The sequence below is a fragment of the Toxorhynchites rutilus genome, chromosome 3, assembly GCF_029784135.1.
Source record: "Toxorhynchites rutilus septentrionalis strain SRP chromosome 3, ASM2978413v1, whole genome shotgun sequence".
In the NCBI taxonomy this organism is placed as follows: domain Eukaryota; kingdom Metazoa; phylum Arthropoda; class Insecta; order Diptera; family Culicidae; genus Toxorhynchites; species Toxorhynchites rutilus.
In genome coordinates this window covers 318,010,711-318,082,799 of record NC_073746.1, presented here as the reverse complement: position 1 = coordinate 318,082,799, position 72,089 = coordinate 318,010,711, and the positions used below count along the sequence as shown (strand labels likewise).

The 72,089-nt window shown below is 39.1% G+C and overlaps 1 protein-coding gene across 1 annotated transcript; it reads right to left on the bottom strand.

The window, feature by feature from the left end:
- Positions 1-21,722: 21,722 nt before the first annotated feature.
- On the bottom strand, positions 21,723-56,997 carry LOC129778034 (uncharacterized). Its single transcript, XM_055784669.1, has 3 exons — positions 56,153-56,997; positions 22,447-22,860; positions 21,723-22,373 (listed from the first exon to the last, which is right to left on the bottom strand). The coding sequence occupies exons 1-3, from the start codon at positions 56,357-56,359 to the stop codon at positions 21,855-21,857; spliced, it is 1,140 nt and encodes a 379-aa protein (XP_055640644.1). The 5' UTR covers positions 56,360-56,997; the 3' UTR covers positions 21,723-21,854.
- Between the last annotated feature and the right edge of the window lie 15,092 nt (positions 56,998-72,089).

The following is a 72,089-nucleotide window of genomic DNA, read 5'->3' as shown; positions in this document are numbered from 1 at the left end:
CAATCTATGTGATTGTGGCGATGGCTACCACGACATCGAGCATGTTGTCTGGTCTTGTATCCGGTTCCATGCTGCCCGCTCACAGCTCTCCAGAGCATTGAGGCAGACAATCGGATATCTCCGTCCGGGATATCTTAGGTAGCCGTGATCCTGATCTTCTGCTTCATCTATACCTGTTCCTCAGAAACGCCGATGTCAACGTTTAATGATGTTTCCTTCGTTGTGTCCCCGTTTCATATCCCTCCTATCCGATCGAAAAACTTTTACTTAGTCGCGGCAATACATACCCAACCTCTTTACAGATACACGGGCCAAAGGTTGTGCAGTCCACTGATCATTCAACAAGAGCCAAAGGTTGTACCGCTCATGACAACTCTACACGAGCTGATGTTTGCGCTGGCTAGTGACCATTCTATCCTGGATTCCTCGAGTCGAGAAAGACGCACCACGCTAGATATGGGGTACAGACTAGGGGGACGTTGCTGATTAACGGTCAGCTGCATCCCAATAGGAAGTATCCCGTATCGGGCACACATACAGAGCATTGAAGACTGCAACATCCCAATTATGAGAACACTTGTAATACCAACCTCGAGCCAACCGCGAGTGATCGGTTAGATATTACTAACATAGTTGTAAGCAAACATTGTCGAAATATTGAACTCCCGGCCCCGTTAGGCTGACGCCATATGAGCCTTAATAAAAATATATATTTTGAATTTTAAAAAAAAAACCTAGTCTTTTCAACATAGTGTTCATTTTCGTTGATCTCTTCGGGATAATAGGATTTATCCATGTCTGAAAAATAGCTATTGGTTTCTGTAATCATTTCCTCGTTTCAATAAAATCTTATTCCTCTTAGCCATTTCTTTAAATTTGGGAACAAATGGTTGTCCGATGGAGCCAAGTCTGGAGTATAAGGAGATGTTAAAACCCTTTTTCCATTAATTTTGCAACCACAACTGATGGGGCGTGAGCTGGTGTGTTGTCGTAATGAGAAAAAAGTAGATGGGTCTGAGCCAAAGAGTACGGACGTGAGTTTGACGTAGAACTGTGATTATTCGAAACAAAATCAGTGTGACACATTAACAGGATGGAATTGGATCTGTAAAGCTAAAAAATATGTCGGCATTGATTACATTGAATATGAAGATTATGGGGAAGAAACAAAGAAATGTTGAAAATACTTACGATTTCGTGATATTTTGAAGCAAAGTACACATGAAATCATAAAGTTGATTTATTATTAATAGATAGCTATGGTATTGTGCGTTCTTTCCATTATCTTATTCTTATTATTAGGCTTATTCTAAGTCATCGTGAATAGTAGCTTTTTCGATGAAATAATTTTCGTTCGCATATTATATTTCACGTCACACACACTGACACTGTGGGCCACGACAATATCACCTTGGTATCGATGAAGTAATGATTTCAACAGTAATGATTTTCTATGAAATTGCAACCACCTTCCTAATCCACACCACCATCTACATCAATCTTATTCCTACACATTGACTGGATGTCTAATTTGTTTGATAGAACGATTCATTACACACAATTTTGCGTTGCATACAACATTCACGGGAACCACACTGAAAAAAATGTATAATACTTGATTTACCTTTGTTTTTGTTCGCAAAACATACTTCTTTTGCCCCGTTAAATTGTCCACTTGTTTTACTTTTTCCACTTTAGATATCTCAGGTGAAAAAATGCTGGATAAATTCGCCGTCTAATGGTATATATTATAACATATATCGTACGAACGATTCTGCGTAATATTCATTTGAAATCTCCTAATTTTTCGTTACATTTTTCGTAGAGTGACCCCCCTATATAGAAATCAAAGACGTAGAACTCGAATCAGCAGCGTCGCATGTTGGATGCGGGGAGTACGGACCGCGCTCGAGTACACGATTTGAGGGGGGCAGAATGAACCGAAAAAATACAATCAAAACTGTCTGAAACACATCTACATTAACAAATACTTCGTCATTTGGTGGTGGATGAAGCTCAAATCTAAGAGGGTTGACCATGGACAGAATGGCCGTGAACTCTTCTTAGATGAAAAACGTCAGAAAATTGGTAGATTAAACTTTAAGACAAACGGCATCTAAATACATCAAGCAATGCAATTTCGTACAGCTTCTCGTACGGTGCAGTACAGGAAACGATTAATAAAGTTTCTGAGCTTTGAAGCCCCGCTTAAGCTTAACTTCATTGAAAGCTATTTAAAATCAGCCATGTCGCAATTTTGCCTTAATAGTTTGCCGATCTAATCAGTTGAGAACGTTATTAAAATTTTTGATTCAATCGATTCCCGAAAATTACATTTTTCTTATCTGTTTGTAGGAGATTTTTATGAAATGTTAATTTTGAAACGTACGTTACATTTGGAATCAGCTTTTTATGTTTTCAATAAAATTATTTTTTTTACAATTCTTTTAGGTTTTTTTTTCTACTTCCACATCATAAAAGAATCCCTGAGGAGGTGGGTTGCAATCAGACATTTCCGAATGCAAAGGATTCACTCATCTGAAAATTGCTGCTGCCAAATGTCTTCAAACTGCATGAAACGTCGAGGTCTACTGTCATCTTTTGTTGTAAAAAATCGACTGGTCGTTTTTCCGGAATACGAGGCAAAACGTTTGTAACGCAGTAAATCTCGACATTTCATGCAACATTTGGCATCAATTTTTTTACGAAAACCCCGATTTCATGTACTTTCTTCTTGGGTGATTTTTCGGTTTTCAAAAAGCAGTAAATGAAATCCGATTGAGCTGATCGGCCTGATTGTGCGTAGCGTGTGAGGTGAGATGACAATTGTCACGTATGTCACGCGATTTCACAAGGCGTATGCGTGAGAAATCTCACTTGAATGAACTCTCACCGTATTCCCGCTCTCAAATCTACGTGACGATTTCTAGGTGAGAATCGTCGATATGTCTTGAGGTGTCGACAGCGCATAAAATAAATGAAAAATGGAGGAGAAGTGGTGAGCGTCGTTGTTTTTCGTAAAGAATCGATAGTAATGGTATTGTATGTATGAATAAATTCAATTTATTTTCAATTTTCACAGTGCGAGTGACGAATTGCAAGCAGTTTTAATTTCTTGTTAAAGAGGTAGTGTTATCAACCAGTCGAAAAAGCACTAAGGGAATATTTCCCTTACATGAAACTAATTTAATATCTATTACAAGGATCATGTGTTTCATATATCTAGCAGCGAATCATCATCACCGAACTACATATCCATTCCAGAAGCCGTGGTAAACGCCGGAGCCGGAGCCAGAACAACAACTGAGTGCGCAGAGAGCAGCAGCAGCTACGACGACACTGACTGTAGCAAAACAAATATCTAACCTCTCTGAGCGAAACAAATAGTATTCTGGGATGCCAGATGTTTTTTCTCAAATTAATGCGATAAAAATCTGAAATATCTATAAATATGTGCTAATGTCTACAAAACTGGCCAGCTTCGTTGATCATTTGGAACTAAAATGTGTTGTCATTATTTTAAAGAGCCTGCAACAAGAATAAAAGGTTATGACAAAAATAAAATGTGTGCAAATTCGTGAACATATGTGCGAATATAGCATCTCTGATCAGATTTGGCAACCAGCAGAATGAACACCTTGTCACTTGCAGTTCATCCTCTCACATACATGAAATAAACCTCTCACGGCACCCGATACGACTGTTGGAAAGAGTGAGGAGAACTGCGTGATGGTGATGTGACAATTGTCATCTCACCTCACACGCCGGGTAGAATCAGGCCGGATATTTTGCATAGGACAGTTTCTCGTAGGAAACAACATGTTAAGAAAGTCCGTTCGAAAAATCGAAGGTCACGTTTTTCCCATACATCTATTGGAACTCTATTGGATATTTTATGAGCTCCACCCGAGACTTATCAACACCAGTTCATCGAGTGATACTTATATGAATGTCACAAGTTTGGTAAATATGCATTATTGAAAAAATCTTAAACTTGGTCCGACTGTAAATTTCGTAGTTGCGGCATTCCAATATGGAATCTTAAATTCTGCATCTCAGGAATCTTAAATTTTGCATACACAAACCGTAAATCTCAGTCTGATGTCTGAATCTAGGAAATAAATCTAAATTTTCGTTCAGTTTAAAAATAAAAATCTGATTCTGGAATTAAATCCGAGCCGCAATTGAAATCTGGATCTAGAACACGATATCACGAATCAGAATCACGTTCTAATCCGAATCTAAATATAATTCTGAAACCTATATTACCAATTTACCCTCTTATATGCTGTCCCTTGAGAGACCCTTACCATATAGAATCTCGATCAGGCTCAATAATTAATATTAAAGGGTGTGTCACATCAAATTGCATCACGGAAAAAACGCTGTAGAAATTTAATTTTTAGGAATTATATCTTCAGCTTTCGCTTATAATCAGATAAGAGTGTATAGATCACGTTGGCCATGCTTCACTGTCAATTTCTCGTAAATTTGGAAAAATGGCGTCGAACGAAAAAGAGCGTCGTGAATTTATCCTGCGCACTCATTTCGAGAATCCGGAGTTGTCACATCGGGACATCGGTAAGATGCTGGGAATCGTCCAATCCACGGTCAGCAGAGTACTAAAACGATACTTCGAGAATATAACCATCGACCGGAAGGTGAAGAACGGCAAAAATGGATACTCCGTCAGTGAAAAAGATCACAAGCGCGTAGTTAAGCAGTTTAGACGTGATCCGAGAAGTTCGGTCCGGGATGTCGCCAATAAGCTGAATTTGTCAAGTTCATTCGTCCAGCGGACCAAGCAGCGGGAGGGCCTGCGTACATACAAGGTTCCGAAGGCTCCTAACCGCGACGAAAGGCAAAACATGGTGGGGAAGACGCGAGCCCGGAAGCTGTACACCGAAATGCTGACGAAGCCGCATTGCCTGGTAATGGACGACGAAACCTACGTCAAAGCGGACTTTCGTCAGCTGCCGGGCCTGTTGTTCTTCTCCGCAGAGGACAAATTCAGCGTTCCGGAGTAGATTCGCAAGCAGAAATTATCCAAGTTTGCCAAAAAGTACATGGTGTGACAAGCGATCTGCTCTTGCGGAAAGCGGAGCGCCCCCTTCGTGATGACCGGCACGGTAAATGGGCAGGTTTATCTTAAGGAGTGCCTACAAAAGCGCTTACTACCACTATTGAAGCAGCACGAGGGCCCGACCATCTTTTGGCCGGATCTCGCTTCGTGCCTCTATTCAAAGGACGTGTTGGAGTGGTACGAAGCCAACGGGGTCATCTTCGTGCCAAAGGAAATGAACCCGCCCAACGCGCCGGAGCTTCGCCCAATAGAGAAATATTGGGCGATTATGAAGCAGGCCCTCCGGAAGAACCCAAAAGTTGTCAAATCGGAGGCGGACTTCAAGAGAAAATGGATTTCTGTTCAAAAAAAACTACAACATGACGTTGTACAGAACCTTATGGACGGGGTAAAGGGGAAGGTGCGAGCATACGGGCTTGGGCTCGAAGTATGAATAAAAAGAAAATGCCAAAAGTTGTTTAATAGTTTTTCTTTTACTGTCTAAAATTTTCAAAAGGATCGGTCTACTGGGCGAATTTCTACAGCGTTTTTTCCGTGATGCAATTTGATGTGACACACCCTTTAGATTCTTTTTTTTTTTTTATTATTAATCCGTTTATTTTTACAGGCTCAGTTACATAAGTTTAATGGAGCCAAACTCTTAACTATATTTCAACTAGTATATATCAACATGTTGTTTCCTTAATTCTATGGTTAATGAAATAGGAAACCGATTACTCGCGGTCGACTCGAGTTTAGAAGGGTGACACATTTTCATTAGGAAAAGGATGGGATGTAAGGAGATGTGTGTTTACACTCGCACTCACATTCACATTCACATTCTCATTCACACTGACACTTCACACTCAATTCTTTAAACTATCCTTACATCTAATATGTATTTACAATTTAACTTATTCTAATGTTAGTAGGAAGGGAACCGATAGCTCGCGAAGGACGAAAAGGAGGGGAAAAGGATGTATGAACAATCACACTCGAAGATCGATAGCTTTAAGGAAAACATATATTTGGGACATGTAATCAAGGTCTAACCGAGCCAACACATCTCTCACTGGCACATTGGACTGCTTTCCTCCAGCCCGAAGGGAGTTTTCTAAATTCGACAAGATACAACTCGCACGACCAAACAACGTGTTCGATGTCGTGATAACCATGGCCACAACCGCAGAGATTGCTGTCGGCAAGATTAAAACGAAAAAGCAGCGCGTCTAACGAACAGTGATTGGACATGAGTCGAGAGAAGGTGCGAATAAAGTCTCGACTCAAGTCCAGACTTTTGAACCACGGATTGAGGCTAACCTTAGGGATAATTGAGTGGAGCCACCGGCCCAATTCATCTTCGTTCCATTTGCGTTGCCAGTTAACGATGGTATTTTTACGAACTAAAGAATAAAATTCATTGAAGGCGATTTGACGCTGATAATTTTCGCCTTCAATTGCACCTACCTTTGCTAATGAGTCAGCCCTCTCATTACCCGGAATTGAGCAATGTGAAGGGACCCAGATAAAGGTAATGACATAACAGCGTCTGGATAAAGCACTCAAAATTACGGCGAGTGCTTTCCCGGCCTCACTGAACGGATAGCTTCGACAGAGCTCAGACTATCCGTTACAATGTAATAGTGTTCAACAGGTCGTGAGGCGACGCTGTCCAGCGCCCAATGAATTGCTGCCAATTCAGCAATATACACTGAGCAAGGATACTGAAGACTGTGTGAGGTGCTAAAAAAATTGTTGAACACTCCGAATCCTGTGGACTCATTCATAGAGGACCCATCAGTAAAGTACATATTATCACAATTGACACGCCCATACTTTGCTTCGAAAATCGTAGGAACGATCCCCGATCGATGATAATCTGGAATTCCATGGATATCCTGCTTCATGGACAGATCAAAATGTACAGAGGAATTGATGTAGTCAGGAAAACAAACACGGTTGGGAATATACGAAGAAGGATCAACCTGCATGGAGACGAATTCATGATATGAGCTCATGAATCCAGAATGAAAGTTTAGCTCGATCAGCTGCTCAAAATTTCCGATCACCAATGGGTTCATAACCTTACACCGGATGAGGAACCGAAGAGATAATAAATTGAAGCGATCTTTTAGTGGGAGTACGCCTGCCAAAACCTCGAGACTCATGGTATGCGTTGAGGGCATACATCCCAATGCAATACGGAGACAAAGATACTGAATTCGCTCGAGTTTAATGAGGTGTGTTTTGGCAGCTGATTGAAAACAGAAACTGCCATACTCCATCACTGAGAGAATAGTTGTTCGATACAACATTATAAGATCTTCGGGATGGGCTCCCCACCAGGTGCCGGTAATTGTACGGAGAAAGTTTATTCTTTGTTGACATTTTTTACCCAGCTACCTAATATGGGACCTAAGTACATTTGGAGTCGAACCAGACCCCAAGATACTTGAATGACATAGCATGAGTGATCGGTTTACCCAAAAGTTGAAGCTTTGGTTTTGCTGGTCTATGCTTCCTAGAAAAAACCACCATCTCTGTTTTCTCCGTGGAGAATTCGATCCCTAGCCCAATGGCCCAGGTTGAAAAATTGTTCAAAGTATCTTGTAAAGGTTCTCGCAGGTCGGATTCGTTTGATCCTACGACAGACACCACTCCATCATCTGCAAGTTGTCTTAGGCTAAAATTTTGTGTAAGGCAATTGTCGATGTCGCTTACATAGAAGTTGTACAAAAGGGGGCTTAAACATGAGCCCTGGGGGAGGCCCATGTAAGAGACCCGACTCACTGCCGAATCTCCGTGAGAAAAATTCAAATGTTTCTCACAAAGCAAGTTATATAACATATTATTCAATAGAGGCGGCAGACCCCGAGAGTGTAATTTGTCTGACAGGACCTCTATTGAAACTGAATCAAAGGCTCCCTTTATGTCCAAGAATACTGAAGCCATTTGTTTTTTTCCGGCGTAAGCCATTTGAATTTCTGAAGAAAGCAACGCAAGACAATCATTCGTTCCCTTGCCCCTGCGGAACCCATATTGCGTATCTGAGAGTAGGCCATTCGTTTCAACCCATCGATCAAGGCGAAACAAGATCATTTTCTCCAACAATTTCCGTATACAAGACAGCATTGCTATTGGGCGGTACGAATTAAAGTCGGACGCGGGCTTTCCAGGTTTTTGAATAGCTATAACTCGTACTTGTCTCCAATCATCTGGAACAATATTATGTTCCAGAAACCGATTGAATAAATTCAACAAGCGATGTTTCGCCACACCAGGGAGGTTTTTCAACAAGTTGAACTTAATTCTATCCGATCCTGGAGCCGAATTGTTACAAGAAAGGAGAGCAAGAGAGAATTCTACCATCGAAAACTCGGAATCAAGATCGCACCTATCTTGTGGTATGTCTCGAACAATTTTTTGCACAGGAGCGGAATCAGGACAAACCTTCCGTGCAAAATTAAAAATCCATCGATGTGAATATTCTTCGCTTTCATTCGTTGATGAGCGATTTCGCATGTTTCGAGCCACTTTCCATAATTTTTTCATTGACGTTTCTCGTGACAAACCTCCCACGAAATTTCGCCAATAAGCACGTTTTTTCCCTTTGATCAAATTTTTGAACTGATTCTCAAGGGCTAAATACATTTGAAAATTTTCAGGGGTTCCACGTTTCCGAAAAGCTTTAAATGCATTCGATTTTTCTACATAAAGCTTGGAACATTGGCTATCCCACCATGGATTGGGAGGCCTTCGGGAAATGGTGGAACCTGGAACGGGTTTCGTTTGAGCGCGAACTGCGCTGTCATAGATCAAAGGAGAAAGGAAGTTATACTCCTCCAATGGAGGTAAACCATCTCTGGAATTGATGGCTAAAGCAATCGCGTCCGCATACTTTTTCCAGTCAATGTGTCTTGTGAGGTCATATGCCATGTTTATAGATTCAGAAGAATTCGACCCAATGGTGATGGAAATTTTGATTGGCATTTTAGATTCTGTTTCCAAAATAAAAATAAACCTAGTGTATGAAACAGTATGACGAGTCTGCGGCTTTTGAATATTGGATCTGATGCTGCAAAATTTTGAATCAGAAATATGACCCTTGAATATTTAACATGTTGAGTCCAGCGTCGGTCCCTACGAGGCGACGTTAAGCTTTTTGGTAGGAAAGTGCTGACTGACCGGGACTGACAGTTACAAAATAATAAAATAAAAATATATACGGTTTGTTTTCGGATGTTTTACAAAAAGTGACTACTTTCTAGTCGAATCGCTGACTATTTTTCTATTTATACAATAAGTATCTTTGGGAACTGGGACCGACACTTATATTGTGCAAATACTCTTGATGCGCGCTGAATGGAATGCGTAGCGAGAAAATACCTGGCTTAACGTGTTAAAATAGGACTTTAAATCTGGAGTTGCCGAGAGTTTTTTGGAATCTGAATTTGCCATCCAACATGAACTATGGAATACGAATAGAAATCTAATCTAGTCTACGTAGAATCTACGCTCGGAATTCAAATTCAAAATCTGGATGTGGAATTCGGAAACAGGAATCTTTGAATTTTGAATTTTAAAGAGAGTAATGGAATCTGAAGTTCAAGATTCACACCTGTCTATGCATTCATTTTTTTTTTATAATTTAGAACTTTGTTATTGGGAGACGCAAATAGGTAACCGAGACCTTCCCAACCGATTGGATATCTGCGTCTGTCATTTGCATTTAACATTTCTTTAGTATAGAGTCTAGATTAAGAGATATGATCAGAGTTGAGACCGAAGCATTGGAGTAACGGATGATAAGTGATAAATTCCAAAGAAGAATAAAAAAACAGATAAATAAAGGCTTCCGGGGAACTCATTAAAGTTTAACTCAATCCATTTGAGTGATACCTCAACTGTAGCGTGAAAACATCATATCCCAGAACACTTGAGCAATGGGCGCGATTTTTCATGCAAACTGAGCTGTTAAAATTAAAATTTCACACATTTTTCTCGATCATTTTCGGGCAGGAGACAGTTATCGTGTTTCACATCCTTTTCCAGCAAGGCCTCCCTCAAGGGACTCCGAGTAACCGATGTGTGGGAAACTAGGAATCGAAAAAAACGAAAAACATCTGTAGATTATTCCCGTGGTTCAAGTGCCGCGCACCATCGGAGAAGCAGTATGTAAATTACGTCGGCACCCTTCGAAGAAATAAGCAACAAATGAGAATTCAAGAAAAAAAAACGACGTCAACCCATATGTGACTAAGCCGGGGAAAATTTTTCAAGCTGGGAGCAGAATCGAAGGACCTAATTTTCTTCGAAGTTAATCCGATACTTGAAAACGCATTTGTAACTACTTATGACTCTTGAGAAGGCGGCAGTGAATGCTTGACGGATTGGGTCTCGTTTGATTGGTATTTCTTGGGAACTGCTGGAGTCGATGGCATTCATTCCCATGCAGCCGGCAGCCGGAGATTTATGTGAATTCAAGCGATAGGAAACGAATATTGCCTCCGCCGATGTTCCAATATGAATCGAATGATAAATCTTTAAATTTATTGTATGTTTTCGGGGATAAACAGAAATATATCGCAGTATGAATCAATCATTTTCCCCTAGCGTGAAGGTTGGCCTTGAGCCATATATTCTTCATACCTCTCGTCTAAAATTTCTAGAAAAATATATAATGACCAGAGAGAGGAAACGTTGAGCCAGAAAGTGAGAATCATTATGCTTCAATGGAAAAACATTCGGTCGGTGCCTTTATCAATTCTCCCAGGGCGACTTATGTTTTTCTTTTCCTCCGTCCAAATAAGTATAAGCCATAAAGTCTTCTACTTGAAGCCGTCAAACACCCATAAAGACATCATCGTCGATGCCGGTCTTTTGTGTTACAATCTATTCCCCTCCTGGAAGCAATAATGTTCAACAACAAAAACAGAGGAAAAAACGGCGTAATGTATACAAAAAAGGAAAGAAAAATGTGAAAAATATGATGATGTGGAAAAACGAGACAATTTGGATGCTCGCGTATGTCGGGGGAAACATAACGACATTCCGCGCCATCGTAGCATCGTCCTTCCTGGGTTCCGATGGTTCGAAAATAATAATAATTGACTCTGTCAGCTTATTAGATCTTGCGAGATGTCAATTTTGTCCCGCTTTCCGTCCGGTTGTTGTCTTGGTTGACAGCAGGCCGTCAGCTGAAATTTGTTACACATAATTCTGCGTTTCCGTAACAGTTCCCCGGTTGTAGTCAGTCTCAGCGGGATCTTATCGTGCTGCTGATAAACTGTGGGCAGTGCGGAGAGCTTTTCGAGGGCTGCTGAATCTCCAAGAGGGGTGATAATGGATGGTAGATACGGGAATTCGCAGAAGGAATCAGTTTTCAGCAAACTACGTGGTTTCCGGTTGAGCTGCAGAATTGCAGATTGACTGGAAGAGGGTAACGTTCCCTCAGTCGGTTACAAAAAATAATTGACGGAGTATGGTGTCACTTCAGAAATCGTTTTTTACTTCAACTTTTAACCGTAACATTTTCTACGTATTATTGGCACACGCTACGTATTATTTGTGCCATTAAAATACAACTGCAATGACATTCCGAATTATGACAATAATTGATTCCGGCTCGTGTGATGAATGCGGATGTTGTATACAAGGTTATCGCTTAAATTGTAAGGACTGATACAGAGGTTTTCGAACTGTGCTCAGCGGAATATTGCTACTGCAATTCGGATGCATACATTCGAAGAACTGTTGAAGATGAAAAATATCGAAACCAAAAAACCAATATAATTCAAACGATCATTTAAAGTAAATCTGCTCCTAAGGCAAAAGTTCTAATTTCTTCAAAAAACACCCCTTCTAGTTTAAACGCCTTCCGCTCAGCCTAGATTTACAGGAGGCCAAAATTAGAAGCAGTTCAGACTGCGATCGATTATTGCAGGGAAAACACAAATGGTACCTTCGCGATGGAGCAACACCTATTCATGGCGAAGTATGCCTCCCCGTTTTGAGGCACCTCCCCCATATAGAAATACCAATATCAACGCAGTAACAACAATGTGCGGTTCAACTTAAAGGACTACAACAGGCTACACTTGTGTACATTAATATACTTCATCACATAGGAACTGAGATTACGAATGCGTTCAAACAACTTCCATTCATCATAAATCCAGCGCATTCCATATACAAAATGTGTGGTAAACAGCGCGACACGAAAGGTAAAACGGTTATAAAAGTCGTTGAAAAACTGAAGCTTATCATACATAATGATCATCAACATACTAGATTTGACAAACGCGTTGGATCCACATCCAGGGCTCTGCAAAGTCATGTTCAACTGAGGATAGTCAGAAGACTGTGGAGAAATCCGCCTTCGAATTCAATTGGAAATGAGTTTTTCCTTCTTCCATTGCATATTACCCTGACCAAAATCCCGAAACTTATCTTACGCAGAAGATTATCTTACCAATCAGCTCATTGGCTTTGAATCAACAAAAATTCGTTTGCTACGAGCATATAGAAATTATTCAGTGGAAGTAAAAGAAACATACCCCGAACAAGCGGGTACTCTAGCAGTTACATGGAGGAATAATAAAGTATACACCATTAGAGTTAATGTTTTGAAGAGTGTTATGAGCATCTTTTTTGCCCATTGTGCCCGCTCTTTTGCGAGGGTATAGATTTTGTTTCGATTTTTTAGGAATCGGTTTTTCGTCGATACTAGGTAACTCCGATCATAGGGGGCGTTTTATTGGCCCAGAGGTAAGCTGACTCAGTGCTTGCAGCCGAGCTTTGCAGGGATCCCAGCTGCCAGCAAGTTCTTCAGCTATCTTCACTGACCCTTGGTGAGGTTTTTCTTTCACGGAGAGAGGACCTCGGATCTGGATCTACCACTTTAGATTCAGTTTTTATGAGGATGGAAGAGGAGCAGGACTGAACATCCACAGGTGCGTCGCTAAGTACTTCGTCCTCTTCTACACTCATAGAGTCGATCTCTATGGAGATCAGAGAGAGAGAGAGGCTGCCCGAACCCGAATTTTTTTTATTGTTGTCATTTGGATTATTCATAGAAGTCCCACGAGTCTCGTGGTAACGAAGTTCCGCTGCATCAGTGACCGGCTTAATGGAGTAAGCCAATACTGTTGAGGGTGCCCTGGTGCTCCACAGAGTCCGTTACCATTCATTCCTCGGTGCGGGTCGCGTAACACCTTGGCTTAGGGGTTTATCCATAACTTTCTATCCATAATAACCATGGATAACAGCTATTACAACCATCCTCCTTTTTTGGGGCTTTGGACACACTGCTCTGGTTCTCTATAATTTCTGGTTCATATTCGGACATGCTATTATTGGGATCCGTCATTCGCTGGCGGAGTTCAAAATGAAATGAGATAGTCGAGACGTAGAGGGAGATATCAGCTAAACGCCCGAATGACTGTTAAGTCATGTTGACGGAGAAATTGCGTGAAGAAGCCAAGTCATTTCCAATTGAATACGAAGGGGAATTCCTCCATAGTCCGCTGACTATCATCAGTTGAATATGACTATAACGAGCCCTGATCTACACGGCAAACTAACCTTGTTGGAATTAGAAAGACCAACTTTACCAGTGGGGTTTAGAAGGCAATCTTTGTCATATCATCAGAAGTTCACTCCGGAATAGAAATACACTGCATTTCACAACTATAGAACCACTCATTTTCTCTGAGTTTCCAGCAATATGTAAGAAGTCGGTTGACTTGAAGTATATAGTGTAGGACATAATGACTATCTTCATTTATATGACTGGCCATTTGAACTTAATTGTTGTGTCCAGGAGCGAAACATTCAAAAAACTAAAATTCCAGTGTTTCATATCTATAGAACCAGATGAAAAAACTCTCACTACTTCACAAAATTAACGTCAATGTCACAAGAATTATTATGAGTTTCCAATTTGTAGGACATCTTTAGTTCTCAATCAGCTCAAATGACCCATTCGGGGTGGTTACGACCAAGCTGCGCCATGTTTTAGTGTGTATCTCGTTCTACGCAGAAGATACTGCTCGTTTAAGCTCTTCAAATTACTCATACTGCTTGAAAGCTGCATCTACTATTCGTCCGATCACTCCTCATAAGTTCCTGACAAGGTTTGATCTGGTAAACAAGCTGACCAGTCCTGAATCTGAAGCCCCTATTTATTAAACCATACTATGACCTTCCAGATTCTATGAATTGATGACAAATTACCCAATTATCACGATGTTTTTGATGCAAAAACAGCAGTGAATGATTCTGAAGTACTTTGTTGCACTTCTGACTGTTGATTCGTGTTGATGGTAATCTATCTAAATCAGGCCTTTTTGAGAAAATTCTCCCCAAACCGCCCGCAATATTACGAGTTGAAAAATTAAATGACACGTTCCGTAAATCCTTCCACTATGCAGAAATTCTATCCAAGTTGGATTTCTTTTCATCTTTTCATTTCTTTTCAGAGAATTTATCCTGAAATGGTGAAACCCATGGAATTAGCTTCCACATTAGTTGCTGGACCCGCAGCTTTGAAGATGGGATTTTAATGGTTCTGGAAGAATTTTCTCAAAAAGGTCTGGTTTACATAGCTTACCATCAACACGAATGTATTTAGGGCTAAAACTCTAACCGCACGAGCTATTCGAAGAATTAAGCAATTGAATCTTCAAAAAATTAGTCAGGTTACCGGTGATTGTCTCTGTAATCAGAGGTCTATTAACACGTTGAGTCCCGATTATTTCTTGTTGCGCTTTCCATACAGCCCGCATCAAGAGCATTTGCACAATATCAGTATCGATCGCAGTTATTGCATAAATAGTAATTAATTCGACTAAAAAGTCGACTTTTTGTAGTACATCCGAAAACAAACCGTGTATATTTTTATTTTCTTATCTTGTAACTGTCAGTCTCGGTCAGTCAGCGCTTTCCTACCAAAAAGCTCAACGTCGGCCCCTAGGGACCGACACGGGTCTCAACGTATTAACCCTTTCGTCGCCCCGTCACCCAGATATGGGTGACACTTTCCTCGTTCAAATTGAATAGTATTTTTAGAAGGAATTTGATAGAATAGGCACCTAAATGTAACTACAGGATGTGTAGAAAGATAATAAATTCATCATCATATTATTATAATGTTTATACTATACTTTTTCTTAATTTATAATACGGATGGTTTGTACTGCAGTTTTTTTGCGAAACACATATAATATGACTTTGGCATATGTTATTGTTGTCAATGCGTCTTCAAATTAAGAAAAATATTGTTAGATCATGTAAAAGTTATCTACAAACTAAGTTTGACCTTCATTTAATATTTTATTCGCAAGTTGGGCCTTGCAAGAAACTCAAAAAAGTCGCGTTGGGCGACGAACGTGTTAAAAACTCTGTGTGAACTGGTGAAACCAGCAGCAAAATAACGCTCATCTTTAACAGCCAAGTCAACTCATAAAATTTACACAAACGAATCCTTCGATGGGAACTAGGAATTGGAATCTTTTCTTTAGATTTACAGAAGAAGTTCCAGCTAACCTTTGGTCGGGGTTCTGCCAGAACGAACCAAGCGCCAATTTTTTCAAAATTGAGTCACTTCCATCACTGGATGCAGAAACTGATAATCTATCGACAATAAATTAACCGTGTTATTCGGACAGTTGACATCGGCTCCAAAACGAAGCAGGCTGCGAAAAAAACAAAATTGCATTCAACCAGAGCGAACCATAAATCAACCAAGACGGGTCTATGGTACTGAAGAGTGGTTTTAGCAAGTTGGCCCACCTTAGGATATACTTCTACGCGCCTTGAAACCAACAACATGGCATCGCATGGTGATCGTTTTCTTCAAAAAAAAAACAGTGTTTCCTATTTATTCGAATCTTTACCAGATTTTCATGTTTCGGACAGCTCTTGGGAACAGTTGTCGTCGGGATCTGGTAAGTAAGATAGTTAGTATTGAGGCATATTTCGAGGACTTAGACGTTCGGAATCGGTAAACTAGGGCGGACATGATTATATACAGTCTCCAATGCCCTTTCGCTGTATATACAGGCGAACCTTTTTTTTGTGCGATTTTTACTGTGCGGTATATGAAAATGAACATATTTGACGAAGTTATCGGGCTTTTTTTTTATGTTTGATGTGCATTTCATCGCACTATATAGTTATTGTGTCTGCCAATCATTAGTCTTGTGCTTTGTTTTGTTTGTTTTAAAGTTTAAGTAGGATTTTATTTAATGAAATAAAGAGTTGATTTCCTGATAAGCGCGCATGTGAGTAGCAGTAAACTCTCAATTTTTTGACGTAGAACTACGTATTTAATTAAGGGTGCTTAACCAGAAAACAAGTGACGTTTTTATGAAATAAAGTTAACGTTGATAACTATTTATTCATAGTCTGTATATGGTTTAAATTGATGAAAATTGGAAGCATTCCCATTTCCTCATACATTTGTTCTGTCCATTTGTGTGCTTTCCCGAACAGAGCTGTCTATAACGAGCAAATTATCGACGAGCAACGAAGGGGAAATCGTAAGATGTAAAGTCTCCGTGAACAGAGGAAAAGAAGGAGAACGAAAGGGAATATTTGCCTAGAGTATAAACAGTGGATCTCGAGGAGGAAAACTTTCATTCTTCGTGAGAACTGAACTGAACAACTGAACAACATCGTTGCTGGGCGAGCTGGACTGTGAGGGTTCGAATGCCTTTCTCAAGGCAATGGGGGTGGAGGAGTAATATGATGGATAAAGTAATAATGTTTTCCAAGGGCCTTTTTGAATGTTAGAGACGAATGAACTGAAGAAGTTTAAAGTCTCAAGCAAGGAAGGAAGGCAAAATTTCAGTATCGTTCTGTATTGAAAGCATTGAATATCGCTTCTTTTTCCATTTTTTGCCTCATCACATGTCTTCGTTTCGGATTGAGCTGTGAACGCGACAAAATTACTCACTCGCTGATGTCTCTGGCATTGAAATCATTGCATCAAACTGACGCCATTGCATTAAGGTTCTAAGCTACACAATTGTGTGGGGAATCATCAAGCTAGGCTATCGTCAGCTTACCAAGAAAATAAATGTTCTGGAATTTTGTCAGTAATTTGGTTTTGCATGACGGTAGGAAAACTCTCTTCACAAAGGATGAAAGCTAAGCTAATCCAGACTGGCAATATTAACAGAAAGGGCTACTGTTGAGAAGAGCGCAAAACAGAGATAAGAGTGTGTATATTTAGTTGCTTCAAGCCATGGATATTTGGGTGCGTACGTGCGCGCTTCATAACTCGTACTTAAAAATAGTGTATCTTCGCTACGCTGAAACCACATTTGTATCTGCTCCCGTGTGCATTGGCCATGTAACGATGCAACAATCGACTAATTTTTTATGCTATGATCGACGATTGTTTGGTGTTGCAAATTATGCAGTCGTAATCTATATATATCAAAATCTCGTGTCACCATATAAATAACCCCAAATTTTAACCTCCATCCCTAATTTTTACCGGGATTTGAGTATGTTGGTATAAACAATATTCAAAAATTTAACCGTTGTGCGTTTTTCAGACAGAACAAATTTATCTACATTGTTGAATGACAGATGGGCCTACATCCGCTTCATCGAAATTTCATCCACACATGCGCAAGTAACATCAATTCGTCTAAAGCCAGGTGCATCGTCGGAGAGCTGGAAGCCTTTCTTAATGAGCACAATGAATTATTGAAATTCTTCAAATCACACTTGCTCGGATCACAAAATGACAGTCATGATAATGTCATTATAGTCATATATGTTCTTATAGAACACCAGCTACAGAGCATGTGTATAGATTCGTTTCGCAAGCGTTATTGGAATCATTGTAGACGATTGCTCAAAGACGCGAGACATTGTGATTCGAAAAAAAAACAATAATCTAGAATTCATCGTTGACACACATCTTTGATATGACACTCTTCTTCTTTTTCTTCAATGGCACTAACGTTCCTAACGTTCGCATTCTCAACGCAGTGATTCTTGCTTCATGTTTGTAGTATTTAGTTGTGATTTTTATGCTTGACTGTATTTTGGAAATATGTTTAGAATAAGCGTGACTATAGTGCAAATCAAAAAGGTTTCTTCTGCGAAAAATATCCCAGTCGTATTGATACAACAAGACAAATATTGCATTAAAATTATACAACGCGACCCTGCCACAGATACTCCATTCATTTTGGACATAATTTCTTATTTTGAATTAATTTTTACTTAGTTAACATTTTTATATGTATCATATGATGAATCGACATGGTCAGGACAACACCATTCAAAGACGTCGTTAGCTGCGCCAACAATCTATGATCGACATGTACGCGAAGGTAGAGAGCGAATGACTGCGATTCCTACGACACAATCAACAAAGACGGTTCGAGGAAGAATACGTTCACTTGCGAGACGGTATCATGAGCAAAGCCGACACAGTCTTTGCTATTGCCAGGCCGAAACGCAATGCATTATCATGACATTACAGCGCGTGTGTTTAAACGTATAATGAAGTTCTTAATGTGCTTCATTGCAACATTACACGATTTCGGTACCACGCATTGCTGGATGTAGTCGGTTGAGTGAAGGAAGCAATTTAATTCATTCTTTTTTAGTTTGGTTAGTCAACCAAATTCGTCTTGAGGTAATAGTTTTCCTCGGAAATTCCAAATCTGTCTACTGATCTACTGCTCAACCGCATTCTCAAATCCGATCGAGTCAGAATTACCTGAACGGATCGCAATCTTGCATTCTGTTCAACTCAAGTCCAATCGAGTTGTGCAAATGTAGTAACCTTGCCACGCTACTCGACATAGACAACAATGAGCTTCGTGTTCCATTTCTGTGAATTGAAAAATATAATGGATTTTCGAATGGTATAAGAACTCTTCAAGAACAAAATTATATATGAAATTTAGCTCTACCGTATCAAATATTTGTTCAATGTATAGATCGTTAAAACATCCAAACACGCTTACAATACATTAGTTATTTTTTATTAAACAAAAATATTCACTAAAAATAATGTGTATGGCAGAACAACGTTTGCCGAGTCAGCTAGTGATAAATATAAACAAGGTGGGGAGATAGTGGGAGGGAAATATTTACGCTAGGGTATTAGTAATGAATCTCTGTTGAGGCAAATATGGAATCTCGGTTGAGGCAAATATTCAGCCTTTTTTCAAGCAGTTAACATTGTTTGTTTTATGTCATCAATCCATTGAACTGACGCTATGGTGAAGCAGGTGTAAGGGTTGTGCACCAAAAAATTATTTAAGGGATACCAAGTTATTCAGTAAGTTATTAATTTATTTGGGCTCGCGTGCCAGTCGCAAAACTTTCTCCACTAAGGATGAAAGCTGCGCTTATCACGAGCATGTATTGTTCTGCGATCACATGAATTAATCATCAAACAATTATCGTCAAATGATTTTACAATAAAAAAAACATTTCAGGGCGACCAATGGTTATTTCAAAGTTTTCGTAGCATTTTACAATAATATCCGTAGTTATAAACAAGCGACTTGAATTAAACTACAGCGTAGTTCTACGTGAACAATGCGGTCGTGTCTTGAACACAACCTCCTATAATTTTTTAAATTTTCAAACCAGATTTAATAACTAAATTTTGGTTGTGAAAAATGACACTTGTGAATGGCCAAATTTAGAGATTCGAGTTTTTAGGACATCTTTTATTCGCCTAATGCATCTAATGCATCTGTAACAGAAAAATGAAACATATGAAAAAGCGATAGCGATAAGAAATCTATATTTTGAATACTTTCTCATTTTCAATGGAACGCTGGTCAATATGTATCAGATTGAAGTGATAAATGTATTTAGAAGTGAAGCAAAAAGTTATCGAATTTCTTTCAAATTGGTAAAATGAACCAGTGCTCAAACTTCGATAATTAAGCTATAAATAAATTGATACTTCTTCATTATCCTATTCTTAGAACATTTGAAGCTGTTTAAGACACCCTGTTATGCATGAAACTGTCGAATGTTAAAAAATAATAAATAAAACAGAAATTTCTCTCACGGTAGCCATTTTGATGTAATTTGGTGCGCATCGTATTTAAGGAATTTCCCGTGAAATTTAAAATATTCGTCCTGATATCGTAACTGTTAAAATATTCAATGAGAAGTGAACAGATATTTTGTTTGGTTTCAGTGATTAATTCGCATTCGGAATTACTTTGTTGTTTGGGGCAAAATGATCCACCACTGGATAACGACTAACAATGTCATGTTTTCCAAAGCTGATTTATCTCATCAAATGTTGCTTTTCAAGGGGTTCCTTTTGTGGCTCTGACCCTGAAAAAATATGCCACCTCGACCAAAACCAAACGCCAATATGTGAAGCGTTATGTGTTTCTTACCATTTTTTCGCACGTATGAGTAAATTCTAATTACTACTCAAGGTGAATAAGCTCAGCTTGATTCATACATGTACCTGCTATTTCAATAATGATTTAAACAAATTTAGATAAGGAACAACGCATAAATCTATCCCATTTAACATGATATGTGTTATTGTTCATTTCACCACCACCATGTGTTCATTTTAACCGCATGATAAAAAAATGCTCGATTACATCTTATTTTCTTTTAATGAAAAATGTACTATTTTTATTTTTTATAATAAAAACCGTTTGATATCTTAACGAAATTTAGTTAAGCTATAAAAGTCTTCGACGAATGGAAATTGTAGTAGTATGTGGACGCAGTAAATGGGCATATTGCTTAGGGTGTTCATTTTAACCGCTTTTCCCCTAATAGAGGATTTCGGTTAGTTGGGCGATGTACAACGTGACGCGAAATGATCTACTCAGTAGATTCTACTGTGTTGTCCAAAATAAAGCACAAGACTGTTCGCAGTGGTCGATGGTGAAAAACTGTGTAATAATTCTCACAACTAACAAATAGTTAGCGCTCAAATCAAATTACCATTCATTCAGAAACGATTTATGTTATTAATTGTAACTCCAGACAAAACCGGGTATGGAACGAAAGCAAGTGCAATCACTTCCACTGCAACAAATAGGTAAAATTGGATTTCACAAAGTGCACACAGTAGGATATTCATTACTCGCACAGTTGAGCAGACAGCAAACTTACGGTGTGGTCTGACTAATTCAATTTAGACGCTTATTTTGCCCCTCTCGATATTACTGTGGTTAACCAATCACCAGCGGAAGAATAACGACAACTCGAGGTTAAATAAATATCGAAATCGCATCGCCCATGAAAATATTATCTTGTAAGACATGTGCTTCAGCAACGAGCACTCCGCACAACGGAGCGGTAAGCGATAACACTCGATCTCAGCCCTAATCTTGCGTGGTTTGTTTAGGTCTGAGTTTTTAGTTTTATTTTCTTTCCCTTCCATTTCTGTTGTGCTGCTTGAGATAATAAGTGCTGACCGGCGGCGGCGGCGGTGGCGCCAGCCAATACCATGGCCCGTAATTAGTGGGTGTCTTCACCAGTAATGAAGGACCAAGGTTGATTCCCCACTCCATTAATTCGATTCGAGGCAACACGCACAAGTGGGCGTATAATTTGTGACCGGATGGGTAATTTGTCTGCGGAAGGTGATCACAAACAAAAGAAAAGAGCAGTCAGGCTCGTCTCAACGACAGGATAAATTTCTTTTAAATAATTTATATTTGTCTATGTATAGATAATAATAGCTTACACGATATAGGTAACAATTGGGATTTTGGTAAAGGTTCCTTAACATACAGTTAGAGGGTTTTTTTTTGGATGCACGTGATTACGCCAGTGCGGTTTCCGACAGATCGTAGACGGTGTCGTAATCATCTTCGCATTTGGTTTTCACAGCCAGATTGGCCGGTCTCGGGACGGCCAGCGGAACCGGAAGGGCTTCCGGCATGACGGAATGGTGAACGATGAGGGCTCGCAGCGAGGTGAATTCTTTGTGGAAGCCTTTGATCTGATAGCCCTCGGAGACGGTTCGGATGATCAGATAGTGGGCGATCTTTGGTCCGGGAGGGGGAACGCGCAGCGACAGGGCGTAGCAGTCCCGCTGGGTGGCACTTTTGCGCACGATGAATGCCCCCGGCGTTTCGTGAGCGAGCAAATCTAGTGACAGCTCCCGGGGTAGGTTCTCGTGGTACCAGGATTCACTGCAGAGGCGCTCGTACTCGGATGCCTGCTCGAGACCGCTCTGCACCGACGTCGTCTCCGAGAGACGCTCGGGGGCGATAACTAGGGAGCAATCTTCCGATGATCCTTCCGCTGATTTCAGTAAATTCAATGCGATTTTCTTGATCTGTTGGATGAGAAGAATGAGTGGGTTGATTAGTTAATCTGTTGAGGAAGTTTGCTGGTTATTAAGAACCTACCAGCGCTGGTTTATCCACACATTTCGCCAGGTTGACGTCATACTCGAGCGAGCATTTTTCCTTCTCGAGCAAACTTTTAATCTCTTTGTAATCAACTTTGGATTTTCCTTGCACCTGCTGCTGTTGATGTTGAACTTTCTGCTGCTGCTGCTGCTCATTTGGGAAGTTGTTCCTTTTCAACAGTCGCTTGATACACTTGTAGATGCGAGCCTTGCAGTTGAGGGCGGCTGGGCGCTGCTTCCGAGGCGTGAGCTGCTCCGAACCGAGTGGTTTGTAATTACCGGTGGGCGATGGAGTGGCTAGTGCACTGGAACGTGACCTGGTAGATTCTTGCCTCTCTTCGTTTGATCCCTCCGTCGGGAACTTCCCTTTGTGGATGCTTTTAGTTGGTGAGTCCATGGCGAGCGAATTAGTCTGTGAGTGGGAGGGAGGAAAGAAAGAAAACAAATGAAATGGCGTAGATGAGTTTACCGAGAAAACTTTTCGCCCAAAAACAGTTTCAAAGAAACGAACCGTCGTAAAACTATCGCAATATTTTATATTTGTTTGAAATACCCTTTTCTACGGTACCCCCAAAGAAGCATCGAAGCATAAATACAACCCAAACACGATTACCGACAGCCACTTTGAGTCAACAAGATGTTTCGGGGTCGCACCATCACTAATCTCCTCGGCAGAAAAAAAACCCCGAAGAAAAATAGAATTATCTTCAGGCAATAGAAACTGTCAAAATAAACTCAATCCAATCCAATCAGGCTGTAGAAAACTTTTCCCCCTTTTATTTTTATCTTCGTTTCGCACCGTCTTGATATCGGCTGAACGAATTTATCTCAGCGCTTTGAACAAAAGAAAACATTTATTTCCTCCAAACGCAAACGAAAGGAAACAAGGCGGCTATAGAGGGTAGCATAAGTTGATTGACTTTGGGAACAATACCAGCCGAGGCAGGGAGAGAGAGCACCCCGGAGAACTCAAGGCGAACGACCAAAATCAGATGTATATTCCACGTGGATTTTGTTTGCTCGCCTCGGTTTCACCTTTTTTCCGATGTTAACGAGGGATTTTTGTTGCACCAAGAGGAACCATCCAAAGGAAGCATAGTATTTGACGACAGAAATTGAGAAAATACGCGTGGTAGACACTTAGGTAAATTTCCGTGTCGCATTAGTTTTGGAGGGTTTGCAATATCTTATGAATGTGTATGAAATTCAGGTGTACATTATTCAGGTATATAGATTCAAAAGACACCTCAAGAATTGTGCGTTTTATACAAAAATAAATTCTCACCTTCCAGAGAAACACCCTATATCCTACATTGACGAGATGAAAATTCCAGCGTGACGTGACAACATTTTGACTCACTAAAAACAGATTTTTTCACGTTTTCATGTGTAAATCACACGATTTCCAAAAAGCAAACGATGTAAAAGGAAGATTGAGCAAATTTCCTAACTTTACAACACCTTACTTTTTGCGGTTTCCGACTGTTGGACATTAAAGTTGTATTTTCAGTTCCGTTTCAGAACATACACATGAACTTTGTTCTATGATTTATCAAAAAAATATAAACGTAGATTCACCTATATTCAGTTTTCAAAAAACTCGCGAGGACCTTGCAAATATCGGCATGCATTTTGTGACGTGACAACACGTTCTGAGCGAAAACAAGAGCATCCGCAAAGCGTTGTCACGTCACCAAATGAATAAAGAGTATTAAATATGAATTACTCCGTATTGTATGTAGCGAGCTATTTACTAATTTGTTATGTTAGTTGTTATCCTGAATACTTCTTACTTTCCTCTGAGGTCTCTCCTTCCCTTCCCCAAGAATGCAACATGTAGCGGAAGGTGGTCCTGAATCTGCCTCTTTTGTATTTCAGGAATGGCGCTTTCTACCGAATCTTCAGTAGTGTCAGATGAAAGGTGTCCCAACGCTGACAATTTTATAAAATGGTGATTTTTTCCTTGCTCTCTTCTATAGTTTCAACACCTTTTTGCGTTTCTATTGCTTCAAAACAGAGGCAGAATATTTTCGTATGGAAAATGAGTTCAATGTTCTTTAAGATTGCGAATAGTTACAACACAAAGCATTTTTAATTGATTATGGTCTGTTCATCAAAATAAGCTATCAAAATTGAATTTACATGTACCTTTCAGTACACGACATGCCGTTATTTGGGAAAAGTCGGGGTTGTCCTGAGCCGACCCACTGTTTTTACTTCGTAAATATTTGACACGTTCACTTTGGTGCGTTACTTCAATGGCTCTCACAAGCCTGGCTCATCGGGCTTCGCTCGATGCAGTGGGAACGCATTTGATTTTGCTATCAGAAAATGAACTTTGTGCGTCAATCGATTTGGATCCTTCATAACAATTTATTACATTACAGGAACAGAATATCTATATATATTAAAATCTCGTGTCACGGTGTTTGTTACCGATGATGAAGTTAGACTCAAAATACTTGGTAGGTATGAGAATAGGTTGTAAACTATATATGATACCGGTAGGATACCGATAACCATACATTTAATACCGAATAGGGTGGCTCTATGCAGAAAAAAAGATCTGAATATTTTTTTTCAAAAATTTGACTTCATACCATACATATAACCTTAAATTTTGACCACAATTCCCTATTTTTAATTGCGATTGTATTATTTTTGTGTCAAAAATATTCTAATAATTTAACCGTTGTTCGTTTTTTCAACAGAACGAATTTATTTAAATTGTTCAATGACTGATGGCGTAACGCCCGCTTCATTGAACATCCATCTACAAATACACAAGTAACATCAATTCATCTAAAGCAGGGAGCATCTCCGACGAGCTGGAAGCCTTTTTGAATGAGCACAATGAGTCATCGAAATTCTTCAAATCACATTTGCTCGGATTACAAAATAAAACATCAGCTAGAGAGCACGTGTATAGATCCAAAGCACAAGCGCTGCTGGAATCATGATAGCACGGTGACACGAGAAATTTAATGCGAAGAAAAAACAATAATCTGGAATTCATCGTTGACACACACCGTTCATACGACCCTCGCTATGTTCTTCTTCAATGGCACTAACGTTCCCAAGGTTTGCCTTCTCAACGTAGTACTACTTGCGTCATTTTTATTAGTAAATAGTTGAGATTTCTATGACGAACAATACGCCTTGAATGTATTCTGGAGTGGCAAGCTCAAGAATACGCGTGACTACAGTGCAAGTCAGAAGGGTTTCTTTAACGAAAAATCTCTTGCATAAACATTAGACCAACGAGACCCCGACACAGATACTTAATTCATTATGAACATCATTTCTCATTTTGATTTAATATTTATGAACATGTGACGAAACAAACAGAGGGCGCGCTCGAAGGATTTTTATGTTTATCATATGGTGATTTGACATGGCCAAGAAACGCCAATTCAAGATATCGTAAGCTGTGCCAACAATTTATGGTCGACATATACGCGAAGGTAGAGATTGAACGACTGCAATTCTTACTACACAATCAACAAAAGCGGTGCGAGGAATAATACATTCACTTGCGAGACACTATCATGAGCAACGCCGACACAGCTTTAGTTCTAGCCAGGCCAAAGCGCAATGTATTGTCATGACATTGCGCGTGTGTTCAAACACAAAATGAAGTTCGATCGTATTCGTCCCCACATATTGTTGGTTGTATTCTGTTGAATGGAAAAAGCGCAATTTTGCATTCTGTTCAAGCTCAAGTCCAATCGAGTTGAGCAAATGTGACAACCTTGCCACGCAATTCGACGTAAACAACATTGGTCTCCATGTTCCATTTCTATGAAGCAAAAATAGTAATGGTTTTTCGGGTGGAATAAACACGCAAAATTTAGCATTCAAACACATTCAAAACAAATTTAGCATTCAAACGAAATCGAATAACAATTTTCATTCAAATTTCAACAATTTAGAATTATTTCCGGAATTATGACGATCAGATAGAGAGTAAATTGAACCACAAATACGGATGACTTATTTTGACCATTGTTTCGCGACAAGGCGATCGAATTTAGGAGTGTAAAAGTCGATTTCGATCGAATTGTAAAATCCGATCACTCATATGCATATATGAATATTGAGTTCTACAAATCGGTGAAGAGTAATAAAAACATCCATGAATAAAGGAAGCAATATGGCTGTGTTTTCAACTTAGATTACCGATGTGAATACTCCTCGATTGAATGACAACGATAAAATAACGCGATTCCAAACAGGCCGATTAATCAGCTCCATTGAAGTTAGCTGGCGTATCGCTGTTTTCCAATTTATGAACGAGACCAAGCTGTTATAAACCAAGCCATGTTGAAAATCACATGCACGTATTTTCTAACAAGGAGACAGCAATACATATTGATTTTCTATATTTCATTTTTTCTACTTTACGACAAACTTAAATTACTTTTTTCAGTTGACGTTTAACTTTTAAGAGATCAAACATGTCAGTTAAGTTAATGAAATACACCAAGAAACATCATATAACCTTTCGTTCAAATCATTTAATTGGTTTTTTTATCGGTCACATTCGATTTATTTTAAAGATCGTTAAAATATTCAAACACACTTACAATACATTAGTGTGTTTTATTCAACACCCAAAATATTCACTAGAAATAATTTATTTGGCAGAACAACGTTTGCCTGGTCAGCTAGTATAATATAATATAACTATCGGACAACTGAAAAACGGGAATCCCGCGTCCTGATTGGTTGAAATCGAAAATACAAGCTTCCTCTTGTACTCACAATCATTGTTCAGCAATTTCCTGATGGATTTACGAGTTTTTCTTTTTTGGAAAAAATATTTTCAAAACGGCCTGGTTCATTAACACCAATGTACAGTCAGAAGTGCAATGAAGTACTTCAAAATCATTTACTTTTAATCATTTTCATAATTTTAATCATTTTTTTTTTGCATCAAAAACACCGTGATAATTGGGTAATTTGACATCAATTCATAACATCCGGAGAGTCAAGGCATGTTTTATTGAATAGGGGCTTCAGATTTGGAACTGGTCAACTTGTTTACTTGATCAAAACCCTATCAAGAACTTATAAGGAGTGATCGTACAAATAGTAGATGAAGCTTACAAGCAGCATGAGTCATTTGAAGAACTTCAACGAGCAGTATCCTCTGCGTAGAACAAGATACACACTACAACATGACGCAGCTTGGTCAAAACCACCCCGAATGGGTTATTTGAACTGATTCAGAACTAAAGATAACCTACGAATTAGAAACTTATTGTAATTCATGTGAAATTGACGTTAATTTTGTAAAGGAGTGATAATTTTTCCATCTGGTTCTATATTTATGGGACACAGAAATTTTTGTTTTTTGAATGTTTCGCTCCTAAACACAACAATAAAGCTCAAATGGACAGTCTATTAAATGAAGATAGTTGTTATATCCTACACTATATACTTCAGTTCAACCGAATTCTTACATATCTCTGGAAACTCAGAATAAATGAATGGTTCTAATGTTGTGAAACGCAGTGTAGAATAATATATTTAATGAAACTAACTATCAAACTATTGAAAAATCTCAACCATCATCCAAACGGAAATCCCGGGTTCTGATTGGCCGATTCCAAAGCAATCTTTGCAATCTCTGCGCTTTGTAGAAATACGGGACTGTGTAATGAAAATTAATATATGAGTTTGCAGTTTGCAAGCTGTGGCGGCAATATGTGCTCTCCGCGAATGTGGCCGATTCGACCACTCCGGAATAACATGATCGGTGCATGCATTGAACACATATGCAGCACATTCTCTTTGAAGTTGTTTCACCGACAAGCCAAATAATTGCATCGCTAGTGAGGGGGTGGCGCTTACATCGCTCGTTTAATTGGTATAAAAGGAGATAGCATTTCATTCAAGAATCATTGAAGTAACATGGTTGCCGGCGAGCGTCTAGCGAAAATGAATTGCCTTTCTCAAGTCGGGTGAAGAATGAGTTTTAAGTAGAGTCACGCCTAGAGGCGAATGGGCTAATTAACTAAGTTTAAAGCTTCTTTATTACAAAGATGGAAGGAACGCCTCTCAAATACAAACAAGCAAGGAAGGATTCTATCAAGAACGTCGTTTGATGTTAATGGAGCGAACGGGAATGGACTGTCTTTCTGAATATAAGTGAAGAAGGAGTTTGTCCACAACGGCCCTTCTCAGGGCTAGAGACGAATTAACTGAATAAGATTAAAGTCTGTATAATCAAATATGGACGGACGGACGGAAACTCATTTAGTTGTGGTTGTGGAGTGACAGGAGAACGGTCTCGCTCTTCTCTTCCAATCCCCTTTCTTTTGTGCCGCCGGGCGCAGCTTTCAAGGAGAAACGATGTATCGATGATAATTCAACACAGATTGCGTGCAAAAAGTTGGATTGCCATTGTCATTGACGATGAATGATGCGAACAATACGGAATGTTTCATCATGGGTTTGGGTATACTTCACAATGTGAAGAATCCGCCTTGTTTGATGCAGGCAACAGTGCCAATATTGAATGTTCATGAATGATGCAATCACTCTTCGATTCGAATTAGTGGGGTTTTTTGCACGGGAGATTCTGGTGGACCGCTGGATTGCGAGAGAGTTCAATATGAAATCATTTGCTATGGAAACGGGGGCACTGAAAATGATAATTTTGATTGCGTTAATGTCTACTAGTAAATCCAACGTTGAAAAAGGCTTTGAGTTGATTGGTGCGGAAGCTCTTATGGATTCCGTACATCATTGGTTTCATACCATCAGGCGCAGAGAGTCTATGTACGATTGAATCGCACGAAAGCATTGTTGGTTTTATACGTTGTTATATATATATATATATATATATATATATATATATATATATATATATATATATATATATATACATATATATATATATATATATATATATATATATATATATATATATATATATATATTATTGGATCTATCTATATCTTTGACAACCACATATTACCACATATAACATTTGTTCTAATATTGATATAGAGCTTTCAAGAAATTATTTTTTTTATTGTCAATTTGAATATATTAAATCATTTTTGCAAATAAAAACCAAATATTGCTTGGCCGCATATTTAGCACAGCTTAATTCTGATGAAGGAAAGGATACGATGATATAATAATATTTATCCACTAAGATTAGTATTTAGTGGGAAACCCTTTCTGAACAAGAACTGTTTCCAATCGCTACAGTAGACTTTCAACGAGCCGTTAGCATTTTTGATTAGAGATAATATACCATCCTTCTTGGACAGCCTCCCAAAGTTCGGCCATATTTTTTGGTTTTTTAGGATTGAGATTGAGTTGAGAAACATCAACATCGTTCCATAAGCTCTCAATGGGATTGAGATCAGGACTTTGAGTTGGCCAAGCTAAAATATCGATATTCTGGTCCAAGAGCCATTGCTTCAAAAGTTTGGAAGGATGCTTTGGATCATTGTCGTACATGAAAGTCCATATCAATGGAAGGTCTCCAGCAGCGTATGGTTCCATATGCTGCATGAGAATACGTTTGTAGAGATTTTGATCCATTCTACCATCGATCTTCGTAATAGGACCTCATGCCAAGGACACGCAACGAACACCATTATGCTGCCCACTTCATGCTTTACAGTTTTAACAGTGTATTTAGAAATAAGCTGTTGCTTAGATGGACGCCACACGTAACGTTTTCCATCGGATCCAAATCTGTTGAATTTAGATTCATCACTCCACAATACATTCCGCCAAAATGTAGCCGGTTTCTTTCTGAAGTTTCTTGCAAAATGAAGTCGAGCCTCTAAGTTTTTTTTGGAGAATAAAGGTTTGTGCTGAACAACAAAACCTCGCAGACCGCTCTCGTCCAGTCTCTTTCCGATTGTTCGGCTACTTCGCACAATATTATAATCCAGAACGATCTTGTCACGGATTTTTCGCGGAAATAATAAATGGATTATTATTGGCGATGGGTATGATAATCCTATCGTCTGCCTCTGTTGTCTTTCTTGGACGAACCTTTCGCTTTATTTTTGAAACAGTTTGATATTTACGAACATATCGCGTTGTAGACTAGCATCTTGGACTGGTCGATGAGATTTGCTATCTCTTCCGATGATTTTTCTTTGTTTCTAAGATTCATAATGACAGCCTTGAGCTCCGGGGTACAAAATTCTCCTCCGCCCATCTTGGTTACCTACCCAATAATAAAAACAATGCTTTTATTTGCTGGAACAAATGTTAACAGCACATTTTCCAAAATTTAGATGACATCTAAGATAGTTTCCAAATTTTCGGAATGGAAGAAGAAAAATTGGTTGTGCTAATCTCTACTTGAAGCCTTAAAAGTCAAATGGCATCCAACATGCAGCTGTCAATCACTTGCTCGCCAAGCAAACCCATACATCAAAATAGCTACATATTATGCTTCACAAATACAGTGGAAGAGATGAATTATAAACGACAACATGTATGTAAACCAAAAGAGATGGTTGTGCAGATACATTCTGCTAATTATAAGGCCATCACTGTACATACTTGCAAGAAGGACACAAATATCGTATATTGTTCTCATGAGAACAAGAATTAATTATTTATCAACCATCTTCAGTTGTTTCTACAAAGCCACGTAAACCCTTCGATCCTTTTGAGGACCACCTGCCAGTTCAAAAAAGTTGAATGTGCTAACTTTCTCTGTATCAATTACAATTCAATTCTTATACTCATCCTTTCACACACTTGCAAGAATAACGTTCAGCAAATTTTCAAAATATCCGTTCATTAATAGATTCATTGAGAATTGGTTCAGATGCAACTTCAAACAAATGATTACTAAGCCAACGATAGTCCTACATCTACCTTGTGGTTATATAATAACCAAATATAACCCACCGTTAGTTTAAAATTTGTATTTTTATCTTTATTATGTCTCTCACGAACTTGGTGATGATGGACTTTTTTGTTTCGTTTTGTTTTATTTTGTTCATTTGGCTGCAAGGGCCTTGTCGGGAATGTATCGGGACTGTGGCGGGCATGCGTGAGTATTGGCTTGTCTTTTAATATTGTAATTTTTTGAACTTATATCTGTATACAAAACAGCTCTTTTTTTGTTAGACGGATTTCAAAGCTTCATCATCATCATCACCTTCCATAGAATCACATCATACAAAACCACGTTTTACCTTCTTTCCGCAGAATTGACGAGGAGGATTTCTGTGTTGTCCCAACAGGGACCGTCCCAAAGAAACATAATATTCAAAGGTAGGAAACAACGAAACAAACGCACGACCGACAACACGATGCAAATATTACGCAACGGTAGGTATTCGACAGGAAGCTGTGCGCCTTCATCATTGGCCCGGTCTCAGCCAACCACCAAAAGGTAGACCAATAAATGACGCGCCGCTTCGTGTGCACTTTGGTTAATTCTTTAAAAAAAAAAAGGTATGGAAAGACGTCGACTCAGTCGGAGAGTAGAATGTTGTTTTAGAGCGAAGAAACGTGCGATGCATACCGGGCGAAATTTGATGAAGGCGCTTCCTCGAAATAGAATGCCTCATTTCCCGCTTTTGGTCGCGTGTGTACACATCTACACGGACTTTGTGGTAAACAAATAAAAATATTCCAGCCTACTATCGTCTTGCATCGAGTTGCCTGGTCCTCCGACACACGGGAAATGTGACAGCTGAGTTTGTCCCTTCTCTCGAGGTTTTGCTCGACCGGAGGTGGTACGAAAAATTTAATGGTGGAAATTTGAATCGATTCGAATCGAATCTATTTATCGTCGATAAATTCTGAATGAGAGCGAGCAGCTGTGGCTGAGAGGGGCCTAAATGCACGTCACAACACACACTTGAAACTCCCAGCAAAGAAACGAAAGCGCGCGCGGGACTGAAGTTGAAAGGGAAAAACTTTTATTCTCAAGTGGGTCAGACCCGTCCTCATGAGGGTCGTCGCTGGGAAACAACAAGGGATGGAGGGATCGATTATTGCCGTTGTTGTTGTTGTTGTTCGAACAATTTTTCTGCACTTAAATTTCATACAAAATGAGCGTAAGGGTACGGGCCGGAGACGTCCGGAGGGCTCTTGCCAAAAAAAGGGGTCCATTAGGTTCAAGTGGATGCGTTCGTTTCGACGATGAGATGAAAATAAATAAATAAATAATAGTAGGATCAGATGTTATTTTTAAATTAAATGGTATTTTGGTCCTCCTCGATTAGGAAGGGGAAACTATTACACACATTACTCGGACTACCGCTGGTTTGGGTGCGGTTTACCCACTGTTTCGCCCGCTTGGGCGGATCATCTGGAAGCGAAATGTTTGCATTCAACAGTTTGATTTGCAAATTGATAAGTTGATTATATGACTGTTTACAATCAGCGGACATTTGAACAAAATTATCCCGACACGTGGCCGTGCTTCTGCACTTGATGAATGTTCAAACTCCGCGATGAGTTCCCTCCAGCCACTGCTATGCTACTATGCTAAGCGCTCAACTGACACGCCCAGGAAGCTGTCACTGATGGTATCTTGAAATTGTTTCATTTCCCCCCGCGCAGTTTGGCACAAGGTTGGAAAATTTTTCGTTCTGCTTGGACGATTCTTGTTTAATCAAATCCAGAGACTCGGATTCTTGATTAAATGTAGTACATAGCGTGTTCAAAGCGGCCCAGGGGGGTTGGAGGGGAAAAGGCAGGTTTCGGACCGATGAGCACTACTCTGGAGTGTGGGAGCACGTGTTTGCGGATGCTGTCAGAAGTTTCATTTTTTGACGGGAGGCGTTCCCGGGAGATATACGAACGGAAATTAGCTTTGCGTGTCGATGCAGCGTGTTCGTAAACTGAATGAAATTGGAAACAGTCATTATTAATAGTATCAGTTCTTCATGTGTAGGTTTTCTTCCAGTGCAGTACATTTCTATAGAGCCGATCAGAAAGTTTTTTGACGTAGGACGACGTAACTAGACGTATGAAAGGAAGATATGAATGATAAAATGAAAGTCTAAATACTGAACATGTAAAAAAATAATTAAAGATTTGTAATGCTTATAACTATATATATATATATATATATATATATATATATATATATATATATATATATATATATATATATATATATATATATATATATATATATAATATATATATATATATATATATATATATATATATATATATATATATATATATATATATATATATATATATATATATATATATATATATATATATATATATATATAATTATGCCGTGACTTAACTCGCGGTTTAAAAAAAACTTTTATTTAATTTCTAATTACCCTTTTTATTCGTTTATAACACTTTACATTCGGTTCATAAACCTTTATGCCCGTATTCAACTCGGCTACGCTCAAGACTAAATTCTATAATCGTATTACAAGGCTTAAATAGACTACATCTGCTGATCTCATTATTTCCGTCGGTGGTTCGAACCTGATCGAACCTTTGTTCGCGTCGTTCGATTGATTTCCGCGGCGTCGGCAAATGTTGGTTTACACGCGCGGTGTAACTTTGACGCCTCTGTCTGTTGCTATGGGTCTCGGCTGGGCTTTTGCTGACGTCTTGACTTCTGGGACGCCTTGGTCGGTCGGTTGTGGTGTAACGCCTCCCCCCTTAGATTCTCGTCCGTCCTCGGACGATCTTTCGAAAAGGACGAGACTCGGTAATGGTCCAAATTCTCCTTTTCCAATGGTTTGTTTAAGTTCCGTGGTGGTTCCAACATGGCTTCGAATTTCCAGAGTTGCTCTTTCCTTCGCTTTGAATCTTCTGTCGATGATATAAATGGTAAAAGAACAGATAATGATTAGCATGAGGAGGACTCCTCCTCCGATGGTTGTTGTCCTTTTTGAACGATGCAGGTCTAACTTTATGTCCTGCAGACTGTTAAGGTTTTCCAATTTGAGGTGGTTGATTTCATTATTCTCCTCTGTATAGTTTAATTGTATCAACTTATTTCCGTATATTGGGAGAAGGTATTCTTCACTATTTCCAAAAGTTACTTGGTTATTGAAGGTGATGTTCATCACTTTGATTGTACAGTTGTTTGTTTCGATGATTGTCGGGGTGTTGATCAGTCTGGAATTGTTGCATGAATCAGAGATCAATACATTTTTGTTTGTGTCAACAAGTATGACTCCTTTCTTAATTTCTTCGACACGGATGGGTTGTCTGACGGGTTTTATGATACATTTTGGTGTTTGGTGATTCAGAAGGTTATAGATGCAATCATCTTCGAGAAGGGTTGTAGCTTCGCAAATGTCGCAAAGTTCGCTTTGTCTGTAAATGATGTCTCCATGCTTTGCCACCAGTTTTACGTCTGTGCTGATTCGTGTACTGTTTATGTTGAGCGTCTGAATGTTGATCAGGTCGAACTCGTTGTCCCCGAGGATGGGTATTTTCACCAGTATTATAATTTCACCTTGGCTTACAATAACGCTTCCTGAGCTGTACTGGAATATTTGATCTAAATAGTCTAGCTTTAGCTTTTGAGCATTGAGTCTGTTGAAAATGTACTTCTTCTCTTCAAATGAAAATAAATTTCTGTTTAAAATGTTGAGTTTAGCAAACTCGATTTGTTCTTCAATATTTCCGAGAATCTGAATTATAGAGTCAAGGTTTACAATCATGTTGATATATTCCAAATCTGCTCTGGTTACCAAAGAATTGTTCCTCTGTTCCACAATCTGTTTATTGATCTTTTTGAGTACGTCTGTTATGTTATTAATTTTGTTTTGTATTTTTTCGTTAATGATTATTTGTCTTGATATAGATTTCGATAGTAAATTTTCCTGTTTCTCTAAAGTTCCCAAACTATGGTTTATAATTTCTAAATCGTCATTATCAGGGTTTCCTGCTATTAATTTTATTGCTGTTCCTAATGCGTTTACTAATGCTCTTTTACTTCTGTGGGAATACAAGCTCATCAATTTACCTTTTGAGTTTTGTATTTTGAAATCTAAAGTACTTCTTAAGTGGTCTATAACTTTAATATTTCCTGCGATTTTTTCAATGTAATTGATATTATGTTCGATAGAGTGGATATTAATCTTTTGGATAATTCTCTCGAATCCTATCCTAATCCTGACTTGTTTTAATTTTATGGCAATTATACCATTGTTGTGAGATAGATCTTTAAGTTTTGTGCAATTTATTATGACGATGCATGAAAATCTGCAACGAGAGTTAAATAATTGATTTATCGGTTATTTCTTTATTCTATTTTTGTGGATTTTAATATTATTGACGTCTTCAAATGTTAGTTCGTTGTTGTGTTTAATCGTTGTTATTTTAAACGGATCTTTGTCCTTTGTTAAACGTTGAGAGTTTTTTATGTATTTAATTTCGCCTGGTTGAAGATCTTCAGGTTTTTCGTTATTCATATTTTGTTGTTCGTATTTATCTTTTCGTCTATTTAGTTCGATTTTAACTGCAGATTGCAGGTTTTTAGATTTTTCAGATATTTCTTCCATATTCGTAGATCCAGAGTTATTAAAAATCAAATTTCGCGGTTGGGTTTTTATTACTGAGTGGAAACTATTATTGTAAATGTCGATGGCGATATTTACTTGCTCGTTTAATGTTAAATCTTTAAATTTTGCTTTGTTTGTGCGGAAGGTTTCAATTAAAGTGGAGTGGAAACGTTCCACGATACCATTTGAATTGGATCCACTTGCGAGGTGTATCTCTATATTGAGATCATTTAGGAATCCCATAAAGTCTATGGACCTGAAAGATGGCTCTTGGTCACTCACTATAGTTTGAGGTCTTCCAAAATTTCGAATGTGTTCGGTTATTGCGGTTTTGATATCAACTATTGTTCTTGTGCTTAATGGAATCGCGTTTGCAAATTTTGAAAATGAATCAACTATGGTGAGCCACTTTTGACCTTTTAGGAAGAAAATGTCAATGTGGACTCTGTCGAAAGGTTTCTGTCCAAATGTGCTTTTTCTAATTAGTTTGGGTGGATTTCTGTCATATTTGGCTTTTTTGCAAATATCACAGGAATCGACATAAATTTTGACCTTTCGATCGAGTTGCGGGAAAAAGTGTGTTTGTAGAATCTGGTTCCGGTTTTCTTTGATTCCTCTGTGTCCGTATTGGTGAATTCTTCTTATGATCTCGTCTTGCTCGACTTCCATTCTGATGTCCTCCAACATGGTCTCTGAAATAAATACTTTGTAAATAATATTTGAGGAAAAATGTTTTTTATACGTCTCCTGCACTAGTTGTGCTAATGAGATAGGTACTTTTATACAACTCAAACCCTTCGGATTCAGGGTCCGTTTCAACGTTTCAACTATGTCTTCTTCGGTGTATGTTCTTTTTACTATTGTGTGTCTGTGATATTTTGGAAAAATTTGTTCGTAGGCTGCAAGTTCTACATTTCCTATTTTGAATATGACTTGTGTCCGAAAAACGTTGATAGGTCTCTCAGTATACCGAATAAAGTAGTCATCACTCGTATCCGCTGAGTGTACTGTCGTTCCGTCACTTTCGTCGTCTGAAGGTTCGTTTCCTCGCTCAGAAGGTTCAACATTTAGGGAAAGCGATGATTGCGAGTGTGCGTTCAGGTGTTTTTCTATGTTTACGCGCGACAGCGCGTCGGCGACAACGTTTTGTTTTCCCGGTTTGTAGATTAGTTCGTAATCGAATTCCTCTAAAGCCAGCTTTCCTCTAATTATTCTGTGGTTAGCGTTCGTGAAAGAAAATGTTAGTGGTTGGTGGTCGGTGAACATTTTAAACTTTCTACCATAGAGGTATGGTCTGAAATGTTTCACTGCCCATACTATCGCGAGAAACTCCTTTTCGGTAGTGGAATATCGTTCTTCCGTTTTATTCAAAGTACGTGAGGCGTATGCGATGGGTCGGTCGTTACCTGCTGGCCCTTGTGACAACACTGCACCAATAGCGTGGTCACTCGCATCCGTTGTTAGTGAAAATTCTTTGCTAAAATCAGGGTAAATTAATACCGGGTCGATCGTCAGAAGTTGCTTACACTTTTCGAAGCATGTTACTACTTCTGGTGTAATTTCGAATTCAATATCCTTTCGGAGAAGTGTTGTTAACGGCTTTACAATTTTTGCGAAATCCTTAATAAATCGCCTGTAGTAGCCAAGCATTCCTAGGAATTGTCTCACTTCTTTTTCGCTTTTAGGTATTGGCCATTGCCTTATTGCATCAATTTTGTCGCTGTTTGGTCGTACTCCCTCTTCAGAGACTGTATGACCTAAAAATTGCGTTTCTTTCCTAAAGAACTCGCATTTGTCCAGCTGAATTTTTAGTCTTGCTTCTTTCAATTTTGCGAAGACTTGCGACAAATTTTTCAAGTGCTCTTGAAGCGAGCTGGAGAAGATGATGATATCGTCCATATAGACGAAACAACATACTCCTACTAAATCTCTCAGAATGCAATCCATGACTCTTTGAAAAGTCGCTGGGGCATTCTTCAAGCCAAATGGCATACGAGTAAACTCATATTTGCCACCGTTTACGGAAAAAGCAGTTTTTTCTGTATCTTCCTCCGCTAATTGAATTTGGTGGAAGCCAGAAACTAAATCGATTGTTGAAAAATATTTCGCCTTTCCTAATTTATCCAGAATATCCGTAATTTCTGGTATAGGGTATTTGTCATTAATTGTTTTCTCGTTTAGTTTTCGGTAATCGATCACTAAACGGAATTTTTTTCGTCCAGATGCATCGGACTTTTTAGGAACCACCCACACAGGTGACGTGTAAGGCGAGATTGACTCTTTTATGATTCCGTCTTTCAGCATCTTTTTAACTTGCTCCTGCACCTCGCTTTCGTACACGTAGGGGTACTTATACGATTTGGAGTGTATCGGAATACTGTCCACGGTGCGTATTTTATGTTTAATTTTATGGGTGAATGATAACTTATCACTTTCCACATATAAAACGTCGTTGTATTTCCTGATCAATTTCCTGAGGGTATATTTCTCCTCCTCATTCATATGATCGTCTCTTATGGTGTAATTTTCAGAGTCAACCTTTTTCGGTAGCTCTGTCAGCTCGAATGGGTCAACCTCTGTATCCAAGTCATTGCAAAGCTTGATCTCGTTCGAATTGATTTCCATCGATTTTTTTGTATAATTTTGCACTGCTACAAAGGCTGTGTTATTAGCACTTCTGTAGAGGCCTGGCAAGATAGAAAATTTTCCGTGAGGCTTTTCTTCCTCTATAAGAAAATCTCCATTTTTCTTGGTTTTCAATTTTATGAACTGATATTCTTGTTCATTTAAATTGATTTTATGTTTCTCGGGAAATCTCTTTTTCATTGCGAAAGTTTTTCTCCCGATCCTCAATGTATTTTTACTGACGTCGATTTTAGCATTTAAATTTCTCAATGACTCGTATCCGATGAGTCCATCGAAAAATTTATGAAATTTGAAAATGAAAAATTTCAGTTTTTTATTTATAAGAAATGGGTCGAAGGAAGCGGATTTATCGATTGTAAAGGTTCCCTTAATGTTGGTTACTTTTGAAATCGGTTCTGTTTTGCAGTTTTCTATGTTTACATGCTCGGGTGATATGTAATTTTTGTTCGCTCCTGTGTCGATCAAAAATTTCATCTCGCCTTTGGATGTTGCAATGGTGATGTAGGGAATAAAGTTATTATCGTTCATTATTTTTCTTTTTGTAGCGCCTCGGCCACGTGAAAATTTAGTTCATCGTTGACGAAATAATCGTCATCTTCCGAATCGAGGACGGATTCGTCCAGCTGTTCCGAAGTGTCAGGTTCTGTTTGATGATTTTTGCTGTGTTCTGCTGTTTCGTGGCTGTTAACCTCTGCCCGCGATTTCGCTGTCCTCATCGAGACATCGTCATCTGGCGGTGGAGCTCTAGCTTTGAATTTCGCAGACCCGTATGGTTTTTGATTATGCAAGTTATTGTTAGAATTTGAGGTGGATGGCTTCGCGTTAAAGTGATTGCCATTACTATTGGGGTTGGGAGACGGTTTCGAATTATGTGAACCGTTACTATTGTTGGATCTGATATTTTTATTTGTGTCAGATGGTTTTTGGTTTAACTTCTGCCTATATGCAGCGTTGGCATATTGTATGGTGATTGCATACGCTTCCTCCAGACTTTTAGGTCTGTAGCTTCGCACGTGCATAGACAATTCCTCTGTGAGCCCATCTATGAATCTAGTGAGAGTCATAAGGCTCACTAGATCATTTATTGCTCTTGTAGAGTTGTTATAATCATCCATTGTCGCTGCTGTGGATTTAATAGCAGTGTCTATGGTTTTGATTCGGTTGTAGTATTCAGTGATGGATTTTTTTCCTTGGTTTATATAAAACAACGATTGGATATGAGATGTCAAATCTCTCCTATCGCCGTATGAATTTAGAATAATTTCTTTGATTTCTGCCCAACTGTTCGGGTTGCCGGCAGCAATCAAAATTTCTTTGGCCTCTCCCACGATTTTATTCTTTACCGCTCTGACCAATTGGCTGTAGACCGGATCATCTCTGTATCTTTCAAAAAGATGCAGGGTGTTTTCGGCGTCTTCAAGCCATGCGTTTGTTTCCCGTTTGTTTCCGGAGAATGTTGGTAAATTCTTAATAGGATCCGGAGTTCTAAACTGCATAAACGGATCCTCCGCTTTTGCTTTAAGTGTTCTCAATTGCCCAATCAGTTCGTTCTGATTGTGAGTTAGGCTCCTTATGTGTTGGAGTAACCCTTGAATTGTTATTTCTTGTTGCGGAATTGGTGCATGATCATCCAATTCCGGGGCCAGAAGTTCCGGAGAAATCATTTGCTCCCGCTCGGCCATTTTAATAAATTTGTTTTTTCAAAAGAGTTTGTTCTTTTTTTTTTTTTTTTTTTTTTTTTTTTTTTTTTTTTTTTTTAAAAATCTTACGTACTTTATACGCGCGAGAAAATGTGTTGTTCTACACTTCACTTGTTAATGAATTAGTTATTCACTTTGTGATATATCAAGTGTCCGCTTACCACTGGTGGGGGCTCGCACTTCTGAATTAGTATTTTGTTGTGTTAGGTTTAGATAATTGTTCGTGTTTACTTACAGGAAGATTACTGCTTTCATCTCCTGGAGTCTGGGTAGGTTGAATCGGTTTCCTCGTAGATCGTTCGTTCCAGGTGGCGGGATTAGTTTTCCTAACGGCAGCGAGTCCTTGATTTTCGCTCAGGGGGTCCTCTCGCTTGTTCGTTTGGTTTCTTCAGTAGATGTAAACTTCTCCTCTTTAACTCGGTGGCGGTGCTTCCAGATATCCGCTCTATAAACACTACTCACTTCGTTGTACCACTTGGCCAATGACTGCGCCAATTATGCCGTGACTTAACTCGCGGTTTAAAAAAAAACTTTTATTTAATTTCTAATTACCCTTTTTATTCGTTTATAACACTTTACATTCGGTTCATAAACCTTTATGCCCGTATTCAACTCGGCTACGCTCAAGACTAAATTCTATAATCGTATTACAAGGCTTAAATAGACTACATCTGCTGATCTCATTATTTCCGTCGGTGGTTCGAACCTGATCGAACCTTTGTTCGCGTCGTTCGATTGATTTCCGCGGCGTCGGCAAATGTTGGTTTACACGCGCGGTGTAACTTTGACGCCTCTGTCTGTTGCTATGGGTCTCGGCTGGGCTTTTGCTGACGTCTTGACTTCTGGGACGCCTTGGTCGGTCGGTTGTGGTGTAACGTATATATATATATATATATATATATATATATATATATATATATATATATATATATATATATATATATATATATATATATATATATATATATATATATATATATATATATATATATATATATATATATATATATATATATATATATATATATATATATATATTAGGCTGTCAAAAAAGTCCTGCAGTATTTTTTTTGAATTTTCATTTGTTCATAAAATTAGTTACAATCATCTGTTTTAAGTCAAATATGCACCGTTTTGTTCGATGACTTGTTCCCAACGAGATGCCAACTTCATAATACCCCTGTTATAGAAGCTCGCTTCCTTATTGGCAAAAAACTCGGATAGCCAATTTTCACAGGCCTCTTTTGTGGCTAACTTCTGACTACCCAGCTCGTTCGCCATGGATAAAAACAGGTGGTAGTGACTTGGTGCAAGGTCCGGACTATACGGCGGTTGCAAAAGAACCTCCCATCCGAGCTCCTGGAGCTTCTGGCGCGTCACCAAAGAAGTGTGTGGCCTGGCGTTGTACTGATGGAAGACAATGCGGCCTCTGTTTATCAAAGATGGCCTCTTCTTCATGAGTGCTACCTTCAAGCGGTCCAGTTGTTGGCAGTACAAGTCCGAATTGAGCGTTTGGCCATAGGGAAGCAGCTCATAATAGATTATTCCATGACAATCCCACCAAACACACAGCAAAACCTTCCTGGCCGTTAATGAGGGCTTGGCCACCGTCTGAGCCGCTTCAGCGGGCTTCGACCACGACCGTTTGCGCTTCACGTTGTCGTAAGTGACCCACTTTTCATTCATAACTTTTGATCTACTGGACCGATTCAGACGATCGACACATGAAATTAAAGCTATAGTTAGACAGTCTTCCTGGAAAAATATTAGACTTGCGAAAAAAAATGGATTTTGATTTTGTAATTATTGATTGTATTAGTTTTTATAGTTTACTAGCTGTACCCTGCCATGCTTTGCTGTGGCACATTGTGGTTGTATGGTTGAGTTGAATTTTTCATTTTTTTTTAATGTTGTAACAACAATCCTAGATGTGTTTGGTTGCTTTGTATATTGTATCATAGTTTGAGCTCAGTCGGTTTCGTACTTTTCGAGTTTTTAACGCGCACACAAACGAACAGGAAACTTTTAAATAAATTTTAATAAATTTTAAATCACTTCGAAACACAATTTCAGTTCATGATTTTGTCAAACACGTGCAAAAAAATTTTTCCTTCACATAGAACACATTTTCATTACTGAATAGTCGATTTTCATTAGAATCTCAATTTCAGAAACGCACTCTGGTCATATATAAAATCATTTTTCATCCATTTTTCCAATTTTTAATGCCGTAACAACACTCCTTAAAGTGGATTGTATATTGTGTACAACTTTGAGCTCAATCGGGTTCGTACTTTTCGAGTTTTTGACGCGTACACAAACGAACAGAACATTTTTATATATATAGAGATATGGTTTCGGGACCAAGGATGCTATATATTTTTATATTTTTTCTTGAAAGCTTTACATAACACATCCAAAACCAGAGTGTTGTGTTATTTTTCGTTTTTAAGTTATGATTTTTCAAAGTTAACATGTTTTCAGTCTTCGTTCAATATTTCTAAGAACTAGATTGTATGTATGCGACTAAATTAAATTAATTGGCAAATCTGTCATTTTTTTCTAGCTAGCTAATGTGTCAAAAAAAGGCTAGCTAATTGGCTTTAATTTGATATATCGATCATCTAAATCGGTCCAGTAGTTCAAAAGTAATAAATTTTTGAACAAAGTCATTTTTGGAAAAAAAAGCCTGGTTTCAACATATGTTATGTGAAAAAGCCTCAGCTTTTCAGAAAAAAAAATATAAAAAAATATAGCGCCCTTGGTCCCGAGACTATGAAAACAATAAAAAAAAAATACTAACGAATAATAACGAGAGAAGAGTTCGAATTCACTGTATAGTATTTTTTCAAATAAAGCCAGGTGATTGGTTTTAATTTGACATGATATATCTAAATCGGTCTTGTAATTCAAAAGTTATGAATTTTTGAAAAAAGTTGATTTTTCGGACAATCCTAAAATGGAAATGGTCACCCTACTGAAAAAATAAAAAAATACGGGTCCAATAGTTTGCGATAAAGAACAAAACTGCAACTTTTCACGAAAATCTGAGAACCACTATACCGGTTTGGCATGGAATGGCTGCAAAAAGAGAACACAAAACGTTGGATGAATGTTTGCCATCAAGCATTGCATTGTTTCTTACATGCGCTTTTATCGTTCAAGTCAAAAGCATATCGGCATGTGTGTTCCATGTGTTGAACATCCGCCAGCAAATCCAGATGTCTCCCAACTACGTTCTTTCGAGTTGTGATTGTTAAGTTGATGATTTTTTTCGCCACAACATTGATTTCACAACCAGCCATTGACAACCCACCCACAGCTCAAACTCGAAACAAAATGGACAAATATTTTATAACTGTCACAACCCAGGATTACGGCAACGGCATTCGGAGCATTCCCATTGCGATGCCGTAGACAGCCACAATGTTTACAAAAATTCCGCATTTAACGCGTATTTACACAAAACACATGGGTGACTAATTGGCTTCGCTTTTATGATGTTCACGCCTGCTGGGATGGCGCACGCGACGTGAGAAATGTTTATTTTTCTCCGATTTTCATCATCCGCGCGCGGGAATCGAGCTTGCCTGATCGCAACGTGTGCTGTTCTTTGAAATCAGAAGAGGCTGGCGCAACAGCTAATCTCTTATGCCAACGGAGATCGTCAGAGCTTGATTCACACCCATGTTCGCGCGGAATACGTATTTGTTACGGAGCAAAAATGGAAACGTTTTCAAGAAATGAAATCTTCATGTGTGGTACTCTCCGTCCGTTGCTGGCCTAATTGGTGTAATGCAGTTTTATGACTCCTTTAGATTAAGCCCAATTTACGACCTAACCCATTTATTTTTAATGCAACGGAAAACGTGGAAGCTGAAGGAAAATACCGCTCCCGAACTGCTGCTGCTGGTAATCCATTGGAAGCTAAAAGCATTTCCTTCTGTTTTCCGCGCCATATCCATAAATTATGATTTCCAAAAGTTCTCCCGCTTAACTCTTCCGCGGGAGAGGTTGTGTCCCTCCGTTTGCTCGCTTATGCCCCGCTCCAATGGCAAACGCAGTCGAGTTCTAAAGTTTATAATATTTCCGTTTCCAGCGTTGAAGTGGATCCCTCTTTTTAGCATTCCAATCAATTTCCAACCACTTGCGAGGCGTTAAAAACGCTGCTTGTCGGACGGATTTAGATCAACTCATCCAATTAATCTCCAACCGAAGCCAACTTCAAGCACGTGGGTCTGTATCGAGACGCGCGCCTCTCCGGTGATAAATGCAGCCGTTACAAGTGGACGAATCGGAGCGATTTATCGTCGCACTTTGCTAGATAAAACTAGTTTCGTTATGCCCCAGGCGAGAATTACCGAGACAGTAAATTAGTCGTCGTGAAACGGCGATCGCCACCTTTCGGTGACCGCAGAACGCACCGTGCGCACCAAGACGGTGATAATTTGGGCGAGCAAAGTGTCAAGGGCAATAAAAATCAAAGATACCCGGGTCGAACGTATCTTCGAATCGGTACTCGTTTTATGGCTGACTTCGATCTTTTTTTTTTCTCTATGAGCGCACACGCACCCGCCTACTACTCGATTCCATCTATCTCAGCCGAGCGTCTTTATTACCTTGAGAAAAGGAAAAAAGGTCTTTTCGGGTTTCGGAATGATTCATCGTGTGACGTACGGGGGGCAGGAGAAGAGATTGTGCGGTCGGCAGGGAGTGTGAGTGTGTAAAGTGACCCTGCCGGAGGGACGCATAAATTCCCCGATTGAAGTCGGTGATAACAAACGTCTGGTTGAGGCGGAATGATACGAAAATTGTCTATGGTGCGTGCGTTAAAGCGATTGAAATCTTCTCTCGCCTTCGGGATGATTTTCAAAGAAAAAGATGAGCAGGGATAAGGGAAACGGCGTAAGGATGATCGTTATTTTTATGATTCTTTTTTTTCTCGTTTTGTTTCGTCTCGCCGTTGGTCTCAAGTGGCACGGATTGGATTTCAGCTCGTAGCTCGTTTTCCAAGCACCCTTTTCCGTGTCTAATGTTGTCCCATAAATTAGGTTCCAATTCGTTACGCTAATCGTCATCCAATGTAGCCTGACGCATGATTATGATTAGGTCCCGAACGTAACAGCGATAGAATGGATTCGTAACACATTTTATGGGTTTTTGCTGGAAGAGGTTAATTGTATTCCCGATCACATCCCACAGTGTTCGTCTAGTATTTCTGGGATGCCAGATGTGAAGGCATGTTTCAATTTAGAAAGCACTTGCGACTTGCTGTACAGACATTCAATCGTGTGAATACATTATGAAGATGCTTGAAAGCAAAGCAAAAATAAAGTTAAGCAGTTGAAACCAATGGTTAACCTGGCATCCCTGGTGTGTTTAACTCCGACTGCCGAGTACACTGTAAATACATTCTGCTCTGCTAATAATGTTTACACTGTTCCACTCGGGAAGCTTATTCTCCAGCGAAGCGTGGAATTCCAATCGGAGGAATTAACTTGTAGCGAAAGCGGGCAGTAACAACCTCCGCTTCCTTGCGAAAAACACCCCCTCCTCGCAACCGGTGATTCATGAATCACGAAGATTTTATACACATCGTGCGATCCCCGCCCCCTCCAATGCCTCAGTTCCGTTTCATTTGGCTCCAAAATTTGTTTATTGATTCGAGATTTTATCTGAATTTAATTTGTACGCTTGTTTTCCTCCAACGGCAGGAATCATAGATGGGGAAGCGGGATTTCAAGCATGAAGGTGAAAGTGTAGCGCATCGAGTCGAAAATTTCCGAGGAAAAATGGGTTTGAGTTTTTTTTATTCTGTTTCTCCCTCTCTCTGGTGGTGGATTTATCGGATTTTACTCCCGGGTGTCAGAACCGGTCGGAATCCTAATGGGAGATGTTCGACCCAGCTCAGATTGAATGAGATTTCGTTTCCACCCACTTGACTGAGCTTCAGCTGAAGGGGTTGAGCTCTAAAATAAAATGTTCGGAACGTATTTCTTTCGAAGAGATTGGGAGGTTCATCCGTCGAGCGTTGCCATATGATAACATCGCTTCCACATTCCGTATAGTTTATCTCAGGGGGCTTGTTGTCGAAACCATTCCATGATTGGTCAATTAAAAAAATATATTAGATAAACGCCAACAATGCCACTGATATCCATCCACGTAATTATCGGACCATTATTCAAAGCACTTGCCACGGCATAACACACAGATCCACCGGTTCAGTGACCACCCCAGCCAGCATTGACCAGCTGGTCGGGGCTCTAAAGAGGATTGATTGCAAACACATCAATCAATATCGACGCAATTAACAAAGTGGAAAGAAAATGCCAACAAAACGTTGAGTTTAATTACACCCCCTCCCCACACCCATCGTACCCAAAACTTCCGCCGACTCGTTCAAAGCCAGCTTTGAAGCGTATTTGCGTCTCAACGGCGCATTATCGCTGTTCGAGCGTTAAGCGTGCATACTTAGTCGGGGCTGTTGACACTTGGAACGACACGCCACCACCGCCACCACAAAGGCGACGGCTTCCGTATTCGGCGCGGAATCGGATCACATTTCATTTTCCGATCGATGTCACCTCTGGAAGCGGAGACCGCTAACCCCCGCGCTAGTGCGCCATTTAATTGGTCCGAGAATCGAGCTTTGAGGCGGCATCATCTTACGCGTAAACATCCAGGTCGTGTTTATTCCCGCGAGATTCCCGGAAAAGACTAGCAAACAGAAGCATTATGCGGGAGTTTAGCAGAACTACAAAGAACCGTCGATCCGTTCTTTGTAGTTCTGCTAAACTCCCGCATAATGTTTCAATTCGTTGGCACGCTGTTTAGTCTTATATTCCGATTCCCAGTTATAACCAAACAACTTTCACCTGAACCCTTATCGAAGTTCATTGATTACGAGGGCTCGACGGCCAATAAATCGTGTGTGGAATATTTCAAATATTCGCTCAGTACCAGCTTCAGTTCATCATTTCCATCGGACCATGATTGAAAGCGACAGCCATTATGCTGGTGGTGATGCAACGGTTGTGATGCATCTCGTCCACGCGAGAGGAAGACAAAGAAACCGGAGGGAAAAAATGTAATCTCATCACGTGAACGGTCACGCGTATAATATGGTGGTAAATTCGAAATTCATTAAGTCCAGGAGGACCTCCTCCTGTGAACAATATTACAGTTGGATGCGTTGGATGCTCCAGCTGGCTTGTGGGCAATGCCACACGTTCGAGGGGATACAGGGGTGCACGCATCTGTTACAGATTTCCGATCGAGATTCGTTTCACCAACCGCAGAGTTTTTTTTTCTGGTGCCTGTTTTTCCCATCTACATTACAAGGTTGAGCAACAGAAGAAAATTGATCACAGCTGGGGCGCAGCGGTGGATGGAAAGCCAAAAAAAGGAGGTGCGAAAAACGGGTTTCAGTTCACTTTAGAGGTACTACGTTTCAACAAAATTTCAGTATTGATTTTGAAGACTGTTTCTCTAAAATTTTATGATATTCATTATCAAGAAGGAAACATTAATGATTCGTCACAAACTGACTGCACAGGTTCGAAGTTCCCGCATGAGATATATACTCTCTTACATTTAATCGTATTTGTAGAATCATTACAGTTCATTCTCACTGCAACGTGGTGCGAGCGGAAAATCCTTCACGCGTCTTACGCTTACGATTGAATGTGAGTATTTTTAACGATGTGTTCACATAGGTCGCTGTCTCGTGCGCGATCATCAGAGTTTAGTTCACGTCGAGCTGCAGTGAGAATATACCGTCATTCAGAAGCCTCCGTCTCAGTGTTGTTACAATGTTAATATTCTACAGATTCCCCATTATTAGTTTTCAAATGTACTGCCCATGTTTGTATAGGAGACGTAAGCGACAAAATGAAGAAAATCGACTTTTTCGCTGTTTTGCATTCTACACAATGTGATACGTTCGCTCAACATGCAAACAAACATTTTTTGTTCGAAAACATTTGAGCAAATTTGAAAATACGTTTCCGAAAAATCACTGTTTGTCCGCATAACAGACGTAGTTCCATACAGCTTTCATACATCGTTCGAATATCAACAATTGTCAGTATTATGTGCTATAAGCTAAATCTACATTTGAATCACATTCTTTGTAGAGTCCAAACATGTCTGTCACGATAGGGTCTTATTACTTAGTGTTTCCTAATAGATGAATATAAGAGCTCATTGAAACGCTGCTCATATATTTACATTTTTCTGTACACGATGAACAAAGAGAAGCAATTGTGTTTTTTAATGTTAGAATTACCTAAATTTGCATTTGAATCTTCAAGTAGATAATGAAACAATCAGATCAGTAGTGAAACTAAAATAATATTGGTTATTAGCATTATAACTCCTTGGATTCAACATTGAATTATTCCACATACTCAGCATTTACTTATACCGTTGGAGTAAGTCATTCCAACATCTTTATGCGATTGATCGTGATATCGGTAAATCATGTTGCTAAAATTACCAACATTGCAGATTGTCTTTACAAATTCGATTAATTGAAAAAACACGAACCTGCTGTTCTTATCATATCCCAGAGTATTCTTCAGAAAAAAAAATCTATCATAGACTCGCAACAAATCAAGAGCACCTTTTCCAGACATTTCACTAAATTTCTTCCAAACCATTTTGATTTTATCCGATAACAACTGAAACTACCGACGGAGACGTTTTGACTATTATCGGAATTGTAAATACTAACGCTACAAACAGAGCAACCTGGTGATTACGTCTAGCTATGCGGGCAAATGTCCATTGAAACGATTGATTTTCCACATAAACAGACGCAAGCGTTTTCCAAATGGAAAAAATATGTTTTAATCCGCAAAATCACCTAGGCCCTCTTTTTGTCGATAATATCCTTCAACTGGACAGATCATTTCATCGGAAATTTGCATGGTTATTCTTGTAGAGCAAAAAACCACAAAAATGCGTTTTCCCAACACTAATAGTGTCGTCGATTACGTCTCCTATGCAATCATGGGCAGTGTATATGCAATTTGAAATCGAACATCAAATTGTTGGGGTAATAATCTAGATGAACAAATTTCAGATAACAGATATCTAAGATTTGTGATTCCATACCCAGTGCCGGATACAAATTTCATAATTCAGATTCCATAAATACTTTTTCTTATGAATCAAAAACGGATTCTAAATGGATATTGACGATTCTATATTCAAAAAAGATATCATCCTTGGACATCCTTGGAAAATATATCATCAAATATGCCTTTTGTGGTATCTTGAATTAGAGTGTAGCTCTGATGAGGTATGTAAACAAAGGGGAGTTCTGATTGATACGTCAATAAAGATAGATCTGTTACGATTGTTAGGAGTTTTACATAGAAGATTTATCGGTATTTTACGGAATATAACATTGGCGATCCTGACATGATAAACCGCGCAGAGAGAAAGCAAGGTGTTTTCAAAAACTGATTTTGTTTGCTATTGTTTTTTTTGCCCCCGGTAAGTTATTTGAAACAGCCATGATAATGGTGACAAAAGGATATTCGATATTATTGGAAGTGCTGCTACTATAACGGAACAAATGGATTTGAAATTGCTCAAACTATATGTTTGGCTGAGTGAAAATCTCATAAAAGAAAAGAAAATAAACAGTATTGATTAAAACGTAGAATTTTGTGGACTGCACAGTAGAGGTGGATGTTTATTTTTAGATTATTTTTAGGATGCAGTAGTTGAGTCGGGTAAAGTCCAAAACCAGCTTTTAGTTATATTAAATACTATTGATGCACCATATTGAGCCGGGTTCAGCCCAAGGCCAATAGTTGGTTAGATCTGCGCCGAGTTCAGTTCAAGACCAGAATAATTGCATGCGAAACAGTTAAGTCGGTTAAAGCTCAAGGCTGGCTTGGAGCAATATCGAAATCACCACCATCGGTTCATCATGTTAAAATTCACTGCGTTTCACAACTATAGAACCACGCATTTTTTCTTAGTTTCCAGAGTTATGTAAGAAGTCGGTTGAATTGAAGTATATTTTGTAGGATATAATAACTTTCTTCATTTATAAGCCTGGCCATTTGAACTTTATTGTTGTGCTCAGGTGCGAAACATTAAAAAAAAAAATTCCGGTGTTGCATAACTATAGAACCAGATGGAAAAATTCCCACTCCTATACAAAATTAACGTCAGTTTCACATGAATTACAATGAGTTTCTAATTTGGAAGTCATCTTCAGTTCTCAATCAGTTCAAATAACCCATTCGGGGTGGTTTCGACACAGCTTCACCATGTTGTAGTGTGTATTTCCTTCTACGCAGAGGATACTGCTCGTTTAAGCTTTTCAAATCACTCATACTGCTTGTAAGCTGCATCTACTATTCGTACGATCATTCCTCATAAGTTCTCGATAGGGTTTTGATCTGGTAAACAAGACGACCCGTCCAGAATCTGTGTATCGAGATGTATCGGGATGATAAAAATGCAGAAAGCTGAATAGCTACTATCACGGAATCTGTCACCGATGAAACATGTAGCCAAAAACTCAATAGGACGAATGATGATACGAGAGAGACAGCGGTAACTTAAATAACAAGAATACAAGAACCGAAAATACTCCTTCGAAAGTCTGGGCATTGCATCCATTGATTAGATTACATTCTATTCTTATTAATATTCCTGTCGGGGGATGATGTGGTATTAGAATTAGAGTGTAGCTCTGATAAGGTATGTAAACAAAGGGAAGTTCTGATTGATACTCGTACGTTAATAAAGGTAGGTGTGTAACGATTGTTAGGCGTTTTACATAGAAGATTTATCGGAATTTTACGGAATACCACACCTTCTATTGTGTGATATGCACACATGATATGCATATGCACAAATAAAAGCATCCATCTTGAAGAATTTCCAAATGTTGTATATGCATTGAGCAGACTACTCGTTCTCTCAGACTAAATGTCAGCTTGGAATTGTACAGGAAAATCCCAAACGATGCCAAACAAGGATTGAACCATGTTCGGCTGGCTTATAAGTGAAGTTGGAACTTCTTTTACTCACAGAACACACGGAAAGTGTAAAAGAGAGAATATTTTAACGTCAAACCTTTGATGCGTGCTTATTTGCAAAGTGTCTCTTATTCTGCTCTTTTATTGATCTGATATTCCTATGGCATATATATTATACACGGGCTCGCCCCTCGCTTGAGTAAATGCTGTACCAGTATGGGAAGATAACGCATTTTATGACACTTTTAAGCTCATCCAATATAATATATGATGATGTGAAAAAATGAGCTAAATATTGATTTTGGGTGTAGGATTAAAATTTCAGAACTCAGATTCCAACCCATTCTGTTCTACTTGCAGATAATATCCCTGATTCTAGATTCCAGAAACGATCTTGAATATATCTTGAAGCAGAATTCAGATTCAGATTTGAAAAATTCTGAGCAAGATTCACTATTATGTGAATCACCCTGTCCCTCGATTTACACTGGAGATAGGTTCCCGATAAAACCGTGTAGAGTGAAATCTCCGATTTTGCTATGTAAAACCGTGTAAAACGAAATAAGCCCTCAATATATACTCAATTCAATCATTTAACAACAATTATAAAAATCTACTTATGGAATCCATTATAGATTCTGAATACAAATAAACAAAGAATTCTTCAAGAAGCTAAATTATAAAAAGTTTATTCGCTATCACCACTCTAAGGAACTACTAGTATTTTTATTCTGATTAGTATAAAGTCATCCCTCAAACTTGAGCATTCCTGATGCGATTCTGGTTCAACAGTCGAAGAATTCGGGAAGATCTCAGATTTGACTTCAGATTTAGTGATACAAGATTCAATTAACAGCTACGTAAATTTGTTTTGCTTTATTTATCATTAAATTTAATAAAGAGATTTCCAGTCGAAAGCCGAAGATATAACTCTCCTTTACTTTACTTTTCATTTTTGTCGATATTCTTGGCATTCTAAGAGCTTGAAAAATTGACACAAAAACAAACACGACAAGACTCCAAAAATGCTAGTAAATTGATGGCTTGTCAGCTCTGGAACATAAAATCGCACTCGTAGTCAAAACTATAATTTTTTATTACTTGCTTACATATGAACTACAAATATACATTTTTCAAGTTTTTCAAAATTTGTTATTTCATAAACCGTGTATAGGGGGTCTTCGTAGCCCAATTGGTTGCGTGTCCGCTACTAAGCGAACGATCATGAGCTAATAACTCAGGGCCCCTCAACTGACCATCTTTGTGTGTTATTCTAGCTACTACGTCCACGCAACAATCATCATGTGTCGGTAATCCCAGTCCCTTACCGCTCACATTACGATCTGCTGCATCGGTAATTGGTGCTAATTCTAACACAGCAATGGAAGTCTCATATCAGCAGTCCCATTGTGAACAGTCCAACTGTGAACATTCGAACAATAGGAATATTCTAACGCCGAAAAAAGGCGGCATGTGTTGTGTATCGATAGAAATGGAATACTTGGCATGTGTTGTGTATCGATAGAATTGGAATATTCTTAGGCCTAAACAGCTACTGTGTTATACATAAAAAAAAACAAATGTTTATCGATGGATAGGAATCTTAAGCCTAAATGATATACAACAATAGTTATCTTAACATAAAAAATGTATACGAATAAATTCGGCTCTGTGACAGTTGAATTGCTAAATGAGCCTAATAAACGGATGGGATAAAAAAAATAAATAAATAAATAAACCGTGTAAAAGCGAAATCGTGTAAAACAGGTACCGTGTAAATAGGGGGATAGGTATAATTTGAAATCAGGTATCTGACTCACACGTCATATCGTGTGTATGATTCTAACGATTTCAGATTTGCTTTCGGAATCGGATTCGGATTCAGAATCCAGAGAGACTTCAACCCGGACCCAGATGATGATTTCTAGATATTCAGAATTCAATCATACCCTAGATCAGGGATTCTCAAAGTGTTCGGTTTCCCATGGGACGACATGAAGGAAAACTGATTTTGAGGGGGTCGACGAGGTAGAAAAATCGAAACCTATTATTGACACAAGTTCTTATTTGAAACTTTCAAGATACTGTAAAAGTTGTGTAATGTGAACCAACTTGTTATAAGAATGATTAACATTTTAGTAGAAAGTATTATTGTTGTACTTTTTAAAAACTCAACAAGTCAATGAGGGTGCACAAGTACGTAAAAGAGGAAAAAAAATATGGCAGGTAAGAAAAACGTGAACAAGTTTGTACAAAATAATTCAAGCACGTTTTAATAAGTCTGTATTTAACATATGTGCGTGATTTTAACTCGAAAGAAGTCGTGATCAAATTCAAGTCCAAACATCTTCTTCTTCATCAATGGCACTAACGTTCCTAGAGGAACTTCGCCGTCTCAACGTAGTATTACTTGCGTCATTTTTATTAGTACTTAGTTGAGATTTCTATGCCAAATAACACGCCTTGAATGCATTCTGAGTGGCAAGCTCTAGAATACGCGTGATCACAGTGCAAGTCGGAGGAAATTTCTTTGACGAAAAATTCCCCCGACCGGATGGGAATCGAACCCGAACACCCGGCATGTTAGTTATGACGCTAACCACTCGGCCACGGGAGCACAAGTCCAAACATGGTCCTGATATTTTATTGTATAACAACTTGCACTTATATTGCAAGTTCATTTACGTTCTGAAATTCGTTGGATAATACACTCATCTACATTTGAACTAGCGTTGGCAGAAAACATATAATCTTCTGCAGAAAAAAAAATGTTTAGAAAATGTTTTTTCCTGTGCTGAAGTGTGAAATAAACAAATAAAAGCAACATTTTCAAAAGTTTTGAAATGTTTGTATGTATGGGAGCAGACATATTTTTCTTTCAAACTGAACATCAGCTTGGGATTGTACCCAAAAAAATGTCAAGCGGGGATCGAATCGCTGCCCCCTTCCCTCTCTGGAAGGGAGGGCTCCTATACAAATGAAACACAAGTTACTGCATAACTCGAAAACTTATCAAGCAAATGGAGCCAAATTTGGCTGGACTTGACCATTCGAATAATATTTTGGTCCACGAGCTGTAACAAGGCGATTATTTTTTTTTTGATTTTCAAAACATTTCCTCTCCTCCCAGGGAGCGCTAATCAATTTTTGACTACGACACTGTAATATACAAATGAATCAGTGCAAATCATAGTTATTTTACGTTTATTGAGAGATTTTCTTTAAATTTTTTTATGATTCGTTTATCCGGAAAATTCGCTTATCCAGAGTCAACAAAAATCAACATTCCGGATAATCGAGTCCTGTATTAGATTCGTGTTTACTTTCTGGATTCAGTATCCAAGCTCTAGACTTCGACTCAATATGCTCCGGATCCAAAAGAATATAAAAGAATTAAAATTAATTTGAAAGTTTTGAAGAATTTCAATATGTCGCCCAAGAAAGTATGGTCGTTAACGTTGTATTCATTTAATAAGATACGAAGTATCTCACACTCCGTTCCTCTGGTCGTGATTAACATTCCTATCAATCCAAAGCGGTGATTCGTGGTGGCGTGGTCGGCACTGAATATTTAAAATTCCAGTCACTGAACCTGTATAATGAAGATGGATCACTACTCCCAAACATTCAAAGCATTATTCGTGTAACTACGAAATGTACAGTTTACTCAATGTCAAGCTTCGAAAAAGCGAAGGCTTCTTGAATGTGTTTTGAATGCCGATTAACGAGTTCCCGCGCCCACGGCTCGAAACTACCACCCGCCTTGCAGCAAAAAAAGCTAATAACACGATTACAATTTCAATCAGCTTCGTTCTTCGTAACATCAAAAGTCTGGCGCACATTGGCCCAGCTGCGAATAAAACCCGCACCTAATTACCGAAATCATCCCCCAAAGCGTACTTCCCGGAAAACCCACCCACATCGAAAAACCTTTAAAACTCATTCAAGGCATTAATAATTCAGCCCATTGCTTCCACCAATCTTCAACCAAACCACCGAAAACATTTGCGCAAAGCGAACAATATTAGCTTACATATTTTAAAAAGCATTACAAGCTAAATAAAATCTGCGTAAACACAAAAGCCAAAACCCCATCGAAAATCCACGGTAGCAAAGCGGATATTGGATTCGAGATGGGAGCTGCCAAACGACGATGATGGTCGGAGGCTTTGTGGCAACAGCTTCAATGAGTTTACGTCATGACAGAATGAGCACTCCAGCGCTTCCCTCCTCCGATGACTCCTGTTGAATAAATGACATTGTTCTGCTATTCACTTGCTCTTTTGTGTTCGAGGTGAATTAGTGGGCGGTTGGGTGGCTGGTGATTAGAATATTATTAGAACTACCATCAGTAGCAAGGGAGGAGGGACAAGGCTGGAGAATTATGAATTTTTGATGATCCCATTCAATGTTGGACGGGACGGAAAGCTCTTGTGCTGTTTGTCCTGGGGTGAGGCTCCTCGGCGTCGGTTTCAACAGTGCTCATTTCCATGCATAAAATATGCGAAGTATTTTCAGCGAGGACAACGAAAGTGAAATGATGAATCTCATTGCGAATGATGTGATTATATGCCCCAAATAGTCACTGAAGTCAGTCGGCCATTAAGCCAAACGTCCCGTGCTTTTCCATGGTCTCAACACGGATTTTCCGAATTCAAAATTCATCCGATAGCGTTGGCCTACACTGACGGTGTTTTTGATCTCCTCCATTCGTCCTTCAATATTCAAAGCATCGCTGCATCTTCTCGTAAAATAGGTAAAACTTTTCGTAGAAAATTCCCGGGAGCACGAGTGCATCGTGCGCTCGTAAAATATACATCTAACAACGGGGCATGGCAAAAAATACTTACATTTTTCATGATGCTCCCATTCAACTGATTGTGGATCTGGTGGTGATGCTGGCGCACAGGTGTTGTCGCCTGTGGCGTCCCTGCACGCGTCTGATTGCCACCATTATTATCCCCACTGTGTGCCAAACTGGCCCGTTCCGGTTCCATCGAGGAAGACCCAACGACGTTATTCAATTTCTTGTACTTCAGTAATCCAAAGCGAAGCATCGTGTGACACGTGCCGTGACTAGTCCTAGTCCTTCGTACAAACAAACTTCCTGACGGCCACACTAACGACGGGGACGAGGGTTAATAATTGATGCCTCCGCTGGTCCGGCACTTTCCTTTCGCCGCAGAATCACGCTTTAAATACGAAATTTGCGGCTGCCGCGAGTTGGCTCCTGAAACGCGGTTTGGGACCGAAGAAGCACGTAATAACGACGATAAAATCTCTGTTTAATGCTTTTTTTTCTCCCACACATAAAAGGCGCAACTTGCTCCTACATCGACACACTTTATGAGTGTTTGGGGTATATTTTAACGAGATTTTGCACTTTTCCGTGGGATCGCTTATCGTCAACTTCTCGCTGTAAATTCACACATTATGCTCGGCACAGGCGGTCTTAATTAACGTAATAAATCTGAACCAAATTACTCGGCGTTTAACGTGTGTGCTGCGGACTGTGAGCAAACTTTTTCCCGAACATCGAAAAATAAACTTTGGAACAGTAATTGAGAGCGCGCGCGCCTGTTGACAGCACGAACTGTGAAATGCACGTGATAATCTTTGCCGGTGGCAAAAGGACGAAGGTTCTCGGGAGGAAACCAACCACTCGCGACGGAGGACTGCACAGAACTGGCTGTAGCGTGGCCGACTAGACGGTTGATAGCCACCCGCCGCATAGAGGAATAGGACGCACGCAACAAGATTATGCGAAGCATGCAATGAAAATGAAAGGAAAATGCTTCGCTCTCTCACGTGTTATCTCTCTCCCCCTGTGCTTTTCGGTTTTTGTTGCTGTTCCGTGCATTCTTGATCTTGGCTGACGGTGCTGTTTGGATGTGGTAGTGGCGACGGTGATGCTTATGTTTTCCAGTTGGCTTCAGCAGGGTTGAAGTCTCTGCTTGTTTGCTGGGTATGTCACTGATTCCCAATTTTTTTCAATTTTGGGACCCCCTTCGGATGAAATCAAGTGTTCTACGACCCCCTGAAAGATCATGGATAAATTACGTTGAGGCAAAAAACGGTTCTTTTGAGTGCTTGTTCAATATGATATTTTTTGACTATAACATTAATAGTGAAGATAATAAAACAATTTAGCGAATGAAGTAGGCATGTTTCAAGGTATCACTCACTGCTTGCGCTGTGGGGGAAGAGAAACAAACAACATGTTTGCATATAATTCGGGCGTTAGACTCCATGGCACACCCAAAGTTAAATTTTAGCACATGTTATGGCATCCTGATTTATTACATTGAATGAGCTGAAAAATAACAGAAAATGTTCTACTCCCCAATACACGTATATCATTTGTATAATATATATGCTAGAGCCAATATGAGCGAGCGAAACAGTAGACACATTTAAATGAAAGCATATGAAAACTTTTCGTATAGTTTGCCAAATACACGGCCCAGACATAGAAAGATATATTCTTGTTCTTCTTTATCCACTTTTCAACTTTATTTTATGATTAGGTGTAATATTATCAAGCTTCTAAATAACAGCGCTGGCAGCTATATGGATAGCGTGGTCGTGTGAAACAGCTTTGCATTTCAGCCGGCCTTGGTTCGATCCCCATTGACATCGTATGGACTTATCACATCGTATGGCACAATCCCAAATGAAATGAGAAAAGAAAACAGAAAGAGATGTCTGCTCGCATAAATACGAACTATTTTTAAGCTTTTAAAACAGATCATTATTTGCACATTTGATCCGCCAGCACACGAAATGGCATCATTTCTGCCAAAGAAGAAATGTTTTCATCGAGTTTCTAGAATAGAAACAACGAAGGGGGATAGCGAAAAGAGATTATTTGCGAAGTAAACTTCACCCTTGCATAGTAAGTAAGCTGTCGCTAGCGCATAAGTATTGCATCTCCTCTGAGGAAAATTCTCGGAATATTTCTGTGTGTGTGTGTTTTTTACTTAATTATCATTTAGTAACCAATAGTTTTTTTTTATATATGTTTATCCTTTAGTTCAAACATTGTTTTATAGACAAATGTTTGGTCACCCCAGTTGTAGCTTATATTGGGTGGTCCGAAAAATACGTGCCGATTTTTGCATCGTATTTATAGGCAAACATACATTTATTCAGTTTTATATGAATAGTTTCATCATCTTTCACGCAGCTTATAAAATCTATCCGCCCTGAATATGCCTTCTCGTCGAAAACTGTTAAAGATATTTTTTATGCTGTCCACATGGTTTAGATAGAGGTGTTGTCCTTGAGTGAATTTGGCAGGAACCTGAACTTACCTGAAGCCTGATAACCTGAAGGTGCAATATCGGATGGTATAGCTGGTGCGATAGCCAGACTCCAAAATAATTTGTCATGTTGACAAGGAGACATGAAGTTTGCCACGATGGAACACGACGTCTATGACATTGATTATTTCTGGAAATTTGTCCTGGATCGCTGCAAGTGGCGAGCAGATTTGTGGCGATTTATCGACTGATTGGTTTGTAGAAGCTCATAATAAGAACACCTTTCCAATTCCATCAAAAACAAAGAATGACTTTCTTCGATTGAAACCGGCTTTGGGGTTAGCTAATGGTGGTTAATTTCGCTTAACTCAAGTTGTTTGCTGCTCAACAGTTTTGTTTATGATTCATTTTCATCACCTGTAATGATTTGTTTCAGAACGGCACATCGTATTAAACAAAAACTGTATCTGATGATCTATATATATATATATATATATATATATATATATATATATATATATATATAAATCTCGTGTCGTGTCGTGTGTTGGTAGGCATGAGACTAGGTTGTAAACATTATATGATACCACTAGGATACCGATTACCATATATTAATTTTTTTTCTGGATCTGTTTTTGCGTTTTTTAAGTATAATCGGTTCTTCTAATTATTTATTTCTTCTAATTACATATTTATCTACTATTTATTTACTATTTCATCAAAATCTGAGATGACCATTTTGAGATAATCGACTAAACTAAACTGAACTAAACGTTTTTGAAATCAATTTCGTTTCAAGGTAGGATTTAAAAAAAAAAATTTTTTCTGAAAATTCAATTATTTTCGTATAACTCTTCCTGTTCGCGCCCGACTCTCCGAGTGCCGACCAAAACTTAGCAACCGAAACCACGCCACCGAAAGTGTGAATCAATGCAATCCGCTATAAAAGTGGCGAGCCCGATGCGCTCCACATTTAGTATTCCGACGACCACCGAGCAATATTCCTGCAACAATCGTGCAGTTTTCTTCCCACCACCAACTTTAACCAGTGTTATAATGACCACCACGCAATAAGCAGCAGCAGAAATAACAACAACAGCAGCAGCAGCAGGAGAAGAACAGCAAACGGGTACAGTTGCATTCTCCGACGGTGCAGCAGCTATTCCACGTGTGAACGCAATGGTGTAATTTCTTATCCGTGAATAAAAAATACTAATTTGTTATAAGAGGCACCATTCGTTCTTCCTTCCAACGAAAATTCCAGAGTTTCACCGCAATTATCACGAGCAGTTCATCTTTGAACTACTTTTAAGAGTTTTAGTTTTCTAGCTAGTGATAATTTGCAATTAATTCTGATGGGTTGCGACTGCGCCCGAACACTTCCATAGATCACTTTTTTTTAGGACTTAAGTAAAAAAATTCTATAAAAAAATGGTCAAAAATATTTGGTCCTTTCCATATGTTAGATATTTTTTGAGAATTAAATATGCCAAGTTGCTTAATTAGGTAAGGTGTTCACGCCCAGAAAGTTTCATTCAATTTTGAGAGGTTCATGCCAACACATGGTCGAGTTGGCCGAAATCTGTCAATATGTACTTTAGGCCGCGATGGCATTGCTTGCCGTTTCTTACACAAATGTGGCTGCACGAAGCGCAGGCAATCATGAGAAGTAATCAAATACATAGAATTGTATTGGTGTGGTTACATTGCTTGCTTCACGCTTCGTTCGAATTCGTCTGCTTAAGGCTGTATTCTGCACTAGAAATCTGAAAAAAAAAATCTTCGTATTTCTGAAGTTTAGACATTCAAGAACCTACCCTAGAAAGAACTCCCATTATTTACCATTATTTACCATTATTTACCGATTTACAGCCCTTTTAGTAATGCTGCATCTAATCTATTCGGTCATAACAGTGAACATCAAACGCGTTTTTCGCGAAACTAGTTTTTTTTCAAACTTTCAAACTCAAGTTCTACTGAACCGATTTCTGTCGAGTTTATATGAATACAATCTGTATGCATCTCTCTATCGCATGAACCAATATCATAATTTTTCAGTTTCACTATTTTAAAAAAATCGGGAAACGTAGCAAAAAAGCTTAAAAACGGCATTTTCTACAAAAAGCCGCCATTTTGGTCAAAACACATGTTATTGACTTATCCGAGGCATCTTTACTGATTCAGAATCTGTTAGATTTTTCGTTTCGTCACTAAAATAACCAGGACTGGAATCGTGTACGTAATGGTACAACTTTTTTTTTGAACCTCTACACTTCATCAGCTTATAACTGTTCTAATTATGAATATTTTTTTCCGTTGATTTTTTGTTTTATTATTAAAAGACAGATAAACAAATAATGATATAATGGATAGTAAAAATATTATTTGTTTTATTTTTCGTAGCTAGAAAAAACGTCCGAAATTCGTATCTCTACACTAGAATACCTCTTTAAAGCGAACAAAATAGTTTGTTACTGTTTGTCAGTCATCATACAATAAAATTTTCGTGCGTACTCCGATGCAATGTCACCGTGGCCTGGAGCAATATTTATTGAGAACTTTTACGTAGAGTAAGTAAAATTGTAAATATACTTCAGAATTAAAAATAGATTTAGAATTTAGTGCCAATGAATATATGGAAAAAAAAATAACCTTAAAATTTCAAAAAGTTACCCCATACAAAATGTTCACCACTTCGAAAAAATACCCTATGCAAAATTTCCGCTCAATCGGACTTAAAGGAGAGTGGCGCAAAACGGTCAAAGCTTGAGTTTTTTGAAAATCGAAAAATTACCCAAGGGGGGAGCAAAGAAAATCGGGGTCTTAAAAAAAATTTGAATGCATGAAACGTCGAGATCTACTGTCATCTCAAATTTTTTTTTGTCAAAAATCGATACACTGGGACTTCGGAATGTGGGGCAAAATATATGGTTAATGGTGTAATGAACAATAGTTATCTCGATTTTTCATTCGGAACTTTGTGTGAAATGTTGCTTTGCACGATAATATACCCAATGCAAAATAGTAGCTCAATCGGACTTCATTTTTCAGTGTTGCAGACGTTAAAATTTGAGTTTTTTTTGAAAACCGAAAAATCACCGAAAATCAGGGGTTTCAATTTTTTTTCATGCCAAATATCTTGAAATTTCATGGCGCGTCGAGATTTACAGTTATCTCGAAAAAAATTTGTTGTCAAAAATTGACTTCAGATGTAAAAACGACCGAGCGCAAAAACAAAAATATTTTTATGATAATTTTTTTTTCGAGATTACAGTAAATATCGACATTTTGTGCAATTATAAGACATTTCCGGTGATTTTTCGGCTTTCAAAAAACTCAAATTTTAACGCCTTCTTCTTCTTCTTGAATGGGTTGGAACTTTTGCCGTCTCAACGTATGCATTAACTAGCGTCATTAATCAATACATTGTTGAGATTTCTCAAGCCAAATAACACGCCTTGAATGTATTCCGAGGGGCAGCTCTAGAATACGCGTGACCACAGTGCAAGTCGGAGGAAATTTCTTTGACGAAAAATCCCCGGCCAGAACGGAAATCGAACCCGAACATCCGGCATGATAAGGTGAGACGCTAACCACTCGGCCACGGGTGAACATTAACGCCTGCGACACTATAAAATGATGTCCGGTTAAGCTAATATTTTGCAAGTCCCAGAGTGTCGATTTTTTCACAAAAAAATTTCGAGATGACAGTAGATCTCGACGTTTCATGCAATTTGAAGACATTTGGCATTGAAATAGTTTTTTTGAAACCATGATTTCCTTTACTCCTCATTTGGGTGATTTTTCGATTTTCAAAAAACTAAAACTTTGACCGTTTTGCGCCACTTTCCTTTACGTCCGATTGAGCTGATATTTTTTCGAGGTGGCGAACATGTTTTATGTGGTAACATTCTAAAATTCGAGATGATCATTTTCATTGGCACTCTACGTTAGGGTGCCAATGAATGTATGGGAAAAAATCGACCCTAAAATTTCAAAAAGTTAGCCTATACAAAATGTTCACCACCTCGAAAAAACACCCTATGCCAAATTTCATCTCAATCGGGCTTAGAGGAGAGTGGCGCAAAGCGGTCAAAGTTTAAGTTTTTTGAAAATCGAAAAATCACCCAAGGTGGGAGTAAAGGAAATCGGGATTTTCGAAAAAAAATGTCTTCAAATGACGAGATCTAGTGTTATCTCGAAAAAAAATTTTTTTGTCAAAAATCAGCACTCTGGGAGTTAGTTTTTTTTCAGCATGCGAAACGAAAAGTATGGTTTAGGGTGCCAATAAAAATAGTTATCTCGATTTTTCATTCGGAACTTGCTACGAAATGTTGATTTGCACAATACCCTATGCAAAATATTAGCTCATTCCGACTTCATTTACTGGTGTCACAGACGTTAAAATTATATATTTTTTCAAAAACGAAAAATCACCGAAAATTGAGGTTTTGAAAACAATTTTGGATGCCAAATGTCTTAAAATTGCATTACTCGTCGAGATTTACAGTTATCTCAAAAAAATTTTTTTTTTCAAAAATCAATTTTCCAGACGGAAAACGGCCAAATGCCAAAAAAAAAACATGTTTTTGGTAAAAATTTTTTTAGAAATAACTGCAAATCTCCACGAGTAATGCAATTTTAAGACATTTGGCATCCAAAATTTTTTTTCAAAACCTCGATTTTCGGTAATTTTTCGTTTTTCAAAAAAACTCAAATTTTAATGTTTGTGACACCAGTAAATGAAGTTTGAATGAGCTCATATTTTGCATAGGGTATATTATTGTGCAAATCAACATTTCGTAGCAAGTTCCGAATGAAAAATCGAGTTAACTATTTCTATTGGTAAATAAATTCAAACTATCAAATAATCCAATTATGTTTCGCTATCGAACCCACCTTCCCATTTGGTATTCGTTTAGAAACATCTCAGACACCTGCATAAAATTAGAATCCAAGTAACCACTGCATTATTTCACGTGAACGGACAATGACTCGAAAGAAAAAAAAAAGAAACAACTTCAATAACATACAAATTTACATAGTTATTCCGTTATCACCCGTTCCATCACCCCACCACCGGGAAGAAAGTAAACGGGAAGGAAGGAATGATCTGAAGCTACTTGAGCAAAACATCCTAACCCTATCGTATAACGCGAGGCGTAGGTAATCTTCTCTGTTTTCATTTCTAATCTTAATACATTTTTGTGTTCGTTTTGATAGAGCTCCGCAAGGATCAAGCACCCGACGTCCACCCACGACCACGGTATTTTCACCGAGACGAACAATACTTGAAAGCACGTGCTGATAATGCGCTGTTGCTTCTTCGCGGCTCATCGAATCGGTATGCGCTTGGTTCCGTTTGTTCGATGTTCGCTATAAGCCCTCTTTTTCTGTTTTCTTGGTGTTTCATGTTATGTTCCTTTCACGGCTTTACTTCTGATGGATAAATTTTATTACATGTTGCGCTTCAGTGCGTTTAGCTGTAATCGCTTTTCATGACGCCTCGAGGCGTGTGAGGGGGAGGGAGAGAGAGAGAGGAATCGGATCAGGATACGGTGGTTTCGTGAGTAAAAAGTAGGAGGATGTTTTATTAGATTTCTATCACAACCCCATAAGCAACAAATGAGTTGCGAGAATGTTTACGAGCTTTTTTTGTATCTTGATGTGGGACCTCCAAATTATCCAATGGAATTCAGTTTGGTTGGCCCTAGACATCAAAGTAAGAGTGAAATAGTAACAGAATATATATACAATGTCATTTTTCAGTTATGAATTTTCATTCCGTTGCACATTGACGTAATTCATGCGCCCATGTTGCTGGGCTGCTGTTTTTTTTTGACGTAGGACTACGTCTAACCGGAAGATATAGGGGGTGAAATGAAAATCTAGGCACTGAACAAGTAGGAAAAAATGCAAGATTTGGAACGCTTATAACTCGGGCATTTCTCAATAGATCGCAAAGGTGTTTGCATCAATTGATAGGAAATATATCTACGCATCTATCATAACGAATAACATTTCATTTTTCTTGAGATAAACAATTGAATAATTGTGAAATATCAAGAATTGTCCAAATACACTATGTGCCCATTTTTGATTGGTCCATTTTGTGCTCCTCAAATCGTACCGACCAAAACGGGCAACCAGAGCAGCAGCGAAATAGAATGAAGCACGATTGGAAAGGAAAAAGAAAAAAAAATGAACGAAACATTGGTCGCAGTCTCACACATGCGTAATTCTCGAGTCAGCCAGTCAGCTTAAAAATCCCCGCTCCGATGCCGTAACGATCATTCTCATCCAAACCATACACCACATCGTTTCGCATCACATCACATCAACAAACCAACACAAGCAGCCATGTCTGGACATGGCAAAGGAGCAAAGGAGGATCGCTAAGAAAACCCGCGGACGATAAGAAAACCCGCATTCAGAACAGACCACAATCGGTTCGGTGGACATCAAGACAACAGGCAGTTGCAGCGAGTGGCGAGTGGCAAACGCAATCACAAAACGGCAGCAGGTAGCAGAAGAAAAAAGTTTGTTCTTTATTCAAACTACTTTGGTGGCAAATCCAGAACAAGGCGGCATCGAGGGCGTTCGAAATGGTTTTTTTCAAAACCACGAGTATTGAGTTTTCTAAATTGGAACCATTCTATAAAACACGGCGCTTATCAGGGCCATTAAACCTTTCAAAAAAAGAGTTCACGAAATACAGTTGTATAACATGCATTCTAAAATAATATCCAAAATAATAATAAAACACAAATTGATTTTTTCATAATTTGTTTGCCAGGATATTATGAGTATGTGAATTTGTCAGTTGTTCTGAGTTTATTGATGGTTGTGGACTTTCGCAATCATTCAATTTTCACCAATTCTTAAATTGCCTCCAGATTGAAAGTACAGTAATTTACATTTATTTCAACATTTAGCTAATTGGACAGACATGTAATGCAACATATTTGGTTGGACATTTTTGTAAACATAAAAATCGGGATCCAAATTATGATCCCACATTGAAAGTCGACACTGTACCACTGTCATCGCAGATGTTCAATTACAGGTTAAAATCGCTTCCAATGCGACACTGAGTGGTGCTTCGGCACGTCGCATTAAGTGTAATTTACTGTACAACAGGTCACAATCTGGATGGGAAGTAATTTTCTAACTGTGAAAGCTGTGGCGAGTGGCAAACGCAATCGCTAAACAGGAAGGTTTAGCCGAACAAGATGGGGATATCGAGTGATAACAAAACAATAAACTCTTTAGATTAAAGATGATTTTGTGGTCCTGAAAAGGACCCTTTTTAGGGTTTGCTTCCGGATCAGCAGTCGGAAAACGCTCTTTACTTGGAGCAGGTATACTTCGTCACCGCTTTGGTACCTTCGGAAACCGCATGCAAGTTCACCGGGCAGCAACAGACTGATTGCGATCTGAATTTCCCACGCCGTAATGGTTGACCGCTTATTGTAGTGGATCAGACGCGGAGCTTCTGCTACGATACGCTCAAAGATGCATTGACGCTCATCGTCTTTGATGAGAAACCGGTGTCGGAATGATCCTGATTCAGCACCTTATGATGTAGATAGCATATGATTCCTTCTCCTTCTTCTTGTCGGTTTCCGAAATATTCTTCTGCGCCGTGCCGAACTTTTTGGCGGCTTTCCCACTATTCCACTAGTCTTCGGTGCCTTCGTGTTTGTTAGAAACAACTGCATGTGAATGCAACGAGCGAACAAATCGTAATGAATATATTTTTTTGCCATCGCTGCCTTTTTAAGGCTCATTCGTTCGTCTCGTTGGACTCGCCCCTTTGGCTGAGTCTGCCGATTTGTCTCTATCCTGTGAGTGTGTACCGCTAGAGTACAAAACGCGCGGACCCCAAAAAAAATCTCATTTTTTTTCAAGCCAGTGTGGTTGTATGGCATCGTTTAACATCGCATCGCATCACATCATAAAAACAAAACACAACACCAAAGTTTCTTTTCAGAACCACCAACATGTTCATAAAGAGTAAACAGTAAACTAATTCATTTTTCAGGTAGATAGGTAGGTATTCACGTAGGAGAACAAAATAAAACAATATATTTAAAATATATATTTAACAAAAGCTGTCCCCTTTGTATAGTCCTACGTCACTCCGGTTATGTCCCCGACATTACCCACCCGTCTTTTTTTGAATAAAGATAGGCATGCTAATGAAGGCAGTGCGTATGTGAAAAAAAATACGAATAAGCGCCACATAAAACGGTCGGCTGCCTCTAGTATGAGCGTTAGCGAATGACTCTTTCGCCTATCGTAGGGTTGTAAATCTGTCACCACAACGAACTTTGATAGCACCGGTCGTAAAACTGGTTGTCACAATAAAAAAGGACATAAAACATATCATTTTAATTGGAATGCACAATGATTCTGGTAGAAACAAAAGTAAGAACGACGGCCGAGTGTATGTGATGACCACCACAGATTATACTGCGTTTCGCAGCAGCGGCGACAATTATTGGGCAAGATATTGCCAACGACGATTTATCTGTCGAATGTGCCCAACTGGTTTGGCTATCAGTTAATTAACAGCGGAAATATGTTGGATGAGCCTTCTAGAGACGCCAAGCTATACAGTACGCCCCCACCATCTTAATGTTGAACTTTCTGTATCTTTCTAATACAAGGAACTCTAGGATTCGGATAAATTGTAGTATTTTTGATATACTAACGATTGGTGTAATAATTTTGTCAAAGAATTGCACATGTTATTCACACTAAAGCATAATTGTAGTTAAACTCTATTTTTGCTCGGTCAAAATAAAGTACGCATTCTTAATAACATAATCAGATTACTATTTCTCAGCTCAGATTTTTTTAATAGTACCTTATCCCTCTAAAGTCTAAAATGATTCCTATCCCTACCAAAATTATCCCTGTCAAAACAATGTGTTTGATTATTCATTTATCATTTATCATAAGTGCGCGGCTCAATTTGATAAGATGGGAGGAAAAGCGGACATATCCGAAAATTTATTGAAAAAGTTGATGGGTCTGAGCCTAGGGGCACGAACGGGATCTTGACATAGGACTGTGATTGTGTGTAGTAATTGCATTTGAATTGAGTTTTTCATTGTTCAAAATCTGTATTTTTTCTCTTTTGATACATCAAATGGATGCCCTGGAAAAACCGTTTTCTGTATGTACTTGTATCCTTTAAATAGGTTAGATGACATAACTGTGATATTCTGAATATACTGATTTATACGACTAATATTATTTGACGACACTTATGACTACACCCATGTTTATTCACTCTTTCTCTCGACTGACTCTCTATCAATGCAATCTCAACTACACTCTCATCCAGAATACCACATCCTCCCCTGACAGGAATAATAGTATAATACAAAGAAAATCTAAATTATAAATTCAATCGGGGGAATTTCCCACCATGTTCAGAAGTCGTTGCGGCTTTCTTATCTGCCGTGACTTACGACGTTTCGCAATGGGTTCCTCACTCAGGTCCTCGATACTTGCAGGCGAATAGGTTCTTGCAGCATCCTTCACTGTCGACTCATTCGATGATCTAGGGTTATCGAGTAGCCCTCGCTCTTTCCCAGATACTTCGACCTCCGATTGAACTGTAACAGAGAGAGAAAAAAAAAAGAAGAAAGAAAAGGAAGAGAAAAAAAAAATTTTTTTTTTTTTTTTTTTTTTTTTTTTTGTTATCAGTTATTTGATTATTTCTATAATAAAGACTATTTTACCATCATCGTTGAAACCATTCTCCTTACGTTCCACGTACTTCTTTAAGCACTTGACATTTCGGTCGAATGTCTTGTTGGTGGCAGCGTCCATTACAGTTGCTCTGCCAGCTCCCTGTATCTTAGTAACCTTGTGAAAAGCATTTTTGTATGGAGTGTCAGCTTTGTCACGTTTTTGTTGTGCAACCAGTACAGTATCTCCTACCTCGATTTCATTTTCCCGAGCGCGACGAGCAATGTCCACTCTAGTGTTACGGTCGAATTTCGCCTTCCGGTCTCGATCTCGAAGTTCTTCATCAATGAACTGTTGTTCGTCAGTGCGACGATTTGGCAGCACACTCCGCACAGCTCTTCCAAACATTAACTCAGCAGGGGGGATCTTGGTGACATGGTGTGGCCATGAGTTGTAAGCAGCTACGTAATCTAATAAAGCCTCTTTCCAATTCAATTTACCAAGTTTGGCAATCGCTGTGATCTTGTTGATGCCCTGCATACTTCTTTCCACAAGGCCATTTTCTGTCGGGTTCAAAGGGGTAGAGTGAATCAGTTTTACTCCCCAGACATCTTTGAGCCACGACTTTAAATCCACGCTGTTGAATGGGGGGCCGTTGTCGGCCTTCATTGTCTTCGGAATATAATACGTATTGAAAATTCTTCTTAATGCTCTTTTCACAGCTTCAGTGTCCGTTTTGTCCAATGGTACAGCGACGAGAAATCGAGAATAATTATCCACCAGAACCAGCGCCTTCCAGTTATGTACATCTGATGCCGAGGAAAAATCCATCGATACATAGTCCCATGGGTTTTGAGGAAGCTCTGTCATAACAATGGGGGCTGGATTGGAAGCGACAGTAACAAGTTGGCATTCAGGACAGCTTCTAACAAACTCTTCGATTTCTCGATCCATACCTGGCCACCATAAGCCTTGCCTTAAGAAATTTTTCATGGTGGACATACCAGGATGACTCCGGTGAGCCAAACGAAGTGATCGAATTCGCAGTGTTGACGGTAACACCATTTTTTCACCCTTCATTAATACGTCCCCTTGCATGTACAAATCGCTCTGGAATGCCTGATATTTTGCGATCTGCTCCGGCCACTTCTCCTTCCTTCCCAACCATTCAATGACTGCTTGAAGTTCATCATCCTTAAGTAGTGCAGAAATCACTTCCGCGTTTGTCAGAGCTAACAGCTGGTCGTTGATAACCCCTGGGCTTGCGGAGACGGAAAACAGTTCTTGTGGCTCTTCCTCAATTCCAAACTGCGGACACTCACGTCTAACGCCGATTCTCGAAGCTGCATCCGCAATGTTGTTCTTGCCAGCCACATGTTCAAAATCATACACAAAATGGTCCATCCTCAACATCCAACCTTCAGCTCTTGACAGGATTCTCTTTCCGACGTCCTTGCGGCCTGTGTTCTTTGTCATAAACATGAGTGCCTCGCTGTCGGACCGGAGGATGAAACGTCTACCAAGCAGATAATAAGAAAATTTCTCCATCGCCCAAACGATTGCCAACGCTTCTCGGTGAAGCTGCGGGTATCGACGTTCTGCTTCCGTCAGACTCTTGGAAGCGCAAGCAATGATTCGACGTTCCTCTTTTTGCATTCCTTCTTGTACCAAGATCGCCCCCAAGCCCCAAGGGGAAGCATCTGTATAAAGAGCAGTACGATCGTCTTCGTTGAAATATCCTCTCTTTATCAAATCGTGCTCTACTTCTTTCTTGAGCAGCTCAAAAGCTTCCTGGTGTTTTATAGTCCACAAAAACTTCGTATTATCTGCTAGGAGGTCACGCAGCAGCTTAGTTTTATGCGAAAAGTTCTTTATAAACGGGCTTATATAGGTAAGCATACCGAGGAAACTGCGAACTTCAGATGTGTCCTTTGGCCTTTCAAACAGCATAACGTCCGATATTTTCTTTGCCATTGGCAAAATTCCGGTGCCATCTATAGTAAATCCCAGAAAATCTATCTTTCTCTGATCGTACATAGACTTTTCTTCATTAATAGTGAGGTTATTGTCCTTCAACACCTTTCTCACCTTGTCCACATTCTGTCTCAACTCCGACAGACTATTACCATGCACCAAGACATCATCGAGGTAGATAATGATATTTTTACAGTTTACCAGTAGTCTCTCCATTACTTTCTGGAAAAGCTCCGGAGCACATGACAATCCGAATGGGAGTCTTTTGAACCGCATCAATCCATTGGCCGTCATGAAGGTTGTGAAGTGGCGAACTTCGTCATGTAACTCGATATGAAAGAATGCATCTTTCAAATCGAGCTTAGAGAAATACATCGTACCGTTCGGGATATCAGTCCAAATTTTATCCAACGACGGCAGTGGATACGGCTCACGAAGTATCGCCTTGTTCACTTCCCGGTAATCTACTACAATTCTGAAGTCATTCCCGCCCTTGGGAACTAATACCAAAGGGGATACGTATGTAATAATATCACGTTCTTTATCGGCCCTTTCAATGATACCCCTACGCTCCATTCGTCTCAACTTCTCGTTAGTTGCACTTTCAAACGCCTTTGGGATGTTATACCGTATGATTTGTTTGGGCGAGACTGCATCGTCAACCTTGAATTTTACGGCAGCAATAGGGATTTTGGGAAACTCCTGGGGCTCGTTTTCACGCGCCACTGTAATGTCAAGCATTCTCGGATCCAGTCTCGTATCAGAAAGCGAGTACAAAACTTCATTGAATCTGGTTCCGCTATCCGTTATCGGAGGAACCTGTAGTCCAATACGGATCAAGTTCAAATTACTTGCCGTTTCATAACTGAGCAACGAAAGATTAGTTCCCTTGACCACAAAGAATTTAGCCAACTGTAACGGTCGATTGTTCACTGCAATGTATGCTTTGAATGAACATGCTACTTCAAGTGGTTGTTGGTTCGCATAACTACGCAAAACTTCCTCAGGAAAAAGCACAAAATCCTGAATAACTGAACGGCAATTGCTCTTGATCGTTTCCCACACAGCTGTCGTAATGGTGTTGACGGTAGCACCAGTATCAATAAGAAAATCTACACTTTCTGTGCCAATCTTGCAACAGACTTGCCTAGGATCTTCTTCTCTTAGTGAATTGCATGAGCGCCTGGTTATCAGCTATAGTAGTATGAAAAATGAGGACAAAATGTACAAAAACAAAACTATTTTAACTATCATGTTACCATATAAGATTTTTATTTATTCATAAAGTGAAATAGGCATCAATCAATCTGGAAAATTACAAATGGAACGATTACTTTACCTGATTGATCCTTTCAACCTCCTGCTTAACCATTCTGTCCCGGCCAGAGCGCCAGTGTCCTCCGCGAGGTCCTCCGTTGGCACTGCCGTCTTTGAAAAAACAAAACGCCGCAAAATGTCCTTCTCTTCCACATGTATAACATTTTACACGGTAGGCCAGGCACTTCTTCGGACCATGAATGCTTCCGCATCTCGAGCAGCTTTGACTAACGTTCTTGAATCGCCCTGCGCGTCCAGATGAAAATCTATTCCCGTCGGCATCCGATCGTACCTCGCGATGAAAACCTTGTCGAATTGGCCCAAAAGCCGAGCTTCTACCGGCCACTGCATTGACTGGCTTCACCACAGTACCTTCGTGCGAATTCATCTCGTCCATACGATTACCACTTTCGTCTTTCGTTATGTGCTTCGATTCCTCAGCTTCCGTTCGAATATAGTCAAGGTGTCTACCGTAGGCCGTGATCCTCTCCAGATTATTGTTGAAAACATCGCTCATCTCGTATAATTT

Excerpts from the sequence above, each read along its gene's own strand:
- LOC129778034 (XM_055784669.1), bottom strand. The coding sequence starts at position 56,359 with ATGCTTCGCTTTGGATTACTGAAGTACAAGAAATTGAATAACGTCGTT. Across the intron at positions 22,861-56,152 it reads ATGGGAGCATCATGAAAAAT|ACTAATTCGCTCGCCATGGA; the intron begins GTAAGTATTTTT and ends TCCCACTCACAG. Across the intron at positions 22,374-22,446 it reads GTGTGGATAAACCAGCGCTG|ATCAAGAAAATCGCATTGAA; the intron begins GTAGGTTCTTAA and ends CTCATCCAACAG.